Here is a 64,258-nt window from a genome sequence, read left to right as displayed (position 1 = left end):
TACTCCAGTATTTCGTGCCAAGAAAGCCCTATGGCCAGTCACAATGCATGGCGTGACATGGTCTACAGGGTCACGAAGAGTCGGACACGACTGAACGACTGAACTGACTGACTGATGACCACAGCTGCAGCGGATGTCCGTGCTGACACAGGTCCATCGGTGTATACGTGAATATAATTAGGATATTCTGACAGATGTGCGCCAGAGTGAGTTGTTTGAGTTCACTAATTGGCACCATTGATTTCTTTAGTATTCCGGGAACACGAAGGTGCACCACAGATTTATCATCCATCGTCCATGGTAGTTGGGCGGGACGATATGGGAGGGCATATCCTGGCGGTACTTGCGACTGATGGCAGCGGAGTGCACTTGTAAAACTGCAGTCCAGCCGCTCATTCACAATCTTGCTGAGTGGGTGAAAACGGTGTCTTGTAAGTGCTCGGAATTTTCACGAAGTGGTTCGTGCGACAAGTATATGGATATTGGGCGAGCATGTGCCTCTTCAATTGTGCCTTTTTTAGAGGTGCATCTGGGCGTGTAGCCCAAGGCATATTTTCAGTGCCTGCGCTTGCACGCTGTCTAAAGTCCGCAAGCAGGAAATGCTTATACTAGAGAGTACTGGAAGACTGTACCGGATGTAGCCAACAAACAGAGTCTCGTAAAGTCGTATTAAGGAGCGCTCACTTAGACCCTATTTGATGCCAGCTATGAAACGAAGTACATGGCAAAAATTACCTTTTTCTTCACCATAGTAATATGTTTTGACCAAGATAATCGGTGGTCAATAATTACTCCCTAGAATCTGTGCCTGGAGACGTATGGTATTGCGACTCCATGAAGAGTAATCGGGTAGCGGCTGACACATTTTCCCGTAAATGCGATCACTGCACACTTTTCAGCCGCTAAAAATAAACCTTGACGCCGTATGTACATCAATTTCGATGACACAGCTCGTTGCAATCTCGCACGTAGTTGTGGGCGCGTCGAACCAGAGGCCCAGATGCAGATGTCGTCAGCATATGCACTTATGTGGATGTTAGTTGGCAGTTCACTCACCATGCCAATTAGCACAATGTTAAATAAAGTTGGGCTGAGGACTCCTCCCTGTGGAACTACACGACTAACCTGAAGGCGGGTAGTATCTCCTTCAGGCGTAGTCATGTAAACAGAGCGGCCATTGGAATAGCTCACAATCCACAAGTACAGCCGGCCACCAACTCCCACATTGTCAAGTCCATTAAGAATGGCATCATGGAGGACGTTGTCGTAAGCTCCCTTTATATCTAAAAAGACAGTAGCTACTAGTCGACGGTGACGCTTTTCGTGTTCTACGGTCGCCACAAGGTCGATGACGCTGTCAATGGAAGAGCGTCCCCGGCGAAATCCAGTCATCATATTCGGATAAAGATCATTACTCTCTAGAAACCACTCAAGTCTTGCCAGCACCATTTGCTCCATAACTTTTCCAACACAGCTTGCTAGGGCAACTGGCCGGTATGAGGTAAGTTCGAGAGAGGGCTTTTCAGGCTTCAAAAGAGCAACCAGGCGGCTAATCTTCCAGTGTTTAGGAACAGTACTAGAAGCCCATATATTATTGAAGTAATTCAATAATGCAGCTCTTCCAAAAGGTTTGATAGGGTTTATTTATTTTATTTATTTATTTATTTTACAATACTGTGAGCCTTTCTAAGGCTCTGACAGGAGTGGAAAAAAAAGCATAAACAGCAGGCATAGTGTTCCAAGGCAGCAGGGAAAGCATACAGAGTACACCGTGAATAACACATCAAGGTTGCGGATATTTAAAAGCTACGTTAAGACTCGTGCACAATAAAGAGGGCAGTGAAACAACAGCTCTATGACAATGACATTTCTTGAAAAAAAAAAAAGATTCAACGCTGGCAGAAAAAGCATCAAGCGACACATTATTCATAAACTGGTGGGGCAGGTTGTTCCATATTTCTATGGAAGGGGGGAAAAATTAGAATTTGAACAAGTCACATTCAGCAGAAAACGGTCTTATAGACATGTCATGGTTAATTCTTTTAGAGCGATGATAAGGGCGGCTTTAGGTACAAATCTTTATTTATGTTGATGCAATTGTTATATAGAAGGAAAAGAAATTTCATGCACGCAGTCTGTCTCCAGCATTCCAACGTCGAAATGCCCGCGCTTTCACGCAGAAGTGTCACACTTTCGTAACGTGAGTAACGGTTATATATAAACCGGAGTGCTAGGTTTCGAATTCTTTTCAGTTTTTTTTTCAGATAAGATTGATGAGGGTTCCAAATTATTGCACTGTACTCAAGAATGGGTCGTGCGTTTAGTTATACATGTGAGGGTGCAGCTGATAATTTCAGTCGTATGAATCAAAGTTGCCGAAATGCTTTTGTGCATATGTTATCGATATGAGATTCCCAACTCAATTTTTCCGTGATTGTTACTCCCAGGTACTTAACTTCTTTACTACGTGTCACAGCAGATCCTGATAACAGATAAGTGAAGTAAATGGGAGTCTTCTTCCTTGTTATTGTAACAGATGATGTTTTGCTGACATTTATTCTCATGCCCCATGTGTCACACCAAGAGGCAATGTTATTCAGTGTTAAATTTTGATGATTTTGGTCATCTTGGGAACGAAGAGTAATATATACAACGCAGTCATCTGCAAACAGCCTTAATACAACATTCTGAGTTACACAGGAGAAAATGTTATTGATGTAGATAAGAAAAAGTGTAGGCCCTAATACGGATCCCAGGGGAACGCCTGAACAAACATCCAATGTGTGTGATTTAGCATTTTTTATTTCGACATATTGCGAACGGCCTGAGAGGTAAGTGACAATCCACGAAATTATTTTTGAATTAATACCAAATAGACTGAGCTTCTAAATTAACTTACAATGTGGAACAGAGTCAAACGTCTTTGCAAAATCAATAAACACTGAATCTACCTGCAGACCAGAGTTAATGGCAGCCGCAGAGTCGTGTGTAATCTAAAGTAGTTGAGTAACGGTTGATAAACCCTTCCTGAAACCGTGCTGGTTTGCATATAGAAGTTAGTTTTTTTCCAGGTAGGTAATGAGTGCTTTGTTAACTACATGCTCCAATAATTTGCAGCAACAGCTAGTGAGTGATATGGGTCTGTATACGTTTACGCAAAGTCTGTTTCCAGTTTTTTTTGAAAATCGGGACCACCTTTGCGCAAAGCCAGTCGATGGGTACAGATGCTGTTTCTATAGATAAGGAGAAGATTTTGTGAAGGAGCGGAGACAGTTGTTGCGCATATCATTTTAGAAAAGCGTTAGGTAAGCTGTCGGGCCCAGGCAATTTCTTTTCGTCAAGCTGTAACAACAAATTAAGAATGCCACATTCCGTTACAACAATGTCAGGCATACTCGATTGGTATTCCGCTTGACTAAATTCTTGGGCAGGGGCACGAGTGAACACAGACTGCAAATATCGAATAAAGGCGTTTGCGATACTGTATGCGTCGTATGTAACAGCTCCGTCTATTTCCATTTGATCGATTGATCCTCCCGGCTTTGCCATGTAATGCCACAACTTTTTTGGCTCATGTGTTATAAAATTGGTCAACGTATTTGTGAAAAAGTTGTTCCTTGCCGTAGAAATTTCAGCTCTAAGCGTTTGAGAAAGCTCACTTAAAATAGCCAAATTGGTTTTCTTTTTACGCATTCTTTGAATCTTTCTTTTGAGGTGAATAATGCTGCGTGTAATCCAATGTGTCTTTCTATTTACTCACTTTCTTATAGTTGGGATCAATTTTTATTCACAATGTGCCACTATTAGTTTTAGCTGCAACCATAAGTCATTCACGTTTTCAGATTTCGGGTGCAAGATACCGTCTAGCATTGCTTCAATGTAATCTATAATGCTGACATCATAAGCATTGTGATAGTCTTTAACAGATCTGCGGGATACACGGGAGCTTTGGTCTGGGCTGGAGCTTAAGTTATCAAAAGTGAGTAGTACCATTTTATGATCCGAGATGCCATTCTCGATACTGATATTGGGGCTAAGTGTTTTGGAAACGAGAGCAAGGTCGAGAATGGAGCTAGCTTGCCCTTGTATACGCGTTGGTTCCTTAACAAGTTGGGCCAAGGAAAAACTAAACATAAGATTCAAAAGCATTTCACAACTACTGCGCTCGTTTCTACCTATTGTTAGACTTGCCCAGTCAATCCCGGCTAGGTTGAAATCACCAACTAAGATAAGCTTAGAACGTTCCTTAACTTTACGGCACATAAAATCGTGGAGCTCAGCGAGATAGTCGACTGACGCGTTCGGCCGTCGGTATATGCCGCCCAATAGCACTTACGTTCCGTTAACATCGATACTGCACCATACGCTCTCATGATTGGAAATTCCCTGATCTTTTTTAAATTGTAAGCCTTCCTTAATAGCAATAGCAACGCCCCCTCCCCTACTATCACGGTCAAATCGAATGAGAGAATACGAGTTTGGGAGCAGTTCCGAATCATGTATTTCAGAATGTAACCAGGTTTCAGTAATCACAATTATATCAGGGCTATACGTCAATACAATTACTGCCAATGCTGTGGATTTATTGACAATGCTCCTGGCATTGAAACATATTGAAGACAGCGGAACTGAAGTAGTCTGTTACGATGTAGAATGAAAGTCTTCGTCTTCAGCCTCACATGTTTCGCGTTTGACAGGTATCCTCCTGCTTTCAATGCTGTCCCATGCGTAAAGATCGTTGCCTACCTTCAGTTTATCAAATATTACCGACGCTTTCTCGCCCCTGTCACGATTTTCTTGACACGATTGCCATACTTTCCGGCACGTTGCCCGTATTGCAGGTGAGAAGTCTTCAGAGATGGATACGTTTTTTCCTTTCAACTTGAAACAGTTTCGAAGAACAGACATTTTTTCAGAAAAATCGAAGAAACGAAGAATTACTGGACGTTCGCGTGTAGTACGTTTCTTGCCGATCCGGTGTGTCCTTTCAATAGATTTTACTTCCACTTTAAGAATATCCTTAAAAATGTCATACCGCACCCGTTTTTCTAATACCGCCGTAGTTTCGTTCTCACCCTCACTAAGGCCGTATATGATTTGATTGTTTCGACGACTTTGGTTTTACAAGTCTTCTATTTTACTACTCAGGCGACTAATTTCCGTAGCCATAGTGTCAATTACTTCCTCGCATTTTGTAACCTTTTCACTACAGAGCTGGAGTGAAGAACTGTTTGTCTCTATTTCCGTGAGCCTTGCTTGAACACTCTGTAAACCTACTTGTAATTGGTCCTGTTTAGACCTAATTTCAGTGACAGTGTTTAAAATCATATCCAGTTTACCTTCATCAGGCCCTGGATTCTCTTCGACGTCACCACTGACTTTTAGCAACACGAAAACAACGCGAGATGCGTCAACACAACACTGGAGCAAGCAGCGTGGACTTGGCAGCACCAGTAAGGCAACACAGTTACTTCTAAGAGAACTAGTACAAGATTGTCACCAACCTGTACGATGCAAAACACGAAGTCAGGCATCGTGCGCCGTGCGGTGCCGCCGAGTCCACTGAAGGTCGCGCTCCAGCGCTCCGCTCTTTTAAGCCCTTCTGATGACGTGATTCTTCTGGGTCGTGCGCAGAACGCGGAATCAAGCCTGATCAGATCAGCGCCGGAATCCACGTGCGGCAGAGCTTTCTGTGAGGATGTAGGTGCCTCAGCATTTGAGACATGATCCTGTAGACAGATAGTTGTTGAAGCCACTGCTCATGAATGAGATGCGTAGTCGGTCGGTGCCAAGGAACGGCCGTCAGCGCGTCCCTGCAGCCACAGGAACACCCGTACGATGCAAAACGCGAAGTCAGGCATGGTGCGCCGTGTGGTGCCGCCGAGTTCCGAGTAATAAGTAGTCCCGTCAGGATCGTGTGCAGATGAATGCCGGCAAGAATCAAGAGCTGCATCTAATTCAGCTATTGTAAAGGGCACATCGTATTGATCATTCGGCGAAGATGGCGCATAAACCTCTGAAATTGATAACTGTGTCTGGTTTGTGCACACAACCATTTTACAAAAATCTTCAGCTACGTCAACTTCATTGCGGCGGTAATAGAGGCCCAGCCCTACTGAAAAATTCTGTATACAATTCGTACAGGAAATCGTATACAGGTTTACAGTACAGGATATGGGATACAGGATTGTAGGCTACTTCAGGAAATTCCTGTACTGCGCTGGAAAGTCCGGAATGTATTCGGGTGAAGCTATGATATCGGAATGGCCTGTATGGTTGATGGCCCTCGTTTCCGGAAAGAAACGCGTCGCCAGGGTGGAAAAAGCATGCAACAATATAAAATAACACGACTACATTTAAAATAATAAATAAAATTAAAATAAATAAGTTCTACTACCAAGTGTGGAATCGAACCTCGGTCCTCATGGTCTTCAGACGGGCACCTTAACCACTTGGACATTGAAACCGACTTGGACACTCAAAACAATACGATGAACAATAAAACGTGCTAGCACACTTTCGCGTGACATGGCGGGTTAAAACTTTTTCAGTTTTACCAAACTGTCAAGCACATGAATCCATTGTGGCTGCTCGAAGAGTGTCATATGCACTTCCCTGAATCGCACAACACTGTGTATGAAATGTTCTCGTACAGGATTGACTTGTATATCTGCATTGTTAAACTGCATTCTGGTTTTCCACAAGCTGTGGAGGCCCAGGAACATTATTGTATCAAAGGGAAACTCCTCTGTATTAGGAAAAGGTAAAAATCGTATGCCATATGCATCTAGAGGTAGCTCTTTTTTTAAAGTTCTCTGAAGCACATCCCAGAAAAAAATGGCATCCCAACAGTCCAAAAACACGTGTTCTATCGTCTCTGGTCTGTTACACAAGAAAGAGTTTGTTGACCAAGGAACGAACAGGCCTTTAGCGCGCATCCATGTTTTGACTGATAATGTGCTAGTGTGGAGTTTAAAGAAAAATGATTTGACTGGTGGTGATATTGGCATCTTCTAACTCTCTTAAGTATATCATCTCCTGGGCCTGGACAGTGCGACAAACGGTATATCGGTACAGGAAGCATTGTGTCCACTAGGTCCGCATACAATTTTTTCCGCTTAACATTGCACAAATACTCCATGGAAAAGCGCACATGCAGCAATCTGTACGCGAGCACCACTTCTTGCAAGTACCCTCTTACTGTACCACCTACATTGAGACACGAACTCACAAGAAAATTAGGAAGGAGTCGACCAAGCCGAACTTGGATTACTGTTCTGAGGAAGACATCATTTTGGGCACGAAGGTACATGAAAGACGAGACAACGTGTCGCAAAAAAAAATGCGCCAGACCAAGCCCTCCTTTTTGTACAGAAAGAAAGGAAAGGACGAGCCGAACCACTACTCTACGGCGGCTTATGGTTACAGTGGTTATTATTCAATATATGTAGCTACGTTTGCTCTTTCATACTTCGTATATTTTTTTTGGCTGTAGAATTTGTGGCCGTAATTCACCGATCACCTTTTAAACACGCCGAATATTTTTCCAGGCTATCACGAGGGTTCACAAATGTGCCGTATCTTTATAATGCGTCGCTTTATTGAAGGCAGCCTCATCATAATTTACTAGTGCTGATGTGTTTTTCATCGTCTACGAACGCTTGTAAGTTTTCCTACATACAGAGACATCCGGTGCACTAATACTTGTAATACTGGCCGTTTTAGCTTCACGTGCTACCTGCGGAGCATCGATGTCAATGAATACACTTCCGACTGAGCGGTTTCAATATGTAAACATTCGAGAACGCGTCGCCTTGTGTGCGGCTATATGCGCATCTTTCGATGGTCAGCGATGTTTATTTTTTCTAGAACAGTTTTTTGTCATCGCTAGCGAAACGATAGATTCGTGCTTCCACTTTCGCGTTGAAGGCGGCAGATCTTCAGTTGCAGATATGAAGAAGCACCGCAAGATCGTAGGAGCTGCAGCGACTGTTGTACGCGCAAAAGCGACGCGACGCGCGTATATGCTTGCTAGCGCACACTTCGACGGCTTCGTATTTTCGAGGTATTTGGGAAACGAAGTGTGCTCTTTATATAGAGAATAGTTGTATAATATGTTTGGTATCATGCTTATTTAGTGCGCTGGCGTGTCCGGCATGATCATTCTGGTTGAGCTACGTCGATCGGCCCGGCTTCTGTTCAAAAGCGGAATACTCTGCCCGGTATCAGTTCCAGAAATGACGCGTTCGTCCGGTTTCTGGTTAATTAATACAGGCTGAACCGAAATGAAACCGGAAATTGCTGTATGCTCCGTGGCCCTTGTTTCAGAAACAAAACTTGACGCCAGGCTAGAAAAAGCATGCAGAGCTATAAAATAACACCACTACATTTGAAAACGAAAAAAAGAAAAAGAAAATAGAAAAAATAGTTAAATGGGATTCCAACTTCGGTTTTTTCAGCCAGCAAGCACGCACTTTAACCACTACACCACGGCAAGATACAGTGGCAGTGGTTGTATTTCTGCTTATGTAGCCGACATTGCTCTTTCGTAGTTTGTGTATTTTTGTTGAGTGTAGAATTTGTGGTCGTAATTGAACGATCGCCCTTTAAACACGCTGAATCTTTTTCCTGGCTATCACGAATGATTATCCGTGTCCCGCATCTTTGCAATGTATTGTTTTCTTGCAGACAAACCTCAGAATGTCACAATTTATAGTGCTGATGTGTTTTGTCATTGTTTTCGAACGCATGCAATTTTTGCTACATATAGATATATGCGGTGCACCAACACTTGTAATACTGCTTGTTTTAGCTTCACCTGCTGCCAGCGGAGCAGCGACATCAATGAATTTACTTCCGACCAAGTGTTTTGCATACGTAAACACTCGAGGAAGCGATTCCCGATGTCCGGCTGACCTGTGCATATGTCGATGGTCAGCGATGTGTTTCATTTATTCTCGAGCGTATTTTATCCTCGCTAACGAAACGCTACGTTCTTGCTTGCACTTTTGCGTTGAAGTTGGCAGATCTTCAGTCGCAGATATGACGATGCACTGCAAGATCGTACAAGCTGCAGCGACGGTTGCACACGCAAATGCAAAACGCGATGCGTGTATGTACTTGCTAGCGCACACATTCACAGCTTAATATCTTCTAGGTATTTGCGAAACAGCGCGTACTCCCCATATACAGAAAAGTTGTAACGTGTAATATGTATGGTTTCATGCTTATTTAGCGCGAAGGCATGTTCCGACGTGGTCATCCTGGTTGAGCTTCACGATCCGCCCGAATTGTGCTGAGAAGCGGAAATACGCTGTCCCGTATCAGTTTCATTCATATCGGGTTTGTCCCGTTCCTGTTAAACCGGACATGACCTGTCCTGTATATGAGCTCAATACATACTGGTCCGCCCTGTTTCATATCCATACCGGATTGGGATGTCATGTATAAGATGCATACTGGAAATGGTCTGCCCTGTATTAAATCTATACCGGACTAGACCGTCCGCATTGAGATTCATACCGGACATAACCTGTCCGATATAAACCTGTTTAAACTTCATACAGAACTGGTCACATCGGTATGAAATTTATACGGGATAATACAGGACCGGTTCAAACCCGTTTGTTGCGATATGGGATTTTTCACTAGGGATGGCACGAAAAGGGTGCCTTTCTTGCGGAGGTGTGCGCAAGCTTCTCGCAACATGCCAGATACGCGAAAGGGGTTTACGGAGATCTAGTTGTGAGCAGAACTGCCTCCAACGTTGTTGTCCTAACCTCTCCAGATGGCGCAAAACCTTTCGTTTAGCTCGGCGAGGAAGTGCGAAATCTTGCGCAGATTTCGTTCTTCTGTACTTCCTTTCAGCCCGCCGACAGATCGCGCGAAGCCGCTCGAATTGCACGTCGATGCTGGACACTGACGCCGGCACACAAACAGAGCGAGTTTTCTCACTGAGAGAGGAAGTAATGAGGCCCTCTATTTGAGATGGTGGTTTCCGATTGAGAAAGGAGTGAGGCAAGGCTGCATACTGTCGCCTTGCCTATTTAACCTATATGCAGAGTCATCATGAGGAAGGCCGGTCTAGACGAGTCTTCAGCTGGAGTGAAGATTGCTGGAAAACGTATCAACAACCTTAGATATGCGGATGATACCACTTTAATGGCAGAAAGTGAAGTGGAACTCAAGAGACTTCTGATGCGCGTAGACGAAGAGAGTGAGAAGTTTGGGCTTAAACTGAACATTAAAAAGACAAAGATCATAGCGTCTTGAACTATCAAGTCCTGGAGCATCAATGGACAAGAGGTGGAAGCTGTGACAGATTTTCTCTTCTTGGGCTCCAAGATTACCTCGGAAGGAGACTGCAGCCATGAAATTAGGAGACGCCTGCTTCTGGGAAAGGGAGCAATGGTTAGCCTTGACCGCCTAGTAAAGAGCAGAGACATTAGTCTGCCAACCAAGATCCGTATCACTCGTGCTATTGTCTTTCCAGTTGTTATGTCGGTTGCGAGAGTTGGACTGTGAAAAAGGCTGACCACCGAAGAATTGACGCGTTTGAATTGTGGCGCTGGCCAAGACTTGAGAGTTCCTTTGACTGCCAGAAGATCAAATCAGTCGATATTGTCGACCATAGACACTGACTGTTCATTGGAGGGTCAAATTCTAAAGTTAAATCTCAGCTACTTTGGTCATCTGATGAGAAGAGAGGAGTCGCTGGAGAAAGATTTGATGTTGGGAAAGGTTGAGGGTCGTCGGAGAAGGGGTAGGCAGCGAACGCGATGGTTAGATGGCATCCTCGAGGCACTGCAGATGAAGTTATGTGATGTTGGGAAGATAGTGAGAGACCGGAAAGCGTGGCGTGACATGGTCCATAGGGTCACGAAGAGTCGGACACGACTGAACTGAACTGATTTGAGATGGTGACTGGAGGTCCATGCTGGAAGTCTCCACCGATGCCCTAATGGCGTATTGCACACGAGGCCAAGTGACAGGTGCAAACCACTTGATGCATACGTACGTTTGTATGTGATCACTCCCATGTGTTTCCACATCACTACACCAAGAAACAGAGGGATGGAGGCTTCTAGAAACAAACGCCACATCCATGCAGCTGCTGTAGGTTGTTCCGCCTAGAAACGTCGGTGAGCCGTCGTTTATATTGACGAGATCTTGCGTATGCATAAAGTCTGCCAGGTCTCTTCCTCGATTTCTCATTATCGCGCTACCCCACTGAGGGTGGTGAGCATTAAAGCCCCCAATAATATGAGGAGCTGCACAACACTGGATTGTTGAAAATAGATATGACTTGTCCAAGCCATCCCTCGGTGGAATATAAGCGGCAATTACAGAACATACTCGTCCTTTCATGGCTTATGTCAAACAAATGTAGTGATTCGTGTTGTGGGGCTGTAGAGCATGGTGGACGTGCGCAATGTCTTGGCGTAAACACACAAGCACTTTGCTTGTTTCCTCTGCTTCTCGAGACCATAGCAGAACATATCCAAAAAGGCGCAAGTAGCCCGCATGTTCGGCTCACAGATCACTATCACAGGAAAGCGGTACTTCTTTATCCGCTGTCTGAAGTCACTCAGCCGACCACGCAGGCCTCGGGCATTCCATTGCATCACTACACTGCGGCACAAGTGCATCGTCACAGAGGTGGCTTTAGTTTGTTGCGCCATTGTGAATTATTGCAATGCCGCCAAGAGCGGCTCAAATGCGTCCAGAAACTGAACAGAAAACCTTGTTGTTTGCATGTTGATGCTAGAGAGCAGCACCCGCATTGAACGAACAAGCTGTTTCAGCATTTCTTTGACCTGTTGGCTGCCGGGGTTGTCGGAATTTTCAGCACGTGTGGCAACCAAACTGGGATGAGGCCTGGCGATGGCCTTTGATGGTAGAGCAGGCCACTCAGCATCAAAGGCGGCAGGTAATACAACAGCTTCTGTCTGATCCTTGGCCTGTGATATTGCCTGTGACATTACAACTAGAGTATTCTTAACGGGATTAGGCTCAGTCTGTTGTGGCACCTGAGCTGACGTTAACTGTAAAGTTGTCTTATCCAGGCTAGGCTTGCCTTCCGATTCCTTGTGTCGGCGTCGGGAATGGTGCTTGCGACGACGAATAGACGCAGCCGCTTCTTGGTGAGTCGAATTGTCTCGCACTATCTTGTTTAGTATACGTCGTTCGTTCCGAATTTTAGGACAGTTCTTGGCCGTCGCTTTATGGGCACCCGAGCAGTACGCACACTTGACAGTCTGCGTCTGGCATGTGCCATGAGGTGTGCACCGCCGCATCGACGGCAGGATACCTCGTTTCGACATGCGGCACTCACATGTCCGATCTTGTTGCATTTGTGGCACTGAACAGGCCTTGGAACATACATCCGAACTGGATGTCTCACATAGCCCACTTTAACGTGGGATGGGAGGGATTAAGTTTAAAAGACTAGTTTAACGCAATTTGAGTGGCCGAAACGATGAACATCCATAATGCGCGCCGTAGATTTGATCAGCGTGCAGAGATCGCTTTCACTTATCACGGGGTCAACGTCAGTGATTACACCTGCAGTCGTCTTTTTTTCCATGTGCAAGAAAGGAACGGACCGGCATGTTGCCAAGCGCACCAATTCCTTTCAGCTTGTCCACTGTAGCCTGGGACTTGACATCCCATCCACGGTGAGGACACTCTTCCAGGGATTAATTCTGACCTCGTCAACTTCACCGGGAACCAGCTGGTCGAAAAACTGGGCCAAGTGCTGTCTGTTTATAACAATTAGATTTGCCGTCGCCGTTGTTGGTACGAAGGCCACGGAAAAGATCCCTTGTTTTTCAGCATCCTTCTTCGGTGTTTCACTCGTTATTGATGTACGGCGCAGCTTCCCTTTCAGGCGGCGCGCCTGTACAGGCTGCTGTCAGAATCCATCTCAGTCACTGTGGAGTCATCTGCCGAGTCCGGAAACTCCACGTCCGCGATGTTGAGGTAACCCGTCGAGTACGCCGCAGCTTGTTCGATGGTGGCGGGTGGGCGCAGGGGTCGTGCGCCCGCCATTCCGAAGGATGACGAGATCACAAATCACTCACAGCAATAAAAAATCCAGAAATGTGGTATAGCGTTAGCATCAGCGTTCGGAAACCTCCACTTCTTCTTCGTCTCATAGTCTATCAGATGGTCTAAGGTCGATTAATGGAGATTTTTCTTAAAATCGCCTGCTGAACTGTCGTGCCCGTCTCTTGCAGAGCTGAAAACAAAAGTAGGATATCTGCAGCAGTTTTTAGGTCTCTTTTGGAGATGAATATTGGCCGATGTCCTGTTTGAATCTTTGAGCCATGTTATTTCATGAACACGTTCATAAGTTCGTTTAAAGTATAGGGGTGAAAACAGTTTTTCCCCAGAATGTATACCGCTGGGGGCCATCCATTCCCCCCCCCATACACACGCACTGACATTTCCCCATGGGTGCCTGTAATATTTTGAGTGCTTCAAAGCGTGAGATGATAGCAGAAGAAAGGAGCCAGTTTACTTCAGGAAACTGTTAATAGTTAGGAAAAGAAAAAAATTTTTCCGCAATTTAATGTAAGCCTAGGGAGAGGATATCGAGTAGCCAATGATCGGAGAAAAACTAATCTCTCTACAATTCCCTCGACCAATCGAAAATTTGGAAAAAACGTCGGGACCTCAACCAAGAACACAAACCTCTTGGCCGTCACTACATTCCTAACACCTACCAATTATTCAATATCAGTCGTAACGCCAATTTTCTTTTCCGCACATGTCGATGCGAGACAAAGGTGTGCAATGGGAACAATCACTTCAAAATGTTTCGTTCACCGGTTGCAGTTTCAGTCGTGCATTTTGCGCCGTCTGGGAGCCGCAGCACAGTGCCATGTGGCGGGGGAGCAATTGAGGGGGTGTCGCGAAGACCTAGGCAAAGACGGTGACACCATGACAAAGTCGGAGAATGGGCGCGAAGAGGTTGAGGTGGTGGACTTTAGGCCTCTTTTACTGTCGTGTTGTAGCCATTTCTAGTGATTACTCTTTGTAGGGAAGGAACAGATGAGACGGTAAATAGACTTCATGATTCGGCCAGACAACGAGTGTGAGTATAGAGAGACAAGGTGGTAAAAAAAAATGGCCTGTTTGTTTCGTCGTTACCAGGATAAAAAAGGGGCAATTTTTGTCGTGCCAACGAGGTACATGCAGGACTTGATGAATCTCTGTCATGGCAGCGGCTGGACGGGTCACCTAGGAGGAGTAAAAGAACTAAGGCGCGTCGCCTCCGGGAGTTCTACTGGCCAAATTGTTTCCGCGACGCGGAAGGGTTCTGTGCGTTCCTTGGCGCATTCTTGTCGCCATTGTCAACGACTAGGAAAGCCGCAGGCAATGTCAGAGCTCCAATGCAAATGATATCTGTGTTAACGGGGCTATTCAAACGGATTTTCATCGACATGCATCATTGGGCTTCTGCCGCGTATTGCCATTCCCCGAAAACTCCAGCAACGGAAGTGCCGGGTGCCTAAAAATTAAAACACAACAAAAGCAAGCCAATAACGCCAAATTTTCTGTGTGGCCCAATGGATTAACATTACTTAAATCAGCATTAAAACATGATTTCGAATTCTCTGAGCGCAACTTTCTAATCTTTTTTAATTCATAACATTCAAATAAATTACTAACATCTTTCCTGCGATGTGTTTGGGGCTGCAAAATATTTTTTTAATTCTTAATAGCGGCAAAACCAGACATGAGGCGTGAACACAGCCAGGAGGGGACGGTATGACAACGGTTACACTGTGCAGTTACCTTCACTGTAATCAATTCCTGCCTTCAGTGGATGTATATTACCTTTAGGTTGCGTTCAGAGACATCTCTCAGAAACAATCACCCTATAGCTTGCTGAGAGACAACCGATTCGGTGCAAGAAGTTGCAGGACCCTACCGTTGAAAAAAAAAACAGTATTGTTCTACGCCGATATCCACGCTAACTTATTCAACTAATAAGAGAGTAATTACTAATTATCATCCACCCCAGCGCAGCCATACGGCAACAAAGGAAAGCCAGATCAGGACGAATTTTTCTTTAACTACGAATTTTCTGACAAAGCTGTATAGGTTTCCTTTGTAGCCGTACGGATGCGCATGGATGGATGTCAATGAATAATTACTCTCTTATTAGAAACCTACTCCACATTGGGGGATTCCCTTAAAATATTTGACCAACACCATTCCCACTTCGAGTTATAGATCAGTTCGCTCTCGCCCTACCACCTGTTCTGCTGGCTGTCGTGAATCGCTACACAACAAAAGTGTTCTTTCACTTTTGTTGTGTAGCGTTGTATGTCTAAGCAGGCAATAAAAAGAAATTAGCTGGGTCGGTAGAGCGACTGCCCCGGAAAGGCGGTGGTGCCGGGTTCGATCCACGGATCAGGACGAATTTTTCTTTAACTACGAAGTTTCTGACAAAGCTGTATAGCTTTCCTTTGTAGCCGTTTGGCTGCGCTCGGGTGGATGGCAATGAGTAATTACTCCCTTATTAGAAATCTACTCCACCTTGGGAGTTTCCCCTAAATATTTGGCTAAGTTCATCATCATCATCATCAGCCTGACTATACCCACAGCAGGGCAAAGGCCTCTCCCATATTTCTCCAGTTAACCCGGTTCTGTGCTAGCTGCATCCACTTGATCCGTGAGAACTTCTTAATCTCATCCGCCCACCTAACTTTCTGCCACCCCCTGCTACGTTTTCCTTCCCTTGGAATCCAGTTTGTTACCCTAAGCGACCATCGGTTATCCTCTCTTCGCACTACATGTACTGCCCATGTCCATTTCTTTTTCTTAATTTCCACCAGATTGTCGGTAACTTGAGTTATTTCTCTGACCCACTCTGCGCGCTTCCTATCTCTTAATGTTACCCCTACCATTTTTCGTTCCATAGCCCTCTGGGTTGTCCTCAAATTAAGTAGAACTCTCTTGGTTAGCCTCCACGGTTCAGCCCCATAAATGAGTACAGGTAAGATGCAACTGTTGTATACTTTCCTCTTGAGCGATACCGGTAAGCTGTTAGTCATAATCTGCGAGTGCTTGCCAAAAGCGCTCCATCCCAATCTTATTCTTCTTGTTATTTCCTTTTCATGGTCCGGATCTACGGTTACTACTTGTCCTAAGTAGACATATTCGCCTACTACTTCCAGTACTTCGCTACCTGATGTTAACTGCTGTTCCTTCCCGAGGCTGTTGAACATTACCTTAGTCTTCTGTATATTGATTTTCAAGCCTACCTTTCTACTTTTCCTGTCTAGATCATCCATCATTGTTTGCAATTCATCCCCCGAGTTGCTTAGCAAGGCAATGTCATCAGCAAATCGCAGATTACTGAGGTATTCTCCATCTACCCTTATCCCTAACTGCTCCCATTCCAAGGCTCTGAATACTTCCTCTAAGCAAGCTGTGAATAGTACTGGGGAGTTTGCGTCTCCTTGCCTGACACCTTTCTTTATGGGAATTTTGTTACTTTCTTTATGCAGAACTATGGTTGCTGTGCAGCCACTATATATATCTTCCAGACCTTTAACGTACGGTTCGTCTACCCCCTGATTGGCTAAGTTATTGAACGCATATTGTGGCATAGATGGCCCTATACGGACGCAACCAGTTTATTAAGCTCTCTACTGTAAGTAACTGTAATCCAGAAAACTATTTCATTATTAGTACATGTCAGTTTGCGTACGGCGCTGTATGCTCGAACAAAGCGTAAAACTTCATTCACTTGCTTTTTCTTGTGTTTTGCTCTTTAGGGACGTGCCCGGCACTTCCTTTGCTGTAGTTTCCGGGGAACGGCAATACTCGCCTGTGCCGCTGACTAATCACGGAAATAAGTATTTGTTGATAATACTGTGCCCTGCTACTAAATTCTCAGAGGTAGTGCCGCTGAAGGATTTCACCTTTTTTTTATTTATTTATTTATTTCAGTGGCCCAAGGGCATTACAGACGGGAGTGCGGTACAATGAAAGCAAAAAAGAACAGCACTCAGCATTAATACAATAGTGAACAATAGTATGGCTGGCACAAATAAGCAAGTTACAAAAATACAATAATACAAATTATTAGCTAATAGCGCATAATTATGAGCAAAAAAATATATAAGCCCACAATTATACCACGTAAACAAAACATAGAAACAATTTTACCAGCAGGCAGGAAAAACAATTGCTGAAGTATACCATCATACACCTAATCAGCAGCACAATTTGGTGGAGACAAAAAGAGAAAAAGAAGTTTATTAAAAACAGTAGATGAACTGAAAGCAATAAACAAATGGCAGTGTGGAAGAAATAAATGTACTACTTTAACATCAGATTAGCTAAAGCCGATTTGAACGCAGAACGGTTACTTATTTTGACAACCGATGGGGGAAGGCGATTCCATTGTGCCGATGTGCTGGTGATGAATGAGTTGCAGAAGTGATTTGTTTGACACGAAGGAATACCAACTTTATGGCGGCGATCGATCCGAGCAGAAATGTAGCAACGTGGCGTTATCAATTTGCGCTTAAGGATGGTGTTATCATAGTAGATCTTATGAAATAGACAACGATGGAATATATTTCTACATTGAGACAGTAGTGGCAGTGATAAGCTTGATTTCGTAGCAGTGACACTAGAGTTACTATGATAGTTAGAGAGAATGAAACGGGCTGCACGGTTCTGAATTGAGTCGATTTGATAGATTAGTGTCTCATGGTAGAGGTCGCAGATGAATGAAGCATATTCCAGTTTAGTACGAACCAACGGTTTGTAAAGGAGCAGTTTTGCGGAGCTGGAGGAAAGACTGAAGTTACGGAGTATATTGCCCAGCATGCGATTAGCGTTGTTCATTACGTGATCTATATGAGGATTCTCATTAAGATTATGGGATATAAATACACCTAAATATTGTTACGGTGCGCAGTCACGGACGACGACGAAGTGCTGGACTCGGTGAAGAGCGAAAACGCTGAAGCTAGGCTCTGGACAGTCCTGCGAGTGTGTCCCTGACGGCGAACTGTTGCGGCTACGACCTCGTAGCCTCATGTTTTGCCTCGTAACATCTTGGTGTAGCGTGCAGGGTACGACATCAGTACTACAATCTGGATCTCCGCAGTGGTCGCCAGCTTGGTGCTAGCACTATGCAGTCCGACGCAGCCCCTTCGGCAGAGGCACAACCAGCGCCCGCTGTCATCGTGGCGCAGCCTCGTGATCAGGGAACCTTTTGCGGTACCGATGACGTCGACGTCGAAGACTGGCTGGCTATGTACGAGCGAGTCAGTAAGCTCGACCGATGGGACGCAACATTAATCCTTGCGAACGTCATTTTCTACCTCGCTGGTACGGCGCGGGTCCGGTTTGTGACGCACGAAGATCTGACACCCTTGGACATGTGCAAAGAGAAGCTTCGGGATCTCTTTGGCAAGCCGATAGGACGCAGGCTCGGAACTAAAAAAGAGCTAGCATTGCGAGCGCAATCGTCGACCAAATCATATCTGTCGCACATACAAGACGTACTAGCTCTATGCCGCAAAGTGAACAGCGCCATGCCCGAGTGTGACAAGGTGAGCCATGTCTTAAAGGGAATTGCTGACGATGCTTTTAATCTTCTCTTTTGCAAAGACTGTACGTCGGTCGACTCCGTCCACGAGGTGTGTCGGCAAGCTAAACATCGTCGTATTGCTCCCCGCATCGACCGCTTGCCAAACACGGTTGCTACGTCTTCGTGCGAGGATCTGCCAACACTGCAGCAGCCGCCGTCCCATCAGCCAAACTTGACCAGGAACGTTCGCAGAGAGCTAGAGGCAATGGCCCCCGTCACATTCACACCTCACATTCACACCTCACGGGATTGTGAACTGCTCATGAAGCGGTGGCCTTCATGAATTATCATATGGATGACGTTGCGGACGCTATTATAGCACTTATCCAAGCTGTCGTTCACCAAGAATTCGCGAATGCAGGCCTTAATACGAACGTAAGCCTCAGCTCTGGTCAGCCGTCCACACAGCCATCTGTCAAGCCCACCTGGTGGTAGCTGCTGCGGCTCCGACTGCGCCCTTCCCGACGCGATACCGCTACCGCTACCGCAACCCGGAAGAACGGCGGACCTTGGACAACCGACCCATCTGTTTCAAGTGCTCACGCGCCGGTCACATTTCTCGCCACTGCCGCAGCCGTTGGGTCCAGTCCCCTCGACCTCGCTACTATCATGATCCTAGCGCCGCCTACAGACCACACCCAAGATCTATCCGTGATACGCCCTCTCGTGACTTCAACTCGCCATCCCCGTTCATGTCCAGCCGCTCGCCGTCTCCCTAGACCCGCCGTTCCCGCTCGCCCCAAATTCGCCGTTCATCGTCCCCTCACTTCTTTGGCCCTCTCCGGGAAAACTGTTAAATACAGCTTCCGGAGGTTAAGCTGCATTGACGACCTGGCCCGAAAATCCTCTGCTGACCCTCGCTCATTGCCGCAATCTTCAGGATATCAGTGTAGATGGCGTCCCTGTTACCGCCGTCATTGACACTAGTCCCCAAATTTCCGTCCTCGGTTCTTCGTTTCGCCGCCAACTCAAAAACGTTGTCACACAAGCCTCTTCGTCAGCCGTTCGTCTCGCCGATGTAGGTGTCCCTGCTGTCATGGGTCTGTGCACTGCGCGCGTGAGCATTTGTGGTCGAACTAGCCCTGTGCTCTTCACTGTAATCGACCGCTGCCCTCACGCTGTGATCCTCGGCATCGACTTTTTGGCGGCCCGCTCTGATCTGATTGATTGTTCAAGTGGCCTCCTTCGTTAGACCGGTCTTTCTGCTCCGACCACACAGATATCAAGCCACGCCTCCACTTCATCGAGATTGCCTACCGCCCGAAGCTACCATGTATGTTTCTCTGGCCCCGTTTCCTGCTATTCCTGATGGTACATACGTCATTTGTCCAATCACCGATGTTGTTCTCCACCGTAACGTCATCCTCCCTCACATTCTCGACCGTCACGGATAACAGAACCCATCTTCCCATCCTTAACTTCAGCCGATCCGTCCAAGTTTTGCCCCATGGCATTGCACTCGCTGACTTGTTTTCGTTGGCTGACTGAGAAGTTTCTACCTTCAAGCCTGTGCCTCTTTCTGAGCCCCCCGTACAAGCGTCTCGCTCGACCCATTTTAATCCCATGATAGCAGCGGATTTGACACCTGAGCAAGCCAGTGCTTTCTCCGACCTTTTGTTTTCGTACAGCGACATTTTGGCCCCGCCGGGGTGGCGCAGTGGTTACGGCGCTCGACTACTGTGCCCAAGGAAGCGGGATCTAATTCCGGCCTCGGCGGTTGCGTTTCGATAGAGGCGAAACAGAGTGGCGTCCGTGTGCTGTGCGATGTCAGTGCACGTTAAAGAACCCCAGGTGGTGAAATTTCCGGAGTACTCCACTACGACGTCTCTCATAGCCTGAGTCGCTTTGGGACGTTAAACTCCACAAACCAACCAACCATATTTGATTTTGGGGACCGATCGTTTGGCCAAACATCTGTCGTTACCCATCGCATCAATACCGGTGATGTCAGCTCCAATCACCGAATGCATTATTGAGTCTCCCTTTCTGAGCGCCACGTGATACAGAAAGAGGTCGACAAGATGCTGACAAACAATATTATTGAGCCTTCCTGCAGTCCCTGGGCGTCCCCGGTCGTTTTAGTCGAAAAGAAAGATCAAACTTGGAGATTCTGTGTCAATTACCGCCGCCTCAAACAGATAACTAAAAACGACGTTTATACGCTCCCGAAAATTGACGACGCCCTCGACTGCTTGCATGGTGCCAGCTATTTTTCTTCGACCGACATGCGTTCCGGCTACTGGCAAATAGCTGTCGACGAATGGGATCGAGAGAAAACCGCACTTGTCACCCCTGACGGACTATACCAAATCAAGGTAATGCCATTTGGGCTCTGTAACGCTCCAGCAACCTTCGAGCGCATGATGGACTCGCTTCTCCGTGGCTTCAAGTGGACAACTTGCTTATGCTACCTAAATGACCTTGCCGTTTCCTGTCCCAAGTTCACAAGTCACCTTCAACGGCTTTCTACAATACTGCCCGTCTTCCGCCGCGCTGATCTTCAACTCAATGCAAAAAAATGCAGCTTCAGCCGCCGCCAGATCAAAATCTTGGGACATTTGGTTGACGCAAATGGTGTCCACCCCGACCCTGATAAAGTTCGGGCAGTCCGCGAGTTCCCTACACTACGTCATACAAGTGATGTGCGAAGTTTTCTCGGGCTCTCCTCCTACTTCCGTCGCTTCATTCGGAACTTTGCTGGCATAGCACGTCCCCTCACCTCCCTTCTGCAGAAAAAAGTGAATTTCTCGTGGAGCCGTGAGCTAGCTCAGGCCTTCACAACGCTCATTTCCACCACATTTCATGCACAACGCCCTCACCGCTCCTCCTGTACTGGCGCATTTCCGCTCGTCTGCACCTACAGCACTGCGCACCGACGTTAGCGGACATGGCATTGGTGCCATCCTTTCCCAGTACCAGCACGGCCACTCTCGTGTGATTGCCTATGCCAGCCGTGTTCTAATTCAATCTGAGCGCATTATTCCATTACGGAGCGCGAATGCCTCGCACTTGTTTGGACGTTCACCAAATTCCGCCCTTATTTGTTTGGGCGGCCCTTAAGCGTAGTGACGGACCATCATGCTTTGTGTTGGCTGTCCTCACTTAAGGACCCTACCGGCCGCTTAGGTCGCTGGGCCTTGCGATTACAAGAATACATTTTTTCCGTCGTGTACACGTCAGGCCGCCTACATCAAGACGCCGACTGCTTGTGCCGCCACCCCATTCACCCTCCTGAACTTCCTGACAATACTGCTGACGACTGCGTTTTGTCCATCTCGGACGTTCTCCATATTGGCATCGAACAGAGTCGCGACCCTTCCCTGCGCCCCATTATTGATCATCTGCACAATGACAGCTCCGATCCGTCCATCAGTATGTTTGTCTCGTTAATGACAATATACCGACGATATATGCGCCCAGATGGTGTAAACCTTTAGCTTGTTGCCCCGACGCATCTACACTCTGCTGTTCTTACGCACCTCCATGATGCTCCTACAGCAGGGCACCTGGGAGTGTCACGCACATACAACAATGTTCGGCGGCGATTCTACTGGCCTAGCCTTTACCGCTCTGTTCGTCGCTACATCACCGCCTGTGAGCTGTGCCAGCGCAGGAAGACACCATCCCTTCACCCTAGTGGGCCCCTCCAACTACTCGCAGATCCAACTGAGCCCTTTTCTCAAGTTGGTCTCGACCTGCTTGGGCCATTTCCCACATTAATTTTAGGGAAAAATGGATTGCCTTAGCGAACGATTACGCCACCCGGTATGCCATCACCAGAGCTATCCCCACCAGCTGTGCCTCCGACGTTGCAGACTTTCTTTTGCATGACGTCATCTTGCTTCATGGCGCTCCTCCTCAACTGCTCACCGATCGCAGTCGCTGCTTCTTTTCTAAAGTTGTTCATGACCTTCTCCGCTCATGCGCTACGCGCCACAACTTCACAACGGCCTACCATCCACAAACGAACAGTCTTAGGGAGCGCCATTCTACACTGACCGAAATGATGTCAATGTATGTTTCTGACCATCATCGTGACTGGGACATCTCTTTACCCTTCATAACATTCGCCTGTAACTCTTCACGGCTGATACCGCCGGATACTCTTTCTTTTATCTACTCTTCAGCCGCGACCCTTACTTCCCTTCGACACCTTACTGCCTCTTGACGATTCATCCTGCAGTTACGTTTCTGATGCCATCGCCCGCATGATGCCGCCCGTCATATTGTTCGAGACCGGCTTGGTGCGTATCAGCGTTCTGAAAAGCACCGTTACGATCTGCAGCACCGTGACGCCTACTACCCTGCTGGCTCCCTCGTACTCCTCTGGCTCCAATCCCGACGCGTAGGCATGTGCGAGAAACTTCTGCCCCGCTACGTGGGCCCTTACCGCGTCTTGCGGCAACTTACCGACGTTACGTACGAGGTTATTCCTGTCAACCGCAAGTCTCCTACAAACCATCATCCAGAAGTCATGCATGTCGCCCGTCTCAAACCTTATATTTTGCGCTCACCTGTCTAGCCTACGCACCGGGAACGTGCTCCTCCCGCAGGGGGAGGGGGGAGGGCTATTGTTAAGGTACGAAGTCACGGACGACGACGAAGTGCTGGACTCGGTGAAGAACGAAGACGCTGAAGCTAGGCTCTGGACGGTCCTGCGAGTGTGTCCCTTACGGCGAACGTTTGCGGCTGCGATCTTGTAACCTCGTGTTGTGCCTCGTAACAATATTTAAAACAGGGGATAGACTCAAGGCTACTGTTGGTAAGATGGTATGAGGGTAATAAGGTCCTACGACGAGAAACAAGCATATACTTGGATTTTTTAATGTTTAGCTCCATGTTCCACTTGTTAGTCCATTCAAGGGCATGATTGATAACGGATCGAAGGTGAGCTACATCAGAATCACTGTTAATTTCACAGTATATAATGCAATCATCTGCGATACGATTCATTATTGAACATAAGTTATCAGGTAAGTCATTGCTTACCATATGCCACCACGCAACTATATAAGAAAAAGGAGAGGCCCTAGCACAGAGCCTTGCGGGTATGCCAGATCTAACTTGAGAAGTGAAGGATGAAGTGTTATTAGCAGTGACAAACTGTGGTCGATCTGTAAGAAAAACAATGCAGCCACCTATGAACGTTAGTCAAAGTTAAGCTTACTTTGTTTCAGAAAAAGCAGATGATGAGAGACATTGTCAAAAGCCTTCGAAACATCGTGGAATATGCAGTCAACAACAGAACCCCTGTCAAGGAATGAATTTATATCATGAGGGAAGGTTAAAGCTGCGTTTCACAAGAAAACTTCCGAAACCGATGTTGACTGTCAGTAAAAAAAATCATTTGAATCAAGTAATGATGCAAGGTGAGAGTAAATAATATGCTCCATGATATTACACGGAATACTTGTTAGTGAAATTGGTCGATAATTATGCGGCGAATGTCTATCTCCGGACTTATGCAACGGAGTGACCTTCCCGACCTTCCAGTCATCCGGTATGAATGTGTGGTCGATGGTTTGCTGTCAGTGTTCGCGCGCTCAGGGTTTCCATCAGAGGTGCAGAGTGTTCTGAATTTACCAGCGTATTGACAACCACATTTTTTGAACGATGCCTAATCGAGCGTATTCATAGCTTGGTGCGCTACCCAACAATATAACAGTGTCGAGAGGAGCCACTCCACTATGAAACGTGTACTTAATACTCTTTGCTATGAACACAACAAAGATTGGGGCACTTCTATTCCAACTAAATTGCACTTCGAACAGTGCCTCACGAATCTACAGGGTTTGCTTCGGCCGCGATTATTTATGGCAGGATTGTTAGCTAGCCGATGGTCATACTGAGAGAGATATGGGAAGGCCGAGGCGAAGACTCAACAGTGGTGGAATACGTCTGACCCCGTTGGAAAAAAATAACAACGCTAGGAATCCCGCGGATAAAGAAATCGCGTCTTTAGCAAACACAATGCTAAAGTATATTATGGCTGAAATGCGAGACAGCGCTCATTAAGTTCAAGTGACAAGGTCATGTTCCTCAGGCCCTCGAAAGTAAAATAGTAATCAAGTGGAAGGCCTGGGTAGTTATTTTTTAAAGACTATCGGCCACAAGTTATGCAGTCAGAACTCCAACCAGGTCGAAAAATACAACCGAAATGTGTCAAAAATACGACAAAATATCCTGTAGTTCTGACTTAACCATCAAATTCTTTGTAGTTCTGTAGTACTTTTGTGTAGTTCTGTAGTTTTTCTGTAGTATATTTCTGTTGTGTGTAGTTCTGTAGCACTTTTTCGTTGTAACTAGAGAAATTTCTTATGCTACTACAGAATATTTTGTTGTCACAACAGGTTTCCCGTCAAAAACCACACAGAAATTCTGTCGTAACATCAGAAAATTTTCTGCAGTTTTTTCCGACCGGGAAGAAAGCGAGATATGTGCAAATTCTATCACGCAGACCTTTTGAAACCCTACAGGGAACGTGAGGCAATCGTAAATATGACTGCGAACTTGCTCGAAGAGAACAGAGGACATACCAGAGTTGGAGACCGCCACTCGGAATTTTTTTAGTTGACGATATCGAGAGGATGACTGTAAATTCGGATCATTTAGATTCACATCAGTTGCATAGGCAGCACACCAACATCGCACCAACCCCGGCCCAACGTCGACAAAAATTGGTACCAACCATGGCGTAACACTGGTTTTTTGAGAAATTACTACATTTTTATATATTGGTCCGGCTTATATGCCAACATTGCACCTGTCTTGACACTGCCAACATAGGCTATCAGCTGGCCGTGCCCCTAGTGTCACGTATTGGCATGCCACTAGTATTCATTGGCACATGTGACATTGACACTGCCACTGTTAAGCCACCTTTAGCCATGCAGTTATTTCACCCTTGCCCTTACTGCTGCCATTTGCTTAACTGTCACTCTGACAATTGTGGTTTTTTTATGCAGTCATTTCCCAATCCCACCTTGCATGTCATCTCCCTAAGGAGCCATAAAAACCATGCAATTAAATGAGGCAAGCAAAATATTTTCCGAAAACATTTTATTGAGAGCCCATATACATGTCCATGCCACAAGGACATCAGAGGGCCAAATGCAGTGCAGGAAGCATTGGGTACAGGGTTAATATGAGAGAGGCTAGTAGGTGCAATTGGAAACAGGGCACTAAGCAGCACATGATCAGGTAGTGCAGGTAGAGGTGATGGGGTGCAGTGTGCATTGGTCATGATGGAAGGGGCTGGACATGTTGAGCAGGCCTGATGCCTTGTAGTGCGAGAGGTGTTGCAGGAATAGAAGGCTGAGCATGGGTGCATTCCAGGGCAGTGTCCACCATGATGGAAAATGGCAGTGGACTGTGTTGAGCATGATAGTTGGCATTGAAGGTTAAATGGATCAAGTGATGAGGTTGAGGGCGCGGGTGAAGCACATGGCCCAGGTAGTAGGCTGGGCGCCCCGCAGGAAACAACCATTCAGGAACAGTTTGTTGAGGAGATTGGCCCGTGGGTCTTACAAATGACATCTGCACAGAAGACAAGCATATATCACCATAAGATCTAAACTCACCTTCTCAACACTTATCCAAACACATATCTGAAGTCTGGGTGCTCTATACGACTGAGTACAAATTACAGAACCCCGCTATGGAAAAACCTCTGATATAGTAAAGTGAAACTGAAGACCCAGTTCATCTTCCATAGGCAACTGTAGATTTTCTCCCTTTACAGTAAAAATGTTTTCGGCAAAATTCGGTTAATGTGCTTCTGGCGATGGCGACGACTCCCGAGCACTACCTAGGGTGGCGAGGCCATGACTTCTTGTATTTGAAAACAGAACAATAACCCCGAGTGTTCGTTTAGGTGGCTTTACTACTAGCAGTAGCAGCAGTCAGAAGAAGCCTACTTTACAGAAGACTTGGAGCCGTGAGGGAAAGCGCGCAGCGCGAAGAAGAAAAAAGTAATGTTTCTACAAACATAGCAAGGAGGCGGCGTGTTCCATTCAGAAAGTAAAGGAGTAAAAGTGCAGCAAGAAATAGGGAAGGGAAAGAAATGGGTCAACATTCACTGCAATCTGCAGTACAAATCATGAGGCAGTGGTGGCAGAAAGTGGAGGTGCAGAGAGTAAGGTCTTACAGCACTTGAGTGCCATGCGAATTTATCATTTATTGCCTTTTAAAAGACAGAAAGAGCAAAAAGGGACACCATGTTCATGCAAAGCTTTAGTTTTTACATGAAATCGAACTTGGTTGCATTCGTAATCACGTCTTCATGCTTCAGAGGTACTTCCACAAGATGTAGAGAAATTTTATAATGAAAAAATCACACAAAGAGATGGTAAAAGCGAGATGGAAGGTATTTAGGTTTTTTTTTCATTAAGAAACAAGACGTGTTAAATAAGTGCCTATTTAGCTACTAGACAGCACTTTCAGGACCATGTAATCATAGACCACTGATACAGTAAAGACCATGATATAGTAAATATTTTCGCTGGCCTCAGTGGCTTTACTATAAAGGGGTTCTACTGTATATATTGAAGGCCTATTGCCACACATTCTTCTTTTAGAGCACTTTGCGACAGGTTTCTGGGCCTGCAAGGGCATGCAGCACCTTGTGACGTAGGGATAATAAACATATATGCAAAATAATATCCATTCCAGATACAAAAGAGAGATATTTGGAAGGAAAAACCTGCTTCCGGAAAACCGATAACTTCAGGTGGATGCTTAGTGTTCATATAGAATTACAGTTCCTGAAAATATGACGGTTCAGGCTCCAGAACTTTCAATTTTAAAAAAATTCTTAAATGTTCCTGCAATATACAATATGGATTACTAAGCATGCAAGACTGGATATTAAAGAACACATTACAGAATATTTTTCTGCAGAACACCACTTACAGGCACGCATACATTACTGCGGCCAAAATAAAGAAATAATTGCCCTGACAGAATCAATCAAGCTATCTTCAATCAGCTAACTGAGGGAGATGTGTACATCGCAGATATTCTCAAGGCTGTGTACGCATATAATATTCTCAAGATAACCGTACCATTTCAAGTTCCAGCTTTTTAGTTTTCACAGCTTTTTTGCTTGCTGCATTCTACTATAAACAATTGCCTTACTTGTAATGTACCAAGGAATAGTTTTCATACAGTGCTCATTAAAAATTAAAGACACCCGAACAACATGCACAGAAACAAGAAAAGAAGAACGGGACAGAGCGTCATTCACAACTGATTTATTGTGCAGAAGAAAGTACATATATATCTCACTGCCGGCATATACACAAGGAACCCATTCAGCATCATGTAGTTTAAGATATGTTCAAGAAGCCCATGCCTCATACCACAGCCTCTTTCTCTGAGAAAGCGTTTCTTGAACATAGCTTATCCTAAAATACATGATGCTGAATGTGATGTAGCTGAATGTGTTCCTTGCGCATGTGCCGGCAGTGAGATATATATGTACTTTGTTCTGCACAATAAATCAGTTGTGAGTGGAACTCTGTCCCGTTCTTTTTTTGTGTGCGTGCATTGTTTTGGCGCCTTCAATTTATAATAAATAAACACGAACAAGCCCAACAAGAAGTTCTAGTAATCATACAGTGCATGCTTGTTCAGCTAAAATTATTACAGTCAGCCTGCAATGAGCAATTGAGTAAGTACTAGAAATTTACTTTGCATAGGCAGGGAAATGTTATGCTAGATCTGAGTACAATGATATCGTACTTCCTTATCAGCTAGCAGCCTACCAGGTATGCATTTTCCCTCATCACAGCTAATCATATGGCCATACCATCGGCAACCTTCCACGTGCAAGATTATATTCAGTTAGGCATACATGGGTGATTTTATGTCCAGGTACCAGGTGTGGTGCTCGGGCATCTGATTTCTTCAAACCAATTCATAGTAGTTGTTGGTATAGAGAATAGTAGTCTGCCTGAATATCTGAGGCCAAATATTATTTACATTGCTTAAGCCCACATTAAAATACAATGCTTGATGTGACTATGGGATCATAAAAAAAATGATACATCTAGCATCACAGTGATTTTTCACTTTCACCCTATCACACGTTCCTTGAAAAACCAGTTTAATCCTGAGCTGAAATATTGTTTCGCACACATTTTATATTTCAGTATCTATAAAATGTTGACATTTTGTGAATATATTTCAAAATCAAAATTTCTTAACAGCCTCAAAAATTATTTTTTTTTCAAATATGGACAATATTTTGTACTCAAATTAAAAATAAGATTGTGTCTGGAGAAATAGTAGTTTGCAGAACAAAACTGCGCATACGCAAGAAAGCACCAATATCGCTCAAATTTAATGTGCAATACACGAACTGAGAGTTCACCGAAAATTACAAGTACATTAGCCCTGTGTACATGGACTCGAAAGCACCGGGTTTAATCAGCGATGAGTAAGCAAGGTCATCAACACTCGACCCGGTTGGTGTCTACATGAACTCGCTTTCTAGTGAGTAAGTATCGTAGCAGAGCGTAGCATCGAGATTCGAAGTTATTGTGCATGTTCTTACTCGTATTTGATCCCATTGCCTTTTACTATCAAGAGCTTCGATTATTTTTTATCGTTGATGAGCGCTAAAAAGCATTCATTTCGAGTGACGCTCGTCGCCGCTCCAGAGGCTTTTTCATATCCCAGAGTTCCCCATAACTAGACTCCCTGACTGGACAGCGTCTACATGCCTTTAGGTAAGCGGGTCAAGCGAATTAACCTACCCCCTGCAAGAGAGTTAACGCGACCCGCTCCGCCGCCTATTTTACTCGACCCGACTGTGTATACATGAACCCCACAACTGATTTTTCGCTCCACAGACGTACTCGACCCAATTCTGCCGAGTTCATGTATACAGGGGTGGAACGCACGTGTAACAAGTAACAATGCTGCTAAGAATCCAATCTGCTTTCTTCTGGCTCATCCAGTTTTCTAAAAAAATATCTTGTCTGACAAAGGAGGATATTTGGAGTTAAGCAGCTAAGCAACACAAGATCCAGACGCTTGCTCTAACGCATGACTTTTCAGTGCACTTACAGTTGCAATTTGCTTGGTCATGTGGCAGTTCACTAAACCGTTTGACTAGACAAGACAATAAAAAAAATTCGGGGGATCATTTCTACTTTTATTAAGACATGCAAAAGCTTTTTTGTTGTTGACATAGCATTCAGAGACTGCGGGAGCTTGGCAGTTTTATACGTCTTATTTCGTTTGGCAGTTGCAAGGGGATGTAGAAAAAGAAATATGAGTAAGGAATATAAGGAGTGACAACATCCCGAAATGAAACTAATGGACCAATGATGCACACTGCATATCTTAAATGGCGTCACTGGTAACATCAAACAAAGAAAATCGGCCTTGAGTATGACAAATTTGAAGCCCAGGAGGTGAGTTGGTTGTGGGCAGTTAGTTGGAAAAGGGCAGTCCCCCTGAGAGGTAGGCGGCAAGATCACTGCCACCCATTATTGGGAAAGCCCTGGCAAGCATGCAGGCAAAGCTGCACATATATAAGAGCAATAAAAGCACAAGCAATGCACCCCTGAATGAGCAGCTGCACTAATAATTTGCTTTTGTCTGGAAGCCCACCCCTCCTGCACTGTAAGCGTCTGCTCTGTTTTCCGAACTCGAAAGCATATGCAAAAACAAACAGAATGTTCTCTAAAATTTACAAAATTTGAACGAGTACTTCATGATGATCTCCTTTCTGTAAATGTCTTGCTCTAGGGTTACAGAATAAATTCATTGCAGCTGCGAATAAAACGAGTTGGGAGCTAATGGCGAATCTCAATGGCTTGGGGAGAGAATTATTTACAATGGTCACTTTGAGCAAAGTAAATAGCCTTTTTTCTGTCAAAGTAATATTACATCTACACGGCTGAAGCCAGTGTAGGCAACCAGAAACGTACAAGCAAGTGCAGGCAGCAGTAATGAAGGCAGGGTGGAAGGCAAATAACCTGAGCAATACTGAATGGCTTTCTTCTCTGCAACCTCAATACAGGCTTCCTGCGAATTCTTGTAATGCAAGCATATTCAAGTATGATAAATATTCCATCACTTAAAGCACCTGCACTCCCGTGTTACGCAAATGACAACTACTTCGTCAGTTCAACAAGCTATGTCTGTTATTGTGCTATAACACCACATGTTATTGCGAGGTACGGGCTGCGGACTCCGTGAAGGTTTAAAAGGGGTCTTTATTTAAATAAAAGCGACCCAAAGAAACGAAGAGGGCCCCAGGCCCTAAAAAGGTAGCGGGCTCCCCGAGCAGCCGTTCTCGTCGGCTGCTGGAGGAAGACTCCTCTTCACCGCTGCTGGCCGGACTCCGCACATCGTGGTCACGTGACCCAGCCGCGGTTCTAGGAAGCGATGGTCCGTGGGTGGCCGAGCCGGGGCCACCCAGAGTTCCAATGCGGGGAGAGGGGAAGGTGACGGTCGCTCTTCGCGACCCTCATAAACATGTCAAGTCCGAGCAGGACGCTCTCCTTCCTAATGAGAGCACCGCGCCCTCGCTGGCACCCCGTGGCGCGGAGGGTCTACTGGCGCGCTCGCAGCACAATGCTCAAGTCCTCTAGTGTTCACAGCCACCAGCTACTCGGAACGTAACAGACTCCTCCCCCGGATGAAGTCCTTCGCCGAGGCTGCGTCCCCAGATGCAGGGTCGGAAGAAGGCCAGCACAAAGCACAACACTCGCGCTCGCTTTGCACGCACACATTCGCGGAAACCCCTGGTCGGTGGGGCCCAAGCGACGAACGACTTCCAGACGGCGTTTACAGAATTTTTGCCCCATGCCGGTCCTCCCCGACCAAGTATTCGGCCCTCGGCAACACATGGAAAAAATACAACACAAAACTAAACGAGAATTCTGAGAGGCTTTCTTTCTTTTTTTTTTAATGCCTCGTAGCTTAAAACCTCTGCTCAAACCATCTACATTTTCGTTCTCGCTTCCCTTCTTAATCACCCCGAGTTCCAGCATTCTGTCGACCTCTTTCCTCACAACTTCTAGTGTTCTAACAGACGACAGGTATGGCTTAAATTTGTAAGGAATCAGGGATATCAATTCGATATCATGGGTTACCAAATCGGATTTTCCTGGTTTTGTTATCGGAAACGGTCCAACAACGCCCACAACAACTCGGTGGAAAGGCTCGGAACTAATCGATACGCTCACCTTTGGAGCCTTCCACTTAACTGTGGATTTTCCCACTTTCTGACAAGTCTCACACGTTCCGACCAGATCCTCAATTTCTCTGAAACATCCCGGCCAGTACAACTCCCGAAGCAACCTTGATTTCGTTTCATTTATGCCAAGGTGTCCAGCCCAAGAATTGTAGTGGCAAAGATGCAGAAATTCCCTGCGATACCTGGCAGGTACTAATAACTGATCAAATTTCCTTCCTCGTTTGTCTTCATAATGCCTGTACAAAAGACCGTTCTTCTCCCGGAAGGAAACGTTCTGTGATGAGACTCCTTCAGTCAAATCGCCACTACATACCTTTAGAGTCGGGTCAGCCTTCTGCTCTGACCTCAGCTGCTCTTTCTTTGCCTCAAGTAGCTGATCAAGGCTACATGCAGTAGGAGCGACAAAAGAAGTGTTTAACTCACTTTCCATCTCATTCGGACGCTGACTGCTCTGTGACTTGTGCGTTTGGTCAGCCTCACTTTGTTCCGACCTTTCAGGTCCTTTTTTTTCCTGTTCCACTACTACCTCAGGATTAACTGATTTGCTGGCATCAGTTGAACTCTCCCGATCTTGGTAGATCAACTTCTGAGAACGTTGTCCCGCTTTAGCCTGAGTTAAAGCCATCACTTGGGCTTCGGTTTCAGCGAAGCCACAACTCTTTTCATTTAGCAATGATTCCGAGCTGTTTGAAAAAAGGTAAGGGTAGCCTTCGGGCAGACCCTTCGACACCGCCGCTACTGTGTTTAGTATGCCAAATGGTCCCTCAATTTCAACATTAGCCATTGGCAAACAAACGGAATCTTCACTTACTGCCTGACGTATCCACGCACACTCCGACACATAGTCTTCTTTTGCAACAAATTTAGGGTGGACTATGTCCATGGTTGCGGCCGAATCCCTGAGAACTCTGCACAGCTGACCATTTACTGTGCACTCCTTAGTGTACGGTTTCAGGAGTTCGTTGTTACTCGGGTGGTCTCTCACTGAAGCGAACACCTGCCTTTCTTTCGTGCAGTTTCGCGCGAAATGCCCTGGCTCTTTACAGTTGTAACATGCCAAGGGCCTCCTTTTTTCAAATTCTTCCGAATGATCACTACTCTCCTTACTACCTGATTCATCAGCTCTGCGTGAAGTAACGGGGTGCAGTGAACCACGTTCTCTGACGCGGGGTTCTACACGAGGCTTCTGCTGCTCTCGATGGTAGAGTTTCTACCCCTGATTCTCGTTTCTCAACTCTTGCCCAGCCTTAGCCGGCCTAAAGCTGCGGCTTGCCACATATTCATCTGCAAGCTGCGCCGCTTTCTCTACGGACAGTCCCTCTTGCCTGTCCCTGACCCACAAACGAATGTTTTCAGGTAAAGTCTCAAAAAATTGTTCAAGGCAGATCAAATCTTTCAGCTTTTTGAATTCCTCTGCCTTTGAACCTTTCACCCACTGCGTCAAATTGTCATTTAATGTACAGGCGAATTCCATGAAGCTTTCATGATGTTTTTTTCGAGACGTGCGAAATCTCCTCCGGAACTCTTCCGTTGAAATCCTGTACTTCGCGAGCAGGCTTGATCTCACCAAATCATAGTCACCCGCTTCACTAGCACTCAAGCGTGCTACGACCTGCGAAGGTTCTCCGGGAAGCCATGCCATTAACTTTTCCGGCCACATGTCACGGCTAATGTTGTGTCTCTCGCACATCCTCTCAAAATTGATGAGATAGAGAGCGATGTCATTGCCAACTTTGAACGGCTGAAGCAAGTTCGTCATCTTTACGTTACCTCCCTGAGGTGTGACGGCACTTTCCCCGCGTTCTATTCTTGCCCGCTCGAGCCTTGTCTTTTCAATCTCGAGTTCCATTCTTTCAGTCTCTCTCTCAGCTTCCAACTCAGCCTCCCTCTTTTCCTTCTCCTTCTGCTTCTCTCGCTCATCAGCTTTCTCTTTTTCAATTCGGCATATCTTTTCCCAAGCGTCAGTTACCTCGTCTTCTTCAAAACCCACCTCCTCAATAGCGAGGCGAATTTCTGGCTTTCTCCTACTTTGGCTTATCTCTAAACCAAGTTCAGCTGCCAACAGCAGCAGTTCATCCTTAGTTAACTTCTTAATATCCATGGTTGTCGAGAGCCGACTACAAAGCCTTCAATTAATCACACACCCAGTGGTGATTAATGAAATTTTGCCCGAACAGAACCCAGTTCTAGCTCGTCTGGCAATACGCAGTCGCTCCAGAACTCACCCAAACTAGAGTCTGCGATGGCCGCTGTGCCTCCCGGAGTCACGAGCTGCCAAGTCCGGCGATCCCAGATCGTCGAGGTTGCTCCTTGAGCGGTTGCTTCCACGCCTGGTCTTCAAGTTGCGCTGCGACGAAGGTGACTCCCTGAGCCACGTAGCGGAGCTCCGTTGATCCCGGATCGTCGAAGACGCTCTCCCGTCAGCAGTTGTCTCTTGAGCTGTTACTTTCACGCCTGGCTGCGACGAAGGTAACTCCCTGAGCCACGTGGCGGAGCTCCGTCGATCCCGGATCGTCGAAGACGCTCTCCCGTCAGCAGTTGTCTCTTGAGCTGTTACTTTCACGCCTGGCCCTCAAGTTGCACTGCGACGAAGGTGACTCCCTGAGCCACGTAGCGGAGCTCCGTCGATTCCGGATCGTCGAAGACGCTCTCCCGTCAGCAGTTGTCTCTTGAGCTCTTACTTTCACGCCTGGCCTTCACGTTGCGCTGTGACGAAGGTGACTCCCTGAGCCACGTAGCGGAGCTCCGTCGATCCCGGATCGTCGAAGACGCCTCCCGTCAGCAGTTGTCCCACAGCCTTTGTCTTAATCCCACCGCTGCCACCAGATTATTGCGAGGTACGGGCTGCGGACTCCGTGAAGGTTTAAAACGGGTCTTTATTTAAATAAAAGCGACCCAAAGAAACGAAGAGGGCCCCAGGCCCTAAAAAGGTAGCGGGCTCCCCGAGCAGCCGTTCTCGTCTGCTGCTGGAGGAAGACTCCTCTTCACCGCTGCTGGCCGGACTCCGCACGTCGTGGTCACGTGACCCAGCCGCGGTTCTAGGAAGCGATGGTCCGTGGGTGGCCGAGCCGGGGCCACCCAGAGTTTCAATGCGGGGAGAGGGGAAGGTGACGGTCGCTCTTCGCGACCCTCATAAACATGTCAAGTCCGAGCAGGACCCTCTCCTTCCTAATGAGAGCACCGCGCCCTCGCTGGCACCCCGTGGCGCGGAGGGTCTACTGGCGCGCTTGCAGCACAATGCTCAAGTCCTCTAGTGTTCACAGCCACCAGCTACTCGGAACGTAACAAGGTTCACTCAGTCATGCCTACACTTGAAATAGTCACATACTGTTGAAATAAAGCAACGAAATATAGCACCAGCTATTAAAGCACTGCCAGGGACATGCAGGATATTATTTTCTGCATACTGTGGGCAAGACTTCTGAACAAGTAAGTCTTGAGCTAAAAAGCCAGAAAAAGTCATATAGCATGCAATCATATAGCAAAAAGCCAGCAGAGCATTTCAAGCCTTCATATAATGCAAAACAAAGGCAATGTGTCATACCTACCGAGGCAATGTTTCCTTACACACAGCATGTTGCATGGCAAGGCTCCCACAGTTGTTGACAGGTTTTGCAGCACCAAAATGTTGACGATGTTGTCTGCCTCACATTCAGGCAGCCCCCCTTTGATGGCAGATGATTGCTTGTGCAAAAGCAGTGCGATGATACAAGTGGAGCAGCTGGACTGCGGGCGTTATAGAGCAAAGAGCCCTAAATGCAAGGAAAGAAAGTCTCCATTAAATCGATGCCTCTAAATCATGATAACAGCATACCACGGCTCTTCTCTGTTTAGTTGATTTATAACTTCAATTGAAAGCTGTCGCAAAAAATGGACTACTTGCAACTCTATGTTACACATGGTATAACATAGCTGTGCCAGGGCGGTGGGGCGATCAGTTAGCATAACGACCGGAAAATGCATAATGATGTTTCATGCAGTCTTGATGCTGGAGCAAAGTGTCACGGTGCGAAGAACAAAATTAAAAGCATGCACGGGAGCCAAACGTGTGCTACACAACCGACGCGACTAGAGGTGCACGGGCATAAATTTTGAGCCCGACCCGGGCCTCATGCTACAAACCTGGACCCGGCCTGGAACTGAAATTGCCTGAGCCCACCCAGCGCTCACATTTAAGGCTCCGGCCCTGCTGGACATGCTTTAACAGACCAGTTGCAAAACCTACAAGTCGGCTTCCCTGTGAGGCAGGAACTCGTGCACAGTAGTGACAGAACCTGATTCAGGGATAACAGGTTCAGTACATGCATCTACCACAGTCCACGCTGCTTGGGATGCAGTTCCCCACGCACAGGCCATTGTCAGAGAAAGGTTTGCGGGCATTCTTAACACTGGAATAAAGGGGGGAGCACTGTCACCCTAGGGGTGAAGAAAGAAAATTTAGAAAAGGGACACTAACCGGAGAGGGGAATAGTGGGGCGACAATGCGCACGCGAATAATACTCTGACGAATGGGCAAGAGGTGCGGGAATTACCCTACCCGTCAGGCGATGTGCTAGCACTGTACCCAACTATTACCCCAAAGTCGATGCCGCCATTGTGCAGGAATGTCTGCCGCACCGGGAAGCTGGCGTGTAGGTTTTGCAACTGATCTATTTCAGCTGAAGCAAAGATACAGAAAGAAAATATAGGCGACAATCCCTGGCGATGCACGACGATGACGCCAACGCCTGTCGCTGCCGCTGGTGCACATCGCACAGAGCAAAGGACCTCAGCGACAGAGACGCGTTTTCAGCCTTGCTTTGTTAGCGCCGCCTCTTCGCTTGGTAAATGAGTACAGTTACGCTATATCCAGTTTCTTGCACTAAACAGCAACACTGATGAAATTTCTTGAAAAGCGTCGAGCCCCCCCCCTCCCCCCCCAAAAAAAAAGATGGTCCCAGCGCAGCGGCGTGCTACTATACTGCGATGCAGACATGACTGAAAGCAGTGGCGTTTTTCTGCAACTTTCGAAAATTAGCAATATCTAGCCATACTAGCCTTTTTTGTTTTGCGATACTGCCCTACCAAGCTTCTACTAAACCGCCTCGATGCGCTCATATATGCACGGATCAGACTAAATGAGCGTCTGCAGGATTTTCGCTCATACCGGACTAGGGAAACAAACTTTGCATGCAAAAAAAAAAAAAAACAAAAAAAACAACAACGAAGGTGAGCACCCCAAAGCCTTTTGCGATTCTCTGCCTCGCGAGCTGGTTCCAGCATCATGAGCGATTTTCTAAAAACCCAGAACCTGGGCGACAGCGCCGAGCGGCAATGCTTTAGCGGTCCTCAGCGCACTGCGCATCGTGGTGCCGCGCGCCACATGCGGTGAGCGTTTTATCGCAACAGACACGAGAAAATATGCTTTTGCCCGGACTCCGCCGACTCCGCCCGAAGTCACCTGAGGGAACCCGAGCGGCCGAGCCACGCGACGGCTATACGCTGTTCCAGCCACTGTAACGCCGTGAATATCCGAAGTTGGCTTTTAGAGCTACGATGCCACGCAGTTGTTTACTTTACAAAATCAGTACTCTCCAAAACAGTAACGGTTTAACTTGAAATAAGCTGCAAAATGATCGGCATCAAGTCGTGCACACTTGGGAACCACTTTTGAAAAGTTAACAACGTAAGAAATATGCTAAAAGAAGACAAACCTCCCTAGCACATGGCTTACGCAGCCTGCACCAATAAATTGTAAGACAGCGCTTGTAATTTAAAAAATGCTCAATCTAAGAGGCTAATATTTTGCTCCAATATACATAAACGCTTTATGAAATCTGAATGAAAAAATTTGAAACCTTACATAGAATATTTCTTGAAGAAAGGAGCATTTTCCGTGCGCGGTGCCACCGACCGTCGAGCCGAGCGAACGAGTGGACGGAGCGCCCTCTTCGAAACAAAATACAACTGCCGCCGCCATGCCGGCTAAGCGATTGTCACGTCATCCTTCGAGCTTTTTAGTAATCGCTTTTTTAGCAGCAGCAGCATAGATGCGCTGCTGCTGCTGCTCATCTGTGCAGGGCTCTGTGCCAGCAGCGAAGCGCGTCGTCGCCCTGGAGAGGCGCCTAGCTGTTCTGCTTATAACACCCAAACCTGTTCAAGTTTTAATTTGTGAATGCTGTGTTCTACTACGAATAGTTTGGTCACTTTTAGCATACCGACGAAAATGCTTTCATACAATAGTGCTCAATCGAGTGGAATATTTCAATCACCCTGAAATGAGGATTTGAAGCAAGTTTGTTGAAAATTATTGAGCTATGCTTCTCAGTACCACGACTCGCCACCTCTTTATAAGCTAGTTGCATACGGTGCTTACATTTTTTTTTCTCATATATCCGCACCGTCAGCATCATTCTATCTGCTAGATTAGTCGTTTGTTGGCCCGATTCGTTAGGCGCTTGTTCCTTTCTCAGAGTTTAGTTTCTTGCGTATAATTTATTGGCTAAGAAAATGCGGTAAAAGCATATTTCTCTATGCAACTTGTTATGAGAGCCCGGAGTCGTTTGTTGGCCCGATTCGTTAGACGCTTGTTCCTTTCTCACATTTTAGTTTCTTGCGTATAATTTATTGGCCAAGAAAATGCGGTAAAAGCATATTTCTCTATGCAACTTGTTATGAGAGCCCGGAAATGTTTGAAAGAAGTCTCCAGTCTGTTAGCTTTCGTGTTTTTATTACTGCGCAATTCCTTCCCCCGGGCGGCGGCCGTCCGCCCCTTGGACCCTGAGTGGTGCGTCGACCCGTCCACCGCTTTGGCGCCCCTGCGTGGATTTCGACGCGCGCATGCAACCTCGGACCTTGCTCGCATCGCATGCGTTGAGAGAGTGCGATCCGGGGAACGACAGGAGTGCGAAGTGCGCGAGGACGGGATTGAGCGCTGCGTCAGCACGGAGAGCAGGCGCTGGAAAACTGTGCGAACGAGCGTGTGCGAAACAAAGATGTGTCATTGTAATCCAGTTGTTAATATACCCATTGTACCTTTTCGTATTTTCTTTGTGTTTCCAGTCTTTTCTTTCGTTCTAATGCCAACAAGTCAGTTTACATGTGGGTATCTTCTCTCGATAGACAATATTTGTAAAAAAAAAATACCTTCCCCGCGCGCCTGTAACTGTTCCACAACGGAGGTAGTTAGAGAATAAATAAGCTTTGATACCGAATTAAGCTTAATTGTAAAACAACGATTGCTTTTCTTTAGTTTTTGAACTCTACAGTTATTCCTTCTTGCCATATGTAGCGCAAGCATTGTATTGCAGTGAACGACGACGGAATCGCGAATTTGGAGGTGTGAATAAAAGCGGAGAAATGTTACAGACTTCTTTTTTTCGCACTTGTGCAAACAAAAAATAATCCAGAAATTCAAAAATTATGCTATCAATGCACTTGCATGGCCTCGAATCAAATGTTGTTCTGCTGAGCTGCCGTTCTTGTATACTGGCTGCTAAACGAAGCTATTTTGTTTTCCTATGAAATTCAGTGTGACAAAGCCCCACGCGGATATATTTCGCGTTTCAAGTTCTTGTGAAATGTGGAAGCCGGCCCGTCGCCGTGTCGCGGGTGACTCTAGCTAACTCTGCGATCATTTTTGCCACTGCAGTGATTTTAATATTCGCGGCTTGTTTAGCAAATAACTGGCATACTCGTTTGCCGAATGAGTGTTTCAAGATAATCATAGAGCATTTACCAGTACCGTATGTGTGCGATATTCCCTCAGTGATTAATGCGCCATGGTCATTGCAGTCGTACTTTTGATTATACACGCATGCGATGGTCTACTCTTGCAAAGCCTAAGACATAAGTTACGCTAGCTCTGCTAATGTCAAATAGGTATATGAAAGAAATAGAGCCTTAAAGTATAGCGGCTGACGCATTGCGTGGTAAATTCCTGCCCGGGCGGCGGCCGTGTGCACCTTGAACCCCACGTGGAGCGTCAGGGCCTGCGTCTTGGATTGCATCGCGCAGCGTGTAACCCGACAACCCCACCTGCAGAGCGCATCCACTCGGGCAAGTCGGCGCCGTGCCTCCGTGTTTTTCTTCCTTTGTTTGCGATGTTTTCAATGCACCTAGCAAGCAGCGAACAGAGCGTCCATATTTCGGCGCGAGTGAGTGCCATCAGTGGACTGGAACAGAAGTGCGCGGTGTGCCATCAACAAGAGCGGACGCTTGAGAAAAAACAAATGTGCGAACGAGTGCGATGAAGAAAAGTGAAACTGTAACCCTGTTATTTGTCTCAGCATAACCTTAATATTATTCATACTGAGATTGTACGTGCAGTGTTTTCTCTCCATGTTTTTTCTAATACTTCACTTCATAGAGCGAAAACGAAGCAGGAAGCGTCGATACGATTTGCCATATGTGGGAACGTCCATGCATGTGCGGACCGACGTTTAATTTACCGCTCAATAACCCAGCTTTAATTTAGATCACCATTGTTAAATCGTTTAAGCGAAAGTATGTGCTGCGATGCTTCGTATTCGTATAGCTTAACAGCCTAGTGTATTTTTAAAGTGTATTTCGATGGAAGCGCGCTCGCCATAGTCGATCTGGGTCACGTACGAGCCTTAATGGGCCGACGCTTATCGCTCATTTTTTGCATCGCACTGCATGCGTGTCCTGCGGTAATCGTCTGTTTGAAGCCACTGTTGTTAAAACTAATACACTAGGGGGCAAAGAAGTTTGCTAAAACTTTTGGAATGCTCTTCACCCAGAGCAGCAGGAATCGCCACGGAAGCAGCCATGGAAGAACCTAGACCATTGCCGAATCGAATACAAAAAATAGCAACCATTGCCTATGCACGATATATGACATGTCGTTTTGATTCTTTCTAATCTCCCTGTCGACGTGGAACTATTTATCGCCGCCGCCGCCCTGACGGACCAGCAAACGGTGGTGAACTTATTGATATTTGACGCCGTTGACCGATCGTCGGTCTCATCCAAATTCGTCACAGTATACATGCGGATTGATTACTGTGCCAGCTTAAGTCAATGAAGATCTAGTGTAAAAGAGCATGGTGTAATCCCAAACACGACGGAAACCAGCATCGCGGAACTATAACTATTTAGACACAAGATTTCCGAGGTATTTAAAATTGCAAAGGTAACTTGAAAACTTTGATTATAACAGCACAGTTAACGACTCCAAGTATTAAATGAGCCTGCCAACCGCAAAAGCACGCTAATGCGGTTTCCCACGGAATATTTCCAGCCACATGCTAATTTACATCTAATACTGACCAGTAGGTGAAAGACAATGTTGACTAAAGTGTATGCTAATGCTTCTGGCGGGACATGGTAACAGAACTGACAGTATTGTCCAGCATATGCCATATATTAGCCAACGTCCGTGGAGTAATGGCTAACGCTGTTCGATATAGCCATCCTTATGAAAGGACAATGCCAATACCGTTGATGTGTAAGGTATGCCAGTGTATATCTGACATTGGTGGGCCATTGTAACAGAGCTCACATTATTGTCCAGCATATGTCGAATATTGGCCAACATCAGTGGACTGCCGGCTAATGCTGTCCGTTATAGCCATCCTTATCTCATGGCAGCGCCAACACCGGTGATACGCCGGATATCCAGGCCCATGATTGCCATCCTCGTATAATGGTAAAACCGATATTGTGAGGGCATCGGATATGACGGGCCAATGTTGTTATCATTATAAATAGGTACGAACAATATTGGTTACCAATGGAATCCTCAGGGCCAGTGTTGGACGTGTTAAAGAATGGCACAACCAATACCAGCCGTAAGATGGCAGCGCTGGGCCTACATAGGGCTGATCTCTGCCAACTCACTGACAATATTGGTCCGGGCTCTAGTGCTGCCTGGCCTTCGAGAGTTGATCGAATAGTTCAAAAGTCTATATTCAGAGCGACCAGGGAGAACAATCTTAGTGACGCATGACATGGAACAAAATTTCTCATCTTTCAAAGCCTTAGCAAATGTCGCCCAAGGAGGGGGCCTATAACTCGAGGTGAGAAATATATATGTTGGAGGTGGGGGTCATAAAGGAAGCTCAAAGGGATTATAGCTCGGCAATGATTATTGTTCAGGCCTTAGGAAGGGATCCTTGACTATGTATTCACTACATAAAGTTAAATGCCATCACAATACACCAAATCAAGTATTTCTAAAGAAAGCTAGTAGCAATCACAAAAAGTCAAATGTTTCCCATTCCCATCATTGAAGAAATGATTTGGTAGGTCAGTGCGTCAGAATTCATCTCGACATTGGATCTAATTGTGTGAGGATAGTGGCAGATACCACTTTCGGAGAGAGCCCAGGGATACGCAACATTCGTTAGTCTTTTCGGAATGTTCTCCGGCGGTGCTGAGTTTCGGCTTCAGGCATGCACCAGCGTTCTGTTTTTCCAGCCTAATGAGTAAGGTGTTTAAAGGTCAGGAAGCCTTTTGTCTGCCTTACCCAGACAATCGAGGATAGAACAAGAGAAAGAAGATGGCTACACAGTATGAAAGAGCACAGAATGAGGGTAGAGGGGGAGCCTCAGTTCGAAAGCCAAGGCGTTTAAACAAGTGGACTTGTCTCCGCCTGGGTAACGCGATCATCACTGGCAGCCTGTGGCAGGGGTTGAAATACGCTTTTGCTTCCGAAGAAGAAGAGCCAGGGAGGGGGGAAGGTGGGTGCGGTAGAAAGAGATAGGGCAAGAGGTAGCCATCTTTTACGACGGCTGAGAAGAGCACTAATATGTTCCTTGAGTCAGGTGCTCGCTAAACTACAAAGCGCCGGCGTGATGGTAAAACCCCAAAAATGTCAAATTGGACTCACACAACTTTGCTGCCTATCCCTGTCGATGAAAATGAGATTGGTAAGACCGCGGTGGTAAAGCCTCTCGCGATTTCGACAAAACAAAGGCGTGACGACCTTTCTCGGTCTTTCATATGGGTACTATCGGCAACATATACCGCGTTACTTGGAAATTGCTAGCGCTCTTACCGACGCTCTGATCAAGAGCGAACCTGAGCAGGTCGAATATGAAACAAAACGAATGAAAGATCCTTTCGAACACGGAACGAAACCCTAACGACTGATCCCGTGTTACAGTCGCCGGATTATAGCTCGCCGTTCATAATCCAATTCCATGCGAGCAACAGGGGAATTGGAGCTAGCTGTGCTGTGCCGGAGAGAGGATCAAGGAAATGAATATCTAATCCTATACGCAACCAGGAAGCTGATAGCGAGGGAGTATGCATACAGCCGTTTAAAAAAAAATGTCGGGACTCCGCACCTGGTGTGGGCGGCACAAAAACTAGCCTGTTACGTATCTGTTATGAAGTTCATTATTAAAACAGGCCACTATCTTCTGGGCGGCGCGCTGAGTGATACGTACCAAAATGCGTGCAATTTGTAAATAAATTCATAATAATCAGGAAATGCCAAGTGTGGTAGATCTTCCTCTGAGAATGCCAGAGGGGTGGAGCAAGGGACCTGCCTGATCTGACCGTGCTCTGCAACAATTCTGTTTCGAGTTAATGTAAAAAAAAAATAAGGAAAAGCACCCACCAAGTTACTAACGCAGATGACGTAAGTCGCTGCTTCTGAGCTGAAATAGGAGCAAGCGGGAAATAAGGCAAACATTATGTACAGCAATGAATATTTAGATCACCTATTCAAATTTGTGATTAGTAACTTTAAGGCGTAATATTATGCTGAAAAAGTATAAACAATAGATGTGAGCCATTGTTGTCACTTTCTTGGTTAGAATATCGAACGTCCAAAATACGCTTCTGCAATCTCGTTGCGTTGATTTCCACGGACAATTGTCCCCTGGCTTGGCTACAAACTGCGACATCGAAGAAGAGTCGCCTTCTGAGGTGGAGCCTGATTTTACAGCAGTACAATTTTCAAATAAGATAAAAAAAAGGGGAAGTTAAATGGGAATGCGGACGCGCTTAGCCGCTGTTTCTAAACGGTCCGAGGTGCTCCTCACCATGTATCCATATTGATACTCAGGTTCTTTTTTTTCGTGCGCTTCTATATGTGTGACTATGTAAAGCAGCACGTTTGGTTTTCTAGGCATACGTGGGTCCTGAGCGTCTTGAGTGTGGGCTTTTCTCGGACAACGATGGCAGTTTTCTTTTGACCTGGTCTCTTCAGAGGGGAGCCGGGTGCTTGCTTAGACATGTGGTTGAGTTTCAGAGACAACTCAAGCAATTTGGCCTACGACAATCAAGACAACGCGACAAGCGACAGCGCTTCAAGTGTTCATGTGCAGGCCATTAAGTCGTCTCTTCATGCAGCAGCTGCGACTGCTGCCCTCCGTGACTCTTCTGGCGGGGGAGGAGGCTGTTATGACCGTGCATGGTCCGCACTTGCGCGCACTATTGTTCGCCTGTGGGCATGGATATGTGCTGTGGATATGTGCTGTTTGTGCAAGGACTCTAAGTGAGGGTGTTCACATGAAATCTTTTTGTGTGAACATGCTTTGCTTTGTCGTGACCCTGCAACTGCCAAGTTGGCCCTGTCAAGGGAACGTCAAGAAAAATACAAAGAAACGTCGCCCTGTGAGAAATAGCCGGAAGTGCTTTTGTTAAACTGTTCACCCTTCCCGTCGAGAGGCGCTATTTTCAAGTGATGAATGCCTATTGTCCAAAGGAGACGATCGGAGTGACACGTCCGCTGACGTACAAGAGAAGAAAGGAGCATGATGATTACGGCCATTAGAGGATTTCCCAGGAATGCAGAAAAGAGTTGCAAATTGCCTGAAAGGGACAATGCTGGGAGCAGTATTCGTGACGCGCACGTACACTTGGGTTTCTGAGAAGGAAATCGACTTGCCGGAACCAACATAGCGAATATTTGCAGAAAAATCGAAATTTACCTCCTCGCCGTTCCCAAGCTCTACCCGCCACAAGTGACCACGCCCGACGAAACTATACTGTACCAGTCAGTGCATCAAGACCATCAGTGCAGTGATGTGATCGATTGGTTGCCGATATCTGAGGGGTTTGCCCTGGAACTGATTGGTCAGCATCTTCAGAGAGGGGCAGGACATAGGGGGGGATTTAAGGACGTTGCAGAGCACGAAATGGCGCTCTGAGCCCTGGGTAAACGGCTCATCCAGACGCTTCTCGCTATGAACTCTTAACGCTTGCCATTTTGCTTATATACCCTTTTTTATGTAAATAAGTTTTCTCAAAGTGCCATTAAACCTGCTTGTATATATTTTACCAACTTCGAAGATTCAATCCTTCATCAACCCGGTGTCTCTGCACGCTACCAAGTGAAGGCCGGGTCGACTTAGTCCCAGCGTCACGACAATACCCATGATGTACACCAAGGATAGCAAATTTATTAAGGATCAATGCTTTGGTAAAACTGTTCAGTCTTGTTTCTAGAGTAAGAATTAAAATCCTTTTCGCTGCCCCTTTTGTTAACACCGATGAAATAGGGCATTCGAGGACAAGGAACCCAGCGACCATTCTGTGCCCTGTCATACCTGCCAGATACCACCTGGGGTAGGTATGCTGGAGAATGGGGCTTTTTAACGCAATCACGTTCAAATACCTGTCAGTCAGGAGGCCAGGTTTCTCCAGCGATAACACTGCGAATAAGTCGATGTACTGAGAAGCTTGGGCTGGGAAGGAATGGGGGAAAATGCTAAAGACAACGCCTCGGTAATATCCGATTCGCTCGTGACATTACATTCCTAGGACCTAGGTATCTCGGGAGGGGGACTGCCGCGTAATTGTGGTCAACTGAACACTGAAATAATGATGGTGTGACAAAGAAATAATATAAAAACTAATGTCCCGAAACCTGTGGGATTCGGCCTTGCCGCGGCTGCCCTTCTCGCGGCCGTCGCCCGCTCCCCTGTTGTTCTCCTCTTTCCTTTGAGATGTCCGGAAGTCGTTCGGCCACAGCTCCGCCCCTGCGTCCCGATGGCTTATCTCATTGGCGCCTTTCGGCTGGAACACGGCACTGCTTCAAAGGCTGCGCTCGCGCGACCGTTCGAGCGGGGCCCCAGGATAGACCCCTGCGAGACATCGCAAGATGCGTACGCTACGGTTTCTTGTCTGTCGGCCTTTGTCGGCGCAGACCAGCGTGTACTCGAGTTCACCCGCTCCGTTTGTACCTGAGAGCGCAGCTCGAGCCTGTCGATCGTGATTTAACGATCCGCGACAGGTGTACCTTGCGGTGGTTGCCCACTCTCTCTCAAAGGAACCCTTTGGTGACCGCAGCACGCCCGTATACGTGCTTGCGGCGCGCAGGGAAGCCTAGCTCCTCTCGCGCTCCCGGGACAGGGTGACTGATTATATATTTTTATATATATATATATATATTCATATATTCGGTGTGTGTGTGTGTGTTTGTGTGTGTGTGAGAGTTTGTGCGCGTAGCGCTGAAGGACGGCGTTACAATAAATGTCTCCTTTGTGAATTTGGAGGCTTCTATCTTTTCAGCGTAGCGCTCTCCTCCCTACGGAGGTTAAGTACGTGCTGCGGTGTTTCAGGGGAAAAGGCTCCAGGTAAATTTGGATTGAACGAAATGCATGCATTGTAAATGGTAAATACACGCATGCATGAATAGTAATTTAAGCTTACGAGTAGAGATAAAAGTATATAGTAGTTGCATATTACCGGTGCTCATCAATGGGACAGAAATACGGAATATGTGGAAAAGGGTTGAACTAAAGTTGAGGACAGTGCAGCCAGCTAGAAAAAAGAAAATGAAAGGCATACCGTCAAGAGGTAACAAGACTGCAATGTTTTTCAGGGGACAAACGCGAGTTAATGACGAGAGATGAAGACAACGAGCTGAAGGCAAATGTGCAGGCTACTATTCTACAGTGTGTGAGCTGTGTTTGCTTATATGTGTCCTTTGCTTCAATTGCTTTCACCGGTGCGAATTTTTGTTTTCAATCGAACACTGTACATTCGAAAGGAATAAAAAATGACATATAAATGCGGATGCCTTTGCAACTGTTTATGAATAATCTATGATAATGGTGGCTCTCTCAAACTAATAGTCGTCACTAAAAGTTTACACAATCTTGTGTTCGCGAACAATAGCAACACGTATTTCATAGAATAGAATTGCGTGGCAATGCCAAACTAAATTTGTTTGCTTGAATTCTCATTCTGTAAACTTTTGAAGCTGACTGAATTGCACATGCACATCCACTGCAGAAGAAAGGCGGGGGTTGTTCCACGTAGCATAAACCATGGGAAGCCAATGCTGCTGACCAAGTTTCGACAGGTGACTTTACTTGGCCTGCTTGTTTCTGTCGAAATTTGGGTTAACGGACGCATGTCGGTTTCTAACCTTAAAAATTACGTGCATCGGTGAATATGCGCATGGTTTATCCCTCAAGCGAGGGCAAAGCACCAAACAACACGCATGTGGCTTTTAAACACAAATATTATTGAAACGTTACAAAACTACATGCTTTTGTGCAAAAACAAAAGGTTGCCCAGATCATCTGGCCGCCAAAAGGTTCTTCTTTCATGAAACATGAAAGCAGCGGCACTAAGTTTGTTTCGCTGCTGGCACTTGTTTCTGGTATCCACAGACAGAACCTTTTTAGCCAGAAGAGAAAGGCGTGGAAACTTTTCGGCATGAGTCTTCCACCATTGCAGCACGCTGTCGTTGCCGTTGCTGTATGTGTGAGTGTCATGGAGGTAGCTGTCCAGCTCGTCTTCGTCACCTTGAGTTTCAGCAGCGTCGTGCCACTCCTGAAGCTCATCCATCAGCATTTTTCTCTTCGCACATAATGATTGCTTGCTGCTAGTTTTCTCTCCTGCTCCTTCAGAAAGTGATGGCATATCGAACAGCGTTTCCTTTACTTTCCAGTAAACAGCGTTGCGTTGCTCTTCATCCAGTGCACGAGGGTTGCGGAAAGGGGGCCGCAGAAACCTTGCAATTTTATGGAGCTCGCCATACTGGATTTTACTTTCAAAAACCTGCATTGCTCTCCTCTTCAGAATGGCCATTTGAGAGTTGGCTGTAGAAAATGCAAGGTGTTTCTTCAGCTTCGTAAAGAAGAACAAGTGGCAATGTTGGCTGCTTATCTCGTTCAAGCTTATCGGTTGCCTCTTTCAAAACTCAAGGAAGTCAGCTATGTCCCTCAACGTCGCCTTGCTGACATCCTCCATCAGGAAGTTCCCTCTCGATTCAAGCAAGGTTTCAATGTCCTCGTATTGGGTCAGTACTGACAGTAAACTTCTTTTCGATGTTTCTTGAAGTTTTTTTTTTCTTCTCGTTGGTTATGGTCCCGTCTACTTGCTTCGCCGAAAGAATTTCAATGGGCCGAATTAAATTGACAAACTGATTTAATTAAACTAATAGGTCGGATGAATGAACAAACGCAGCACAGTTGAGAGAAAGAACAAATAAAACACAGAGTTGGGTCGCCCTCCGGCTTAGGACAGTCCGTCGTCCCAAGCGAGCGTACGGGAGAACGTCCGTCTTCTCCTTCGCTCGGGCCGCAACTCCTCGGGCCACCCATCGCACCTCGTCGTTTTCGCGCGCTTTCCGTTTCCGTGAAAACGTCCTTGGTGCCCCCCCCCCCCCCCGTTCACACAGATTCGTGGAAAATCGTAGCCGAGGTCCAGTTCGCCGAAGCGTTCCAACACCGGCCTTTCCACCACTGGCATTCCACTCTCGAAGACGCGCACGAGATTTACGACCGCGCTTTACACATACGAAATAAAAAACAACACCAAACGGACGGCGACGGGGTCCGCCGACGGCGTTCGGAGCCTCGCGCGCTAACCACCAGGCCAAACACAGAACGGCAGAGTGCCTTTCAATGCGCGAGACCCCTCGCCCCTCAAGAAAGACACAAAACAGATAACGCGCACAAGCAGGGACACTTCACACTGTAACCCAAAAACAAGAAAAAGGTCCCCCCTCCCTGGGTACGGGCGCCGCTCCACCCGCGCGCCTTGCGGACCGGCTGCCCGAAACGGCAGGAAACACAACACATACAAAAAGAAAACTCGAGAAAACATGCACTGTTGACGACCTACACGCCCCTCCTAAGATCGTTGCAACAACCTCACTGGTTGTTGCACACGATAAATAACAGAAAGGTCGTCACAACTTCACTACAATGCACAAAAAAAGAAAACGTAACCGCCAGAACAATCTGGCGCCGAGTTACAGAACCCTAAATACAATCACCTCACGGGAGGCGTAGAAGAAGACGCCATGCAAATACACTTCACACAAAGAGTCCCATGAGTGGCCCGACCGCATTGTCCCCGAAACCCACTGGTGGCAAAAGCATTGTTGGGCGCTAAATCGGCTCGCTACCTCCCTGTGCGCAAGGTAAGCGTGACAGTGCGTCAGCATTTGCGTGAGCGGTGCCCCTTCGGTGGGTCACGGTCACATTGTATCGCTGCAGCGCCAAAGCCCAACGCGCCAGTTTTGCCCCGGCTGGCTGGCTGGCCGTGATGTAGGCCAAAGGATTATGGTCGGATACGACATGCACCCGCGCCCCATATACCCAAGTGTCAAATCTGTGTAGACCCACATCACTGCGAAGGCCTCTCAATCATTTGTGGCCCATCTCGTCTGCGTTTCGTTGAGCCGGTGGCTCGCGAACGATATGGGAAGCTCTCTGCCTGATCCATCCATCTGGGCCAAGCAGGCGCCTGCCGCAAAAGCGGATGCGTCCGTAAATAGCCAGTATGGCTTGTCAGGATCCGGAGTTGAGAGCATCGCCGCTCTGCAAAGTGCTGCCTTTAGTTTCTTAAAAGCCTCTTCCGCCTCTGGATTCCACGAAATGCAATTTGGCACTTTCTTTCCCGTCAGCGCTGTGAGGGGTCTAGCGATTTCCGCATAGTTTTCAACATAGTCTCTGTAGTAACCGCAGAGACCGAGAGCACTCCTGAGCTCGCGTTTTGTGCCAGGCGTCGCCAACTCATTGATGGCGTCAACTTTCTCAGGGTCAGGTCCATGCTGCCCCGATCCCACGACGTGTCCCAGGTACCGGATGTGCGGTGCCGCGACCTGACATTTCTGTAGGTTGGCTTTAAATTCCGCCTCGCGTAGAGCACTGAGCACCGCCCTAAGGTGATCAAGGTGTTCCTCCCAAGTACCGGAGAATACTGCTATATCGTCCAAGTACGCGCAAGCGTACTCTTGGTGCACCCGTAGCAGCTCGTTCATGGTTCTTTTAAATGTCGCGGCCGCGTTTTTCAGTCCGAAGGGCATGACCCGCCACGCAAACTGCCCGACGTGGGTAACAAAGGCCGTTTTCTCCTGGCTTTCTTCTTCCAGAGGAATTTGCCAGTACCCTCGTTTTAGGTCTATTAGGGTAATGAATTTCGCGCCACCCACCCGAAAGATTAGTTCCTGCTGGCGGGCCATAGGGAAAGCGTCGTCCACAGTACCGGCGTTCAAGGCCCTGTAATCCACACAAAGCCTGAGTGAGCCGTCCTTCTTAGTTACACACACCACCGGATGGGCGAACGCGCTCGAAGCCGGATATGCGAGCCCTAAATCTAGCAGCTCGTACACCTGTCTCGCCACCTCCTTTTTGAGGAGTTGAGGCACGCGATAGGTATACCGCTTTTTCAGGATGAACCCCTCTCTTAGTACTATCCTGTGTTCTCCGATGCGCGCCGCTCCCGGCCGTCCCTGAAATACATGTCCGTATGACCCAAACAACTGGCGTATCTGCTCGTCCCGGGACGGAGTCAGATGCTCTGTCGCACTGGACGGCAAACAACCATCAAGTTGCTCAACAGACGGCGGGGCGCACTCGACTTCCCCGAATTCGGCATCCTCGCCAAAAATCACGCTTGTGTGGCTTACTCTCGCATGATATGGGCGCAGGTGATTTGCATGTACCACCTTTCTCTTTCCGTCTTCCACCTCAATTTCGTATGAGTTCTGGCGGGGCCTCGAACTGACCCTATAGGGGCCGCACCACCTTGCGCCGAGCTTTCCGTGACTGTCCGTGCGAAACAAAATTACATCCTCGCCAACGTTGAATGTTTTTGGTCGGGCACGGCGGTTGTAGTGCGCGACATAAGCTCCCTGCTTTGCGGTGGCGGTGAGCCCCGCCATCTCGGCCGCCAATTGCAACTGCTCCCTCAACTTCTCCAAGTATCGGGCCGCTGGTTCTCTAAGACTATTGGGGATACCTACCTCTCCTGACCAGGTTTTCTTTAGTATGGACAAAGGTCTCGTCGGGTGTCTCCCGTGGAGCATCTAGAATGGAGAGACTCCCGTTGTATCATGCGGCACTTCTCTGTATGCCCAGAGCAGGAAAGGTACACATTTGTCCCAGTTACGCCTGTCGCTTTCAATTACATGATAAATCATGTTTTTGAAAACGCGGTTCCATCTCTCGACGGAGCCGTTACTCTCAGGATGCTCCGGAGTGGAAAACCGCGGCGAACTGCCGATTTTCTCGCAGAGTAGCTGCGTCATCTGAGGGGCGAAATTAGTACCCTGATCACTGCATATCGCTTCCGGGACGCCGGTACGCGAGAAAATCTCAAGAAGCGCGTCGCACGTCTTCCGCGCTGTAAGCGGCGTTAGGCAGACGACTTCTGCCCAGCGCGCATGTAGGTCGGTGACGCAAAGCGCGTACCTGTGTCCCCTTGCTGACGGGGGGTTAAGCGGCCCGATAACATCGATGTTCACCACCTGAAAGGGGTAACTAGGCCGCGTTAGCGAGGCGATAGGAATTCTATCTGCTGTTCGGCGGTCTGATCTCATTTGACATCCATGGCAGGTCCTGCAATGTTCGTTGATGTCTACGTTAACACCCGGCCAGTAGAAGCTCATCTTTACTCTGTTGATTGTTTTCCTCTTTCCTAGGTGCCCTCCCCACGGGGACTCATGCGCCAGCATCAGTACTTCGCCTCTTCTCTCCCTAGGCAGCACTAGCTGCTCATACAGTATGCCGGCAATTTTGTCTTTGTGGTAGAGCAAGCCATCGCGTACGAACATCCCGTGGCTACTCGCTTTCCCCTGACGCCAAGCATCGGCGAGGCTCGGGTCCGACCGCTGCGCCTCACGGGATACATGATTCTCTTGCGCTCTCGTCGCCTCGAGGTGTGTCTCGTTAGCGGCCACTAGTACCTCATCCGTACTCCGATCTGCCTCGTTGTTTCCAAACGGCCGAAGTTCTTGCTCTCCCCAGCTGCCAGTGCCTAGGATCCCGGCTTCCACTAGTTTCATGTCGGGCATCTCACCAGCTCTGCTGGGTGCCTGCTTAAGCATGTCCCAAGCCTCTGCAGAGAGTAAGCAGTCTGCTTCCCTGGACGCCAGCTCACTCGTTACGGCGCGCAACAGCGACGCACTCTCTCTGATCTCCCGATCCCGATCTACTGCTAAGCTTAGCGGCACTCTAGCGAGCTTGGCTACCACTCTAGCACCAAAAGCTCCCACTAGTGGTATATTGCCTACCCAGGCAGCACAAGAGCCCGGGCCAATATTGTCAGTGAGTTGGCAGAGATCAGCCCTATGTAGGCCCAGCGCTGCCATCTTATGGCTGGTATTGGTTGTGCCATTCTATAACACGTCCAACACTGGCCCTGAGGATTCCATTGGTAACCAATATTGTTCGTACCTATTTATATTGATAACAACATTGGCCCGTCATATCCGATGCCCTGACAATATCGGTGATACCATTATTCGACGATGGCAATGATGGACCTGGATATCCGGCGTATCACCGGTGTTGGCGCTGCCATGAGATAAGGATGGCTATAACGGACAGCATTAGCCATCAGTCCACTGATGTTGGCCAATATTCGACATATGCTGGACAATAATGTGAGCTCTGTTAGAATGGCCCGCCAATGTCAGATATACACTAGCATACCTTACATATCAACAGTATTGGCATCGCCTTTTCATAAGGATGGCTATATCGAACAGCGTTAGCCATTACTCCACTCACTTTGGCTAATATATGCCATATGCTGGACAATACTGTCAGTTCTGTTACCATGTCCCGCCAAATGCATTAGCACACACTTCAGTCAACATTGTCTTGTCTATTTCACCTACTGGTCAATATTAGATGCAAATTAGCATGTGGTAGAAATATTCCGTGGGAAACCGCATTAGCGTGCTTTTGCGGTTGGCAGGCTCGTTTAATACTTGGAGTCGTTAACAGCGCTATTATAATCGATGTTTTCAAGTTGCCTTTGCAATTTTAAATACTTCGGAAATCTTGTGTCTAAATAGTCTTGTGAAGTTCCGCGGTGCTGGTTTCAGTCGCGTTTGCTTTAATCCCACCTAGCTGTTGTTGATGTTGCTTGGGATTACACCATGTTCTTTTACACTAGAACTTCATTGACTTAAGCTGGCACTGTAATCAATCCACATGTATACTGTGACGAATTTAGATGAGACCGACAATCGGTCAACGGCGTCAAATATCAAAAAGTTCACCACCGTTTGCTGGTCTGTCAGGGCGGCGGCGGCGATAAATAGCTCCACGCCGACCGGTAGATTAGAACGAATCAAAACGACATGTCATATATCGTGCGTAGGCAATGGTTGCTATTTTTTGTATTCTCTTCGGCAATGGTCTAGGTTCTTTCATAGCTGCTCCCGTGGCGATTCCTGCTGCTCTGGGTGAAGAGAATTCCGCAACTTGTAGCAAATTTCTTTGCCCCCGAGTGTATTAGGTTTAACAACAGTGGCTTCAAACAGACGATTACCGCAGGACACGCATGCAGTGCGATGCAAAAAATGAGCGATAAGCATCGGCATATTAAGGCTCGTACGTGACTCAGATCGACTATGGCGAGCGCGCTTCCATCGAAATAAACTTTAAAAATACACTAGGCCGTTTAAGCTATACGAATACGAAGCAACGCAGCACATACTTTCGCTTAAACGATTTAACAATAGTGATCTAAATTAAAGCTGGGTTATTGAGCGGTAAATTAAACGTCGGTCCGCACATGCATGGACGTTCCCACAAATGGCAAATCGTATCGACGCTTCCTGCTTCGTTGTCGCTCTAAGAAGGGAAGTATTATAAAAAAAAAATGGAGAGAAAACACTGCACGTACAATCTCAGTATGAATAATATTAAGGTTACGCTGAAACAAATAACTGGGTTACAGTTTCACTTTTTTTCATCGCACTCGTTCGCACATTTGTTTTTTCTCAAGCGTCCGCCCTTGTTGACGACACACCGCGCACTTCTGTTCCAATCCACTGGTGGCACTCACTCGCGCCGAAATATGAACGCTCTGTTCGCTGCTTGCTAGGTGCATTGAAAACATCACAAACATAGGAAGAAAAACATGGAGGCACGGCGCCAGCAACAGTGGCGTCGACTTGCCCGAGTGGATGCGCTCTGCAGGTGGGGTTGTCGGGTTACACGCTGCGCGATGCAATCCAAGACGCTGGCCCTGACGCTCCACGTGTGGTTCAAGATGCACACGGCCGCCGCCCGGGCGGGAATTTACGACGCAATGCGTCAGCCGCTATACTTTAAGGCTCTATTTCTTTCATATACCTATTTGACATACGTAGAGCTAGCGTAACGTCTTAGGCTTTGCGAGAGTAGACCATTCCATACGCGTATAATCAAAAATACGACTGCAATGACCATGGCGCATTAATCACTGATGGAATAACGCAGACATACGGTACTGGTAAATGCTCTATGATTACCTTGAAACACTCGTTCGGCAAACGAGTACGCCAGTTATTTGCTAAACAAGCCGCGAATATTCAAATCACTGCAGTGGCAAAAATGATTGCAGAGCCAGCTAGAGTCGCCCGCGGCACGGCGACGGGCCGGCTTCCACATTTCACAAGAACTTGAAACGCGAAATATATCCTCGTGGGGCTTTGTCACACTGAATTTCATAGGAAATCAAAATAGCTTCGTGTAGCAGCCAGTATACAAGAACGGCAGCTCAGCAGAACATTTGATTGGACGCCATGCAAGTGCATTGATAGCATAATTTTTGAATTTCTGGATTATTTTTTTTTTTTGCAAAAGTGCGAAAAAAAGAAATCTGTAACGTTTTTCCGCTTTTATTCACACCCCCAATTTCGCGATTCCGTCGTCGTTCACTGCATTACAATGCTTGCGCTACAAATGGCAAGAAGGAATAACTGTAGAGTTCAAAAACTAAATAAAGCAGTCGTTGTTTTACAATTAGGCTTAATTCGGTATCAAAGCTTACTATTCTCTAACTACCTTCGTGGTGGAACAGTTACAGGCGTGCACGGGGAAGGGAGTTTTTTTTTTTTTTTACAAATATTGTGTATGGAGAGATTACCCACATGTAAACCGACTTGTTCGCATTAGAACGAAAAAAAAAATGCGAAAGAAAAGACTGGAAACACAAATAAAATACGAAAAGGTACAATGGGTATATTAACAACTGGATTACAATGACACATCTTTGTTTCGCACACGCTCGTTCGCACAGTTTTCCACCGCCTGCCCTCCGTGCTGACGCACCGTTCAATCCCGTCCTCGCGCACTTCGCACTCCTGTCCTTCCCCGGATCGCACTCTCTCACCACATGCGATGCGAGCAAGGTCCGAGGTTGCATGCGCGCGTCGAAATCCACGCAGGTGCGCCAAAGCGGTGGACGGGTCGACGCACCACTCAGGGTCCAAGGGGCGGACGGCCGCCGCCCAGGGGAAGGAATTGCGCAGTAATAAAAACACAAACGCTAACAGACTGGAGACTTCTTTCAAACATTTCCGGGCTCTCATAACAGGTTGCATAGAGAAATGTGCTTTTACCGCATTTTCTTGGCCAATAAAATATACGCAAGAAACTAAACTGTGAGAAAGAAACAAGCACCTAATGAATCGGGCCAACAAACGACTAATCTATGAGATAGAATGATGCTGTCGGTGCGGATATATGAGAAAACATGTAAGCATCGTATGCAACTAGCTTATAAAGAGGTGGCAAGTCGTGATACTGAGATGCTTAGCTCAATAATTTTCAACAAACTTGCTTCAAATCCTCATTTCAGGGTGATTGAAATATTCCACTCGATTGAGCACTATTGTATGAAAGCATTTTCGTTGGTATGCTAAAAGTGAGCAAACTATTCGTAGTAGAACACAGCATTCACAAAATACAACTTGAACAGGTTTGGGTGGTGAAACAAAACAGCTAGGCGCCTCTACAGGGCGACGACGCGCTTCGCTGCTGGCACAGAGCCCTACATAGATGAGCAGCCGCAGAGCGCATCTATGCTGCTGCTGCTGAAAAGGCGATTACTAAAAAGCTCGAAGGATGACGCGACAATCGCTTAGCCGGCATGACGGCGACAGTTGTATTTTGTATCAAAGAGGGCGCTCCGTTCTTTTATCACATCACATGGGCATGTCGAAACATAGATGTGGTCCCCAAAATTCGAAACCCGAGTGCGGAGCAATGGGAGACTCTGCTGTCCAGCGACCGCTGCGAAGACCAGAAAGGTCTGGTACAGCGAGCCCAACGGGCGGCAGCAGCCAGCGGAGCCCTGGACTGAGGGTAACCGACCATTGTAAAAAGTGGACGAAGTCGAAGGAGAAGACTCTTGTGGATACAACAAGCAGACATCTCTGAAGACGTCCAAAAACCGCCAAATAATATAGGACTAAATAAAGTTTTTCCTCCTCCTCCTCCTCGTCCATCCAACGGCCACTCGTTCGCTCGGCTCGACGTTCGGTGACACCGCGCACGGGAAATGCTTCTTTCTTCAAGAAATATTCCATGTAAGTTTTCAAATTTTTTCATTCAGATTTCATAAAGCGTTTGTGTATATTGGAGCAAAATATTAGCCTCTTAGATTGAGCATTTTTTAAATTACAAGCGTTGTCTTACATTTCAGTGTTGCTGCAGGCTGCGTAAGCCATGTGCTAGGGAGATTTGTCTTCTTTTAGCATATTTCTTACGTTGTTAACTTTTCAAAAGTGGTTCTCAAGTATGCGCGACTTGATGCCGATCATTCTGCAGCTTATTTCAAGTTAAACCGTTACTGTTTTGCAGAGTACTGATTTTCTAAAGTAAACAACTGCGTGGCATCGTAGCCCTAAAAGCCAACTTCGGATATTCACGGCGTTACAGTGGCTGGAACGGCATATAGCCGTTGCATGGCTCGGCCGCTCGGGTTCCCTCGGGTGACCTCGGGCGTAGTCAGCGGAGTCCGGGCAAAAGCATATTTTCTCGTGTCTGGTGCGATAAAACGCTAACCGCATGAGCCGCGCTGCAGCACGATGCACAGTGCGCTGAGGACCGCTAAAGCATTGCCGCTCGGCGCTGTCGCCCAGGTTCTGGGTTTTTAGAAAATCGCTCATGATGCTGGAACCAGCTCGCGAGGCAGCCAATCGCAAAAGGCTTCGGGGTACTCACGTTTCTTTTTTTTTGTTTTTTTTTTTTGCATGCAAAGTTTGTTTCCCTAGTCCGGTATGAGCGAAAATCCTGCAGACGCTCATTTCGTCTTATCCGTACATATATGAGCGCATCGAGACGGTTTAGTAAAAGCTTGGTAGGGTAGTATTGCTAATTTTCGAAAGTTGCAGAAAAACGCCACTGCTTTAAATCATGTCTGCATCGCAGTACAGTAGCACGCCGCTGCGCTGGGACCATTTTTTTTTTTGGAAGGGGGGTGGGGGGGGGGGGGGGGGGGCTTGACGCTTTTCAAGAAATTTCATCAGTGTTGCTGTTTAGAGCAAGAAACTGGATATAGCGTAACTGTACTCATTTACCAAACGAGGAGGCGGCGCTAACAAAGCAAGGCTGAAAACGCGTCTCTGTCGCTGAGGTTCTTCGCTCTGTGCGATGTGCACCAGCGGCAGCGACAGGCGCTGGCGTCGTCGTCGCGCGATGAATCGCCAGGGATTGTCGCCTATTTTTTTTCTGTATCGTTGCTTCAGTTGCAATAGATCAGTTGCAAAACCTACACGTCAGCTTCCCGGTGCGGCAGACATTCCTGCACAATGGCGGCATAGACCTTGGGGTACAGTGCTAGCACATCGCCTGACGGGTAGGTTAATTCCCGCACCTCTTGCCCATTCGTCACAGTATTATTCGCGTGCGCATTGTCGCCCCACTATTACCCTCTCCGGTGAGTGTCCCTTTTCTAAATTTTCTTTCTTCACCCCTAGGGTGACAGTGCGCCCCCCTTTATTCCAGTGTTAAGAATGCCCAAAAACCTTTCTCTGACAATGGCCTGTGCGTGGGGAACTGCATCCCAAGCAGCGTGGACTGTGGTAAATGCATGTACTGCACCTAACTATTATCCCTGAATCAGGTTCTGTCGCCACTGTGCACGAATTCCTGCCTCACAGGGAAGCCGACTTGTAGGTTTTGCAACTGGTCTGTTATAGCATCTCCAGCAGGGCCGGAGCCTTAAGTGTGAGCGCTGGGTGGGCTCAGGCAATTTCAGTTTCAGGCCAGGTTCGGGTTTGTAGCATGAGGCCCGGGTCAAGCTCAACATTTATGCCCGTGCACACCTCTAGTCGCGTCGGTTGTGAATCACACGTTTGGCGCCCGTGCCTGCTTTTAATTTTGTTCTTCGCACCATGACACTTTGCTCCAGCATCAAGACTGCATGAAACATCAGTATGCATTTTCCGGTCGTTATGCTAACTGATCGCCCCACCGCCCTGGCAAAGCTATGTTGTACCATGTGTAACATAGTTTCAATTAGTCCATTTTTTGAGACAGCTTTCAATTGAAATTATAGATTAACTAAACAGATAAGAGCCGTGGTATGCTGTTATCATGATTTAGAGGCATCGATTTAATGGAGATTTTCTTTCCTTGCATTTAGGGCTCTTTGCTCTATAACGCCCGCTGTCCAGCTGCTCCACTTGTATCATCGCACTGCTTTTGCACAAGCAATCATCTGCCATCAATGGGGTGCTGTCTTAATGTGAGGCAGACAACATCGTCAACATTTTGGTGCTGCAAACCTGTCAACAACTGTGGGAGCCTTGCCATGAAACATGCTGTGTGTAAGGAAACATTGCCTCGGTAGGTATGACACATTGCCTTTGTTTTGCATTATATAAAGGCTTTAAATGCTCTGCTGGCGTTTTGCTATATGATTGCATGCTATATGACTTTGTCTGGCTTTTTAGCTCAAGACTTACTTGTTCAGAAGTCTTGCCCACCAGTATGCAGAAAATAATATCCTTAATGTCCCTGGCAGTGCTTTAATAGCTGGTGCTATATTTCATTGCTTTATTTCAACAGTATGTGACTATTTAAAGTTGAGGCATGATTGAGTGAACCTGTGGTGTAATAGCACAATAACAGACATAGCTTGTGAACTTACGAAGTAGTTGTCATTTGCGTAACACGGGAGTGCAGGTGCTTTAAGTGATGGAATATTTAGCATACTTGATTATGCTTGCATTACAAGAATTCGCAGGAAGCCTGTATTGAGGTTGCAGAGAAGAAAGCCATTCAGTATTGGTCAGGCTATTTGCCTTCCACTCTCCCTTCATTACTGCTGCCTGCACTGTATGTATTTGTTCATACAGACATGCAGTTACTGACTGCTTGTACATTTCTGGTTGTCTACACTGGCTTCAGCGATGTAGATGTAATATTACTTCAGGCTATTTACTTTGCTCAAAGTGACAATTTTAAATAATTTTCTCCCCAAGCCATTGAGATTCGCCATTAGCTCCCAACTCGCTTTATTCGTAGCTGCAATGAATTTATTCTGTAACCTTAGAGCAAGACATTTGCAGAAAGATCATCATGCAATACTCGTTCAAATTTTGTAAATTTTAGAGAACATTGTTTTTGCATATGCTTCTGTGTTCGGAAAACAGAGCAGACTTGCATACAGTGCAGGAGGGGTGGGCTGAAAGAAAAAAGGAAATTATTAGTGCAGCTGCTCATTCAGGCGTGCATTCCTTGTGCATTTATTGCTCTTATATATGTGCACCTTTGCCTGCATGCTTGCCAGGGCTTTCCCCATAATGGGTGGCAGTGATCTTGCCGCCTACCTCTCAGGGGGACTGCCCTTTTCTAACTACCTGCTCACAACCAACTCACCTCCTGGGCTTCAAATTTGTCATACTCAAGGACGATTTTCTGTGTTTGATGTTACCAGTGACGCCATTTAAGATACGCAGTGTGCATCATTGGTCCATTAGTTTCATTTCGGGATGTTGTCACCCCTTATATTCTTTACTCATATTTCTTTTTCTACATCCCCTTGCAACTGCCAAACGAAATAAGACGTATAAAACTGCCAAACTCCCACAGTCTCTGAATGCTATGCCAACAACAAAAAAGCTTTTGCATGTCTTAATAAAAGTAGAAATGATCCCCCGATGTTTGTTTTGATTGTCATATCTAGTCAGACGGTTTAGTGAACTGCCACATGACCAAGCTAATTGCAACTGTAAGTGCAGTGAGGAGTCATGCGTTAGAGCAAGCATATGGATCTTGTGTTGCTTAGCTGCTTAACTCCAAATATCCTCCTTTGTCAGACAAGGTATTTTTTTAGAAAACTGGATGAGCCAGAAGAAAGCAGATTGGATTCTTAGCAGCATTGTTACTTGTTACACGTGCGTTCAACCCCTGTATACACGAACTCGGCAGAATTGCGTCGAGTACGTCTGTCGAGTGAAAAATCAGTTGTGGGGTTCATGTATACACAGTCGGGTCGAGTAAAATAGGCGGCGGAGCGGGTCGCGTTAACTCGATTTCAGGGGGTAGGTTAATTCGCTTGACCCGCTTATCTAAAGGCATTTAGACGCAGTCCAGTCAGGGAGTCTAGTTATGCATGTAGACGCTGTCCAGTCAGGGAGTATAGTTAAGGGGAATTCTGGGATAGGAAAAAGCCTCTGGAGCGGCGACGAGCGTCACTCAAAATGAATGCTTTTTAGCGCTCATCAACGATAAAAAATAATCAAAGCTCTCGATAGTAAAAGTCAATGGGATCAAATACGAGTAAGAACTTGCACAATAACTTCAAATCTCGATGCTACGCTCTGCTACAATACTTACTCACTAGAAAGTGAGTTCATGTAGACATCAGCCGTGTCGAGAATGATGACCTTGCTTACTCAACGCTGATTCAACCCGGTGCTGTCGAGTCCATGTACACAAGGCTTATTGTACTTGTAATTTTAGGTGAACTCTCAGTTCGTGTATTGCACATTAAATTTGAGCGATATGTGTGCTTTTTTGCGTCTGTGCTGCTTTGTTCTGCAAACAATACTATTTCTCCAGACACAATCTTATTTTTAATTTGAGTACAAAATATTGTCCATTTTGAAAAAAAAAAGTAATTTGTGAGGCTGTTAAGAAATTTTGATTTTGAAATATATTCACAAAATATCAACATTTTATAGATACTAAAATATAAAATGTGTGCGAAACAACTTTTCAGCTCAGGATTAAACTGGTTTTTCAAGGAACATGTGATAGGGTGAAAGTGAAAAATCACTGTCATGCTAGATGTATCATTTTTTTATGATCCCAAAGTCACATCATGCATTGTATTTTAAGGTGTGCTTAAGCAATGAAATAATATTTGGCCTCAGATATTCAGGCAGATTACTATTCTCTATACCAACAACTACTATGAATTGGTTTGAAGAAATCAGATGCCCGAGCACCACACCTGGTACCTGGACATAAAATCACCCATGTATGCCTAACTGAATATAATCTTGCACGTGGAAGGTTGTCGATGGTATGGCCATATGATTAGCTGTGATGAGGGAAAATGCATACCTGGTAGGCTGCTAGCTCATAAGGAAGTACGATATCATTGTACTCAGATCTAGCATAACATTTTCCTGCCTATGCAAAGTAAATTCTAGTACTTGCTCAATTGCTCATTGCAGGCTGACTATAATAATTTTAGCTGAACAAGCATGCACTGTATGATTACTAGAACTTCTTGTTGGGCTTGTTCGTGTTTATTTATTATAAACTGAAGGCGCCAAAACAGTGCACGCACACAAGAAAAGAACGGGACAGAGTTCCACTCACAACTGATTTATTGTGCAGAACAAAGTACATATATATATCTCACTGCCGGCACATGCGCAAGGAACACATTCAGCTACATCACATTCAGCATCTTGTAGTTTAAGATAAGCTATGTTCAAGAAATGATTGCTCAGAGAAAGAGGCTATGGTATGAGGCATGGGCTTCTTGAACATATCTTATCTTAAACTACATGACGCTGAATGGGTTCCTTGCGCATATGCCGGCAGTGAGATATATATGTACTTTATTCTGCACAATAAATCGGTTGTAAATGGCGCTCTCTGTCCCGTTCTTCTTTTCTTGTTTCTGTGCATGTTGTTCTGGTGTCTTTAATTTATAATGAGCACTATGAAAACTATTCCAAGTACATTACAAGTAAGGCAATTGTTTATAGTAGAATGCAGCAAGCAATAAAGCTGTGAAAACTAAAAAGCTGGAACTTGAAATGGTACGGTTATCTTGAGAATATTATATGCGTGCGCAGCGTAGAGAATATCTGCGATGTACACATCTCTCTCAGTTAGCTGATTGAAGATAGCTTGATTGATTCGGTCAGGGCAACTATTTCTTCATTCCGGCCGCAGTAATGTATGCGTGCCTGTAACTGGTGTACTCCAGAAAAATATTCTTTAATGTGTTCTTTAATATCCAGTTTTGCATGCTTAGTAATCCATATTGTCTATTGCAGGAAGGTTTAAGAATATTTTAAAAAGTGAAAGTTCTGGAGCCTGAACCGTCATATTTTCTGGAACTGTAATTTTATATGAACACTAAGCATCCACCTGAAGTTATCGGTTTGCCGGAAGCAGGTTTTTTCTTCCAAATATCTTTCTTTTGTATCTGGAATGGATATTATTTTGCATATATGTTTATTATCCCTACGTTATAAGATGCTGCATGCCCTTGCAGGCCCAAAACCTGTCGCAAAGTGCTCTAAAAGAAGAATGTGTGGCAATAGGCCTTCAATATATACAGTAGAACCCCTTTATAGTAAAGCCACTGAGGCCAGCGAAAATATTTACTATATTGTGGTCTTTACTGTATCAGTGGTCTGTGATGAAATGGTCCTGAAAGTGCTGTCTAGTAGTTAAATAGGCACTTACTGAACACGTCTTGTTGCTTAATGAAAAAAAAAAACCTAAATACCTTCCATCTCGCTTTTATCATCTTTGTGTGATTTTTTCATTATAAAATTTCTCTACATCTTGTGGAAGTACCTCTGAAGCATGAAGACGTGATTACGAATGCAACCAAGTTCGATTTCATGTAAAAACTAAAGCCTTGCATGAACATGGTGTCTCTTTTTCCTCTTTCTGTCTTTTAAAAGGCAATAAATGATACATTCGCATGGCACTCAAGTGCTGTAAGACCTTACTCGCTGCACCTCCACTTTCTGCCACCACTGCCTCATGATTTGTACTGCACATTGCAGTGAATGTTGACCCATTTCTTTCTCTTCCCTATTTCGTGCTGCACGTTTACTCCTTTACTTTCTGAATGGAACACGCCGTCTCCCTGCTATGTTTGTAGACAGCTTTACTTTTTTCTTCTTCGCGCTGCGCGCTTTCCCTCACGGCTCCAAGGCTTCTGTAAAGTAGGCTTCTTCTGACTGCTGCTACGGCTAGTAGTAAAGCCACCTAAACGAACACTCGGGGTTATTGTTCTGTTTTCAAATACAAAAAGTCTTGGCCTCGCGACTCTAGGTAGTGCACGGGAGTCGTCGCCATGGCCAGAAGCACTTTAACCGTTTTTTACCAAAAACATCTTCACCATAAAGGGGGAAAATGTACAGTTGCCTATGGAAGATGAACTGGTATTTCAGTTTCACTTTACTATAGCGGGGTTCTGTATTTTGTACTCAATCGTATAGAGCACCCAGACTTCAAATATGTGTTTGAATAAGTGTTAAGAAGGTGAGTTTGAATCTTATGGTGATATATGCTTGTCTTCTGTGCAGATGTCATTTGTAACACCCATGGGCCAATCTCCTCAACAAACTGTTCCTGAATGGTTGTTTCCTGCGGGGTGCCCAGCTTACTATCTGGGCCATGCGCTTCCTCCGCCCCCTCAACCTCATCACTTGATCCATTGACCCTTCACTGCCAACTATCATGCTCAACACAGTCCACTGCCATTTTCCATCCATGGTGGACACTGCCCTGGAATGCACCCATGCTCAGCCTCCTATTCCTGCAACACCTCTTGCACTACAAGGCTATAGTGCATCAACCCTGCTAGACATGTCCAGCCCCTTCCATCATGAGCAATGCACACTGCACCCCATCACCTCTACCTGCACTACCTGCTCATGTGCTGCTTAGTGCCCTGTTTACAATTACACCTACTAGCCTCTCCCATATTAGCCCTGTACTGAATGCCTCCTGCACTGCATTTTGGCCCTTTGATGTCCTTGTGGCATGTACATGTATATGAGCTCTCAA

The 64,258-nt window shown here is 46.4% G+C and overlaps 1 pseudogene; it reads right to left on the bottom strand.

Moving 5' to 3' along the window:
- Nucleotides 1–4,641: 4,641 nt before the first annotated feature.
- On the bottom strand, nt 4,642–33,939 carry LOC146200808 (uncharacterized; annotated as a pseudogene).
- Between the last annotated feature and the right edge of the window lie 30,319 nt (nt 33,940–64,258).

The sequence above is a fragment of the Amblyomma maculatum genome, chromosome 2 (genome assembly GCF_055883805.1).
Source record: "Amblyomma maculatum isolate TAMU_Amacu chromosome 2, ASM5588380v1, whole genome shotgun sequence".
Taxonomy (NCBI): Eukaryota; Metazoa; Arthropoda; class Arachnida; order Ixodida; family Ixodidae; genus Amblyomma; species Amblyomma maculatum.
This window is presented reverse-complemented; position numbering and strand designations above follow the sequence as displayed.